This window comes from Callorhinus ursinus, unplaced genomic scaffold (assembly GCF_003265705.2).
Source record: "Callorhinus ursinus isolate GAN/ISIS: 27379988/994484 unplaced genomic scaffold, GSC_fseal_2.0 scaffold44, whole genome shotgun sequence".
NCBI lineage: Eukaryota > Metazoa > Chordata > Mammalia > Carnivora > Otariidae > Callorhinus > Callorhinus ursinus.
This window is the reverse complement of record NW_027397106.1, coordinates 2,623,090-2,692,590: the sequence shown is the minus strand read 5'-3', so window position 1 is coordinate 2,692,590 and position 69,501 is coordinate 2,623,090. Positions and strand designations below refer to the sequence as shown.

General features: G+C 52.2%; 3 protein-coding genes across 3 annotated transcripts; all 3 read right to left on the bottom strand.

Annotated features, from left to right (window-relative positions):
* Positions 1–15,316: 15,316 nt before the first annotated feature.
* On the bottom strand, positions 15,317–23,787 carry KRT71 (keratin 71). Its single transcript, XM_025883023.2, has 9 exons — positions 23,341–23,787; positions 20,985–21,199; positions 20,207–20,267; positions 19,597–19,692; positions 19,068–19,232; positions 18,742–18,867; positions 17,078–17,298; positions 16,335–16,369; positions 15,317–15,531 (listed from the first exon to the last, which is right to left on the bottom strand). Exons 1-9 carry the CDS (start codon positions 23,785–23,787, stop codon positions 15,317–15,319), a joined length of 1,581 nt encoding a protein of 526 aa, XP_025738808.1.
* Positions 23,788–34,073: 10,286 nt separating this feature from the next.
* On the bottom strand, positions 34,074–42,488 carry KRT74 (keratin 74). Its single transcript, XM_025883247.1, has 9 exons — positions 42,018–42,488; positions 41,187–41,401; positions 40,434–40,494; positions 39,868–39,963; positions 39,230–39,394; positions 37,920–38,045; positions 36,429–36,649; positions 35,974–36,008; positions 34,074–35,468 (listed from the first exon to the last, which is right to left on the bottom strand). Exons 1-9 carry the CDS (start codon positions 42,486–42,488, stop codon positions 35,257–35,259), a joined length of 1,602 nt encoding a protein of 533 aa, XP_025739032.1. The 3' UTR covers positions 34,074–35,256.
* Positions 42,489–52,959: 10,471 nt separating this feature from the next.
* Positions 52,960–64,800, bottom strand: LOC112832510 (keratin, type II cytoskeletal 72). The gene is made up of 9 exons (XM_025883249.2): positions 64,243–64,800; positions 62,452–62,666; positions 59,668–59,728; positions 59,202–59,297; positions 58,407–58,571; positions 57,672–57,797; positions 54,989–55,209; positions 54,310–54,344; positions 52,960–53,550 (listed from the first exon to the last, which is right to left on the bottom strand). Exons 1-9 carry the CDS (start codon positions 64,717–64,719, stop codon positions 53,360–53,362), a joined length of 1,587 nt encoding a protein of 528 aa, XP_025739034.1. The 5' UTR covers positions 64,720–64,800; the 3' UTR covers positions 52,960–53,359.
* Positions 64,801–69,501: the final 4,701 nt, after the last annotated feature.

Sequence of the window (69,501 nt, the reverse complement as noted above, 5' to 3'; positions counted from 1 at the left end):
AGCAGAGAACAATAACGTGTTATGGTCTGCAAGACCTCAGACATAACATGGCTCCATTGTTCTGAGTCTGGAAAATGATCTCACATTAACCCTGAGAATTGAAGTTATCCCCAATCACCTGGTAAAGTGCGGCCTTCCTTTGCTCAAGAACACACAGTAGCTTCCTATTGCCTTATACTCACCTCCTCATTCCTCTGGATCCCCCTTCCTCACCATCCTTACTACCATCTGGGGTGGGCACAGGTCCATGCCCTAATCCCCACAACCTGGACAATGTTATGTTACCTGGCAAAGGGAAATTGAGGTTGCAGAAAAAGTTAAGGTTGTTAATCAGCTACCCCCAAAATTGGGAAATTACCCTAGATTATCCAGGTGGGTCCAACATAATCCCAAGGGTTCTTAGATGTGGAGGAGGGAGGCAGAGAGGAGGTCAGAGAGACGTCAAGCCAGAAGACCACCATGGCCATCTTTGAAGAAGGGGGGATGGGACCTGCAAACCTTGGCTTGCAGGTGGGTGGCCTCTAGAAGCTGCAAAAGACAAGGAAATGGATTCTCCTCTACAGCCTCCAGAAGAAACACAGCCCTGCCCACACCTTGACTTTAGCCCAGTGATACCTCTTTCCGACTCTGACCTCCAGAGCTGTGAGATAACTTTGTGTTATTTCCACCACTGAGTTTCTGATCATTTGTTATAGCAACAACAAGAAACAAATACACTGTCTCTATCCAGATTCCACTTTGGCCAAGGAACCTACTCTTTATCGTCCATACCACACCCAGGTAACCCTCTCCCAACCTCAAGACCTCACCCCTGCCTCCTCCACCTAGTCCTGCCCACCCTTCCCTCCCAGTTCCTCTCCTCACAGCCCCCCTGTAAAAGCTGCCCATGGCAGAGGACCACCCTAGGTCTCATTTACTTGCCCATCCCCCATGTTGTGCCACCAGGCACTGGACTAGGCCCATGGAACAGCAGTGAACAGGCTGTGTTCACCATCCGTTGTGGTTCCTCTGTTGGATGCATGTTTTTCCACCCCGGGGACTATACGCATTCTGGGTTTTTGTTCACTGCTCTCAGTTGGAGAGTTCACTCCAGATGGGTCCTTGAGTCCATCTTCCTCAGGACTGACCTTTCCCTCCTGACCCCTCCACATTGCCTTGCCCCAAAGTTCAGCAGGAGCAGTGCCTGGCACAAACTGACAGTAGCAGGTACTTACTCATTGGCAGAGGGTAGAAAGAACTTGGGCTGGAATTAGACCCATCCTTTGGTTACTATTTGATGAGGGTGAACCATCAAGTTCATGTCTGCTCTTGGGCGGGGCCCAGCCTGCTTGGTAAAGACCATCCAAATTGCCAGGCTTCATCCTGGTTGTCTTGAGGGGATTGGTCTTGGCAGCTCAGTGGCCTCATTTCCTGGTCACCTGAACTTGCTCATTCCTGGTTTTATCCATCTTGGGCTCTCCCCCTGTCACCTGCCACCAACTATAGGTCTTCACGCTGGTGTGGCCAAGAAAGGCAAGATGACAATTTGTAGGAAAGAGTCTCTGACGGTTGGTGAAGAATGTGTTCTGGAATATGACACCACAGCTGGTGTCTTGCTGAGGACATTGGCCTCATGGACAAATGCTGACATTTCGCAGTGGTCCAGTTCCTTGTGAGGGAGGCAGTGGAAATGGCCCCACCCTTGCCCAGACAGTCCCCAGAGGGCTTACCCCAAACAGAATGGGCTTTGTTCATCTTCCCAAAGCCCCATAGCCTTCTCGGTTTGCCGAAAACAGCGAGTACCCTTTCTTTGTATTGGGATCTTGACCGAGCTTCTACTCTTTGAAAAGAATGGGGCATACCTAATATGAAAATAGCTCTGGGCTGCTCAGGAATTCTGCCCTCCCTGTCACCTTGCACCCTCATGAGGATTCCCACAGCCTGTGTCCTCTCCACATTGGTCCAGGGAAATGAGCATGGCTGGCTCACGGCTCTTCCACTGGTGAAGGACAGCCCCGGATGGGAGTGGAAGGATCCGAGTAAAGTGATGTTTGGCTTTACTCCCTGAGGAAACCTGTGCAGCATGGCTATCCTAACACCCAAACACTACAGGGTTCAGATTGCCAAACTGGGCCCCACCTCGTGAGTCAGTTGGGCCTCCAGCACCACCAATTACCTGCCTCAGTGTGGTACGGGGATTCAAGCTGGGCCTCAGGCTGGGCAACAGGTTGGCCATGTTCTTCACGCTGACATGCTCAGCTCCAGGCTGTGGTTGTTTCCTGTGGACCAGAGGCTCGAGATGTCTGAGGCAGGGTCTCCATCCGAACATCTCCTGAGGGAAGGAGCGCCGTCTGTCAGGTTCCACAGAGTCCCACTCTCCCTGCTTTCATTCATTCCATTCCCAGCAACCAGAGTTGGCCTCAACGGGCCTGCTGAGCATCTGCCCTCAGGCTGGGCCCTGGGAGCACTGGCACGAACCTCACCTCAGCTGCCTCTGAGAACATGGTGGTCATGTCCCTCCCACCTTGCCTCATTGGAGAGTCACACTGTACTTGCTAGGACGAACCCGAAGGGGTACCCTTCCCTGGCCCTACCGGAGGCCAGTGAGGAGACCACTCTCCCTTGCCCCAGGGCCCATTTTCAGACAGTTCCCATTAGAAGAAAACCCTTCCTCACTGCGAGTTGAAGTCACCTCCCCACAACATATGCTTCTTGGTCGTAGTTCTGCTCAATGGAGAGAAACAGAAGAGGCTCAAATTTCTCTTTCCTTTTGGCAAATGTTTCCACATTCGGGGACATTTCTGAGTTGCTACCCCCTCTCTGACTTGGAGGACACTGACTTCCAAGGAGAAAAATGTGGTTCTATCCCAAGCTGTCTACACTGTGGCAGCTTGCCCAACCCCCCTGCGCTTCTCACAGCCCTCGGGAGCTGGCCCTGCCCTGGCAGCCAACCCAGAGCTGCGCCGGGATAGCTGGCCTCCCCAGCCGGTGCCTGCTTGCCCCTCTCTAACGTGTACACACCTCCTCCAATATTTCCCCATCTACAGCCATTCAGGTGCCACGCCAGGATTTTGCCCATATCTACAAACCACCTGGACTGTTATTTTCTTTAATATTTTTGCTTTAGGTAGGCCTGCAAGTTTACCCAATATATTTATTTTATAAAGCAACTTTTTAACTATTGAACGACATCTTTTCTAATACACATCAAAATAACGTCGGGACTACAAAACAGGTGATGACAGAGCCTGGGATGGTGTTGTGTGCCAGCGGGCCTGGCCTCCATGCTTTGGGGAGCAGCCTCTCACGTGTCTGCAGGGAGGGAGCCAGGTTCCAGGGTCCCTCCTGCTCATCTCAGTCCCATCTTCAAGCCTCTGCACCAGACTTCTTGCTAACGTGTCTCCAGGCTCCTCCTTCTGGGGTTCTCTAAAGTAGGACTAGACCATCCCCTCGGTTTCCTGGCTCCCTGCATCCATTCTCCACCACAAGGCCAAGCCTTGCTCTCTGCTCTCAGGCCTCTTCTCCCACCAGGCAAGGAGGAGACCCCTCTGTGGCACTTAGGACAGGGCAGGGACAGGGGGCAACACCTGGGCTGCATTACATCCTCAGAATGTCCAGCTGCAAACCCTGGGCCAACAGGTACACCTGACTCAGAGTCAGGGAGGTGGCAAGTCCATTTCTGTAATTATACCATTGAGTGTCTGGAAACCACAAATGAGCACTTAGAAAGCCAAATCACAGTCCTTACAGGGCGAGAGGGTGAGTGTAGCAAGCAGCAGCTTCTGACAGGGCAGTCAAAACAACTGGGGCTGTGGCCGCTTCAGCCCAGGTGTGTTTGGGGGAAGAGAGGGGTGGCTTTGGCACCTGACTCTGCCCCCTGTGATAGGTAGTGCCTACCTAGAGGTGCCAAAAGCCACTGTCACTGACCTCAGGCAGGACCCAGGAGAAATTCCTCAAGAGCTTCTCCTTTGGGGGCATTTGCCCCCTCCCCAGCACACCAGGCTCATGACCATGGCCACACTGGCCACCCCCTTAAGACAACCTTGACCATGTGGCATTCAGGCTCCTGCATGGCCTTGAGCATATCTGGCAGTCCTGCCCAGTTCACAGTACTGGCTCCAAGCTCACCATTTGCTCTCCCACACCTGTACCATTGGCCCCACACAGAGTCCCCAGCTTCATGGAACCCCTCTCCCAATACTAGTGTCTCAGACCCGGCTCCTGAAGACAGAGCCAAGCCCTGGGGCAGAAACAAGAGGGAAACTGAAATTTCCTCTGCCCCATCTCCAGCACACATACACCGTCCAGGTAGGAGAGTGTGGGGGCCATTTCTGGTTCATGCCCTAAGTGCATTTCATAGTCTCTCTGGCCCTAAGTTTTCTTATTTCTATAAAGTGGGCGTACTAATAGAGTTGTTGATGAGGATTTAATAAGGAAATATCCTTAAAGAAGCTAGCCCATGCCCTGGCACCCACGAACTCTCAATAGACGGTAGCTTTTTTCATTATTCCTACCTCTAATATTTCCCGTCTCTCTGATGGGCTTAGCACCATCACTTTGCCTGCTGCATCGTCCCGTCCTTTGACACCCACAGCTTGGCCTACATGCCTAGGTCTGCCCCAGTTGGTGTCCTAAGTGTGGGTCCTTATACTAGGTCACCAGGGCCCCTGCACTGGACCCTTCTTTAGCGGGCCCTGCTTTGGTTCCTTCCAGCTGTCCTTTCCCCACGGAACTAGGAGTCTTTAGGGTCACTGGGACAAGCTCACCTGCAGCCACTCTCCTCTTCTAGGCAATCCAAACCCCAGAACTGCCCACCCACTACCCAGCCCGCACCAGGCCTGTGCGGGTCTCTTCCCCAGGTCCATCTCTGGAGCACAGACTGCCTTGCTGGTGGCACTCCTCCAGTCTGTCTGCAGCTGTGGCTGGAGCTTGGAAGTGTAGGCCATGGTTCACATGAGGTCTTTGTGGTGAGGACAGAGCCAAGGGTAGGAAGAGAAGGGCAGGCTGTGAGCAGGGATCTGGGGCCCCTCTCTGTCCTGCCACATTCAGACCTGGAACTCTGAGGAGCCCAAGAAGATTCTATTTGAGCCTGGCCTGATGGTCTGTCTGTTGGGGACCCAAAGCCTGGATGTCTCGGCAGGAACAAGATCACCTCCCATACGCTTCTGTACTACCAGCCTTTGGCTCAGTGTGTGGAGGGGATGGGGCTACCTGGGGTGCTTGGGGCTCTCAAGAGGTCAGACGGTGAGCCTCCTGAGTGTATTCTCCTTGGTACTTCAAGTCTATGAGCCGAGGATGGGGGTGCAGAGAAGAAGCTACTGGGGTCTCCCCCTGTGACAGCAGATGCAAGGCAGAGGGTTCAAATATCCAGACCCTTTCTCAGAGACTAATAAAAGCTACTTATTTAATCAGTTGTTCTCGTTGTTTTCTCTTAGGTATTTCATAGTATTCTGCCCATTTTCCCTGCCATTTTCTGAAGATGCCTTTCTGAGAGTATTGGACCCCCCTCCCCCCCCGCCGCCGCCACCATGCATCTGGAAATAAGTTGCTAACTGGGATGTGTGAGTTCGGGCATGAATGCATAAATTAAAAACATGCTTCTCTATATCAAGTCAAGTGGACCTGATTTTTCCACCTGCTAGCTGTGTGACCATGGGCAAGTTCCTTGACCTCTCTAATCCTCACGTTCCTCATCTACTAGATCTCTAAATAAACTCTAAGAACATTGCCAACTCTAAGACTCTGGTGTGTACCCTCTTTGCTCTTCCTTCCCCTTTATTCTGCAGTCACACCAGGGCAATCATCTCCTGCTCAAAGTGTCCTTCACATTCCTGCCCCTAAAGCCTGACTTCACCCAGGAAGCCACCACTGCTCTCGTCACGTGAGAAGAGATCTCAGCAGCTATAAGAGAACCTTCTCATTCAACACACAAGGAAGCTGAGGGCAAAGTGAGGCAATGACCTGGAGACAGAGCCAGATGTCCTTTCACCTCTTCACTTCTGGGGTCCACAACCCCCTGGGCCACCATTAGAGCTTGCACAAGTTATTATTTCTGTGAGCATCTGTGCCTCCCTTAGATCATAAGACCTCTGAGGGCCAGAACCATATTCCCACCCTCCACGCCCTGCACCAGCCCTCCTACAAAATCCCTGTGCCAGAGGGGGCCTCAATGTTTTAGCCAGGGTTCTCTAAAGAAACAGAAGTAACAGGAGATAGGTAGATAGATGGATGGATGGATGGATGGATGGATAGATACAGATATTCATTATACGGAATCGGCTCACATGATTGGGAGGCTGAGAAGTTCCAAGATCTGTAGTTAGTAAGCTAGAAACCTAGGCGAGCTAGCGGTGTTGTTCCAGTGGGTGTTTGAAGGGGTCTGAGAACCAGGAGAGCTGATGTGCAAATTCTACTCTGAGGGACAAGACCAATGTCCCAGCTCAAATAGTCAAGCCAGCAAAGTTTCTTCTAACTCAGCATTTTTGTTCTATTTGGGTACTTAATGGATTGGATGAGGCCCACGCACATTGGGGAGGACCATCTGCTTTACGCAGTCTGCAGATTCAAATGTCCATCTCATCTAGAAACACGCTCACAGACACACCTGGAATAATGTTTGACCAAACATCTGGCACCCCATAGCCCAGTCAAGCTAACAGATAAAATTAACCATCACACTCAATAAATACCTGTTTAGTTCAACGAAGAGAAATTCCATTTTCATCTCTGCCAAAACCCATTGTTCCATTTGAAGCCTCCCTTCATTCTTATCTCTGACTAGTGTTGTGCTGGGGCAATTTCAGCTGGCTGACAACAGCCAACTGTTAGATTTTTAAGAATTTTGTGAGCTGCTTATTATACACAGCCATAATTTGACTTAAATCATCTAAGCTTACAATTAGATAAATTAAATTAAAAACAAAAGTAAGAAATGCTTAAAACTCGTAACTTCCTAGTTAGGTTACTATTACTAAGCTCCTGAGATGACTTACATCTCTTGAATCGGTATGGTGGAAATGCTATGCACTGATGTACACTCCGTAATCAGCAGCATCATATTGGTGACTTGAAATCACCATTATGGGAATATCTACACCAAAGGAATCGCTGAACACTACAAATTAGAGCTTCATTCATTGTTTGTTGTTTTTTTTGTAATTTTAAAAATTGAGATATAATTGACATATAACATTATATTCGTTTCTAGTGTACAACATAACGACTCAACATGTGAACATATTTTGAAGTGATGTATTGTTCTGTTTATTGTCTAAAGCTATAATGTCTATTACAATTGCCACTAGCCCCATGTGGCCACCGAGCACTTGAAATGTGGTTAGTCCAATTTAGATACATCGTAAACATAAAACGCACACTGGATTGGAAAAGACTTGGCGTGGGAAAAGAATGCAAAATATATCATTCACGATTCTGACATTGATTCCATGTCAAAATGATAATATTTTGTGTATGTTGGGTTAAGTATAATGTATCATGAGAATAAATTTTAGCTGTGTTTTTAGTGGGGCTACTAGAAAATTTTAAATTATATATATATGGCTTGCATTGCACTTGGGTTGGACAGCCCAGGCCTAGATTTAATTAAGTATTGGAGAAGATGTTGCACATTAAACTTAAAAGCATGTCATTTCAATAGCCATTATATTGTGAACAACAAAAATACCCTGACAGAATAACCTTCCAGTATTCAAGAACTATGATCTGATTCGCTGAAATCATCACTCACATCTCTGAGATTGAGTGAAGTTCCAACATCCATCTTCATTATTTTACTTTCATCTTAATCGTTAGGATGAGAATAGACCAGTGTCCCTGTGGGAGCTCTACTTTTTATTAGTTGCAACCACAGGCTACCATGGATACAGAGCTTCACAAATCAACTGAAAACATTTGGTGAGCTCAGCTGGCTTTCTTGAGTTTACCATAAAGAGTATTTTATTATTACTTGTAAACTGTGTATTATTTATTTTATATATCAGTAAAACTTGTGATAAACCTAGGTACAGGGGCACCTGGCTGGTTCAGTCAGTAGAACAGATGACTCTTGATCTTGGGATTGTGAGTTCGGGCCCCACGTTGAGTGTAGAGATTACTTAAAAAAAATAAAATCTAAGGGCACCTGCGTGGCTCAGTAGGTTAAGCGGCTGCCTTCGGCTCAGGTCATGATCCCAGGGTCCTGGGATGGAGCCCCACATCCAGCTCCCTGCTCAGCGGAGAGCCTGCTTCTCCCTCTCCCTCTGCCTGCCACTCTGCCTACTTGTGCTTTCTCTCTACCTCTCTGTCAGACAAATAAAATCTTTTAAAAAAATAAATTAAAAAAAATAAAATCTAAACCCCCCCAAAGCCTATGTATATACATATGTACATATATGCATGACATGTATGTTTGTATGTATATCTATGTATACACATGTTCTTCAGAAAGTTGGCAAAGCTTTTATTAGCACACGGCTGTCTCCAACCTTCCGGCCGCCCCCTGCCCACCCCCCCACACCCCAGGCCCTGCCCTCTGCGGCTCGGCCTGACTGTCCCTCCCTGTGCTTCATTTCCAAATCTGCAGACCTCAGAGGTGTGGACTAGAGGGGCTGCCCCACTTTGTTCCACGCAGGATGCCTTTTTTTTCAGTCTGTTCTCCTCTCACCCGTCCTGACTGGCCTCCCAGTTCCGGGACAGCAGCCCTGAATAGCCAGTCACAGTGCCACGGAGATGCGGTTGCCGGGCTGGACACTTAGGGGAGCCCTGCCTGCCCGCTCTTGCCCTGGGACTCTCGAGGCGGGAAGTCATCTTGAGCGGTGACTACTGGCGCTCCTGCTCCACGGGGATGTCAGGTGGCCATTCCCAGCCCCTTCAGAGATGGGTCGGAAGTGAGGCAGAGGGGTGGCTGAGCCGCAGGGAGGGGCGTGGTGCAGGGGGTTGGTGTTCAGAGCGCTGGGACACGGCTCTGTAGGTTTCTGGTACCACCATCATCAAAAACAGTGAGTTCTGTCCTAGACGCTCGCTGCACAAGAAAACGTCGCTCCTCCCTGGCTCTGCCCGCCCAGGAGCCCAGGGAGGAAACAGACACATCAGCCAAGACTACTAAAAGGCAGTGGGCACTTGGGGGTAAGACTAGCAATCCTGTTTAGAGTAAATCACCAATAGCAACACATACATGTCAGGGGTAAGGCATGGCTTCAGGAGGAGATTCCGGGGGTTTGGTTCAAGGAAACGTACAGGAGCCAAAGCTCCATTATGGTGAGGAGACACTGAGCAGGAAGGCAGGGGCTCTGAATATCTGGGTTAGTTCCCTGAAGGAGGCAGAGTTCAGACACATGGGCTCAAATACCAGAGTCTGGGGTACGAGGAGAAGACAGGAGGAGACAGGCACTCTTGCTGCCGGGAAGTCAAATTAGGATCAGAGTGCCCAGGGAAGCCCTAAACATTACCCTTGGTTTCCTAGGTCGTTACCATTGTCTCAAAAGTAGTAGTGAGAATAATAATAATAATAGCGGCTAGCATTTATTGTGGGGCTGGCATTTTATGTCTCAACTGCAACGGTGCCAGGAGGTAATTCTTCTTCCCCTTTTTGCAGAAGAGGAAACAGATGGAGAGAGGATAATGAACTTGCTGTAGGGCGCGGCGCTGCCTGACGGCACCTGGGACCAGAGCCCCAGCCCTGCAACCGCACACAGCCTCGCCTCTGCAGCGTCGGGCCGGCATCATTGCGAACGCTCGCGCTGGGTTCCTATAGGCTTCCCCTCCATTGTTCCTTCTGATGATTTTCTAAATGTTGTGTAGTTGACAGAGTGATCTCATCCTCCTTGTTGAGACGAAGACACAGAGATCACAAAGAGGTGGCAGCTTGAAACAGTTCTCCCTAGTCCCGCATGAACAGAGGAGAGGAAAAGCTGTGCAGTGCAGTTTTCATGGGGGGCTAACTTTACTTAAATCTAAAGGATTGAACTTCATTCTGAGAGGCGTCCTTCCCACTGTTAAATTGTCCCTTTCCTTTATGAAATGATGACGGTAGGGAGTGGTAATTGTTGCTTATTTTTCTTTTCTTTTCTTTTTTTTAATGTCCCATTTTGGCAAAATGAAAGACTGGCAGCCATAGCATCTGATTTGAAATCCTAATGGATTGTGGGCTCTCTGGGTCCCACCCTCCAGGCCTGGAACATGCAGGCATGCTCGGGGCTCTCTCACAGCACCCCTCTTCCAGGCCGGGCCATTTACCCAGGGCCACCGTTGCTGCTGACAGAGTGTGAAGGATACCCAAAGGGTAGTGCCCAACCGGCCTCCCACCGAGCTGGCAAGACACCCTCCGTTATCCCAGACTGTGGAGGAAGGGCTCTAGAGAGAGCGATGCGCCAGGGCTGACCCGCCCACTGAGGACCTGCAGAGGGAGCTCTCTGGGCTTTCTGGCCTCAGAGAACATGGCATCCCACCAACCCTCTTTTTCAAATCTGCCCCTTTCCCTGCTGCTCCACTTGTTTGCTTGGGGGAGAACATCGAGCAGGGATCTTCTCCTCACCCACCCGTGTCCCATCCATTCCTTGTCCTATCCATCCTAAAAGCCATGATTCATCCACCTTGTCTTTCTTTTGAGGATTTTCTATGGCAGCCTGGAGGCCCCTCTCTCCTGACTTGGCTAGATTCCAAGACAGAGAGCCATTCAAACAAACAAACAAAAATCAGGACCACGTGAGGGGAGCTAGTTCCTAGAGGATAAATGTTTTCTGTTTCTTATAAATGGAAATAATGCTGGGGTCACCTGTGCTTCTGAATTACCTGTTTCATGGATCGTCCTTCATTTTTGGGATGGCTCTTTCCCCTCCTCCACTAGCACCGGCAAGAGAGACGGTGATGGTATTCCAGTCTAGTGTGTGTGGGGGGGGAGGGGGGACAAGAAATAGCCAAGGCAGGGGAAGGGAGAAACTTCAATTTCAAAGATAATTTTCTTTCCTCGACCCATGCTGGGATAAGCCCCCAGCTGAAGGAGCACTGGAGAACTGGGCCAGCGAGGATGGACTGCAGGACGTGGGAATCTCCAGCCCTGAGAAGGGCAGCTGGGGAGGGAGCCAGACAAGAAACAGTGTTTATTGCTGGGCAGGACAGGGAGCCGAGGTCCAGCATAGCTGCAGGAGGGTGGTCAGACGCGAAGCAGAACTTTTCTAAGGCCAAGTTGTGAGACATGAGGACTCCGGGGCCTCATCAGAGTACTCAAGAAAAGTGGAGATGCCTCTGCCAGGGGTGGTTGCAAAGTTGATGGCTGTCTTCAGCGGGCTGGACTGGCCACCGTACCACCGTCTGGAGAAAGGACAGTGCCCAGAAGAGCCCACTCGCATGACCGCGGCCACCTCCTTCATGCCTCTCCAGATTCTTCTTGCTGGTCTGGGATTTCATTTTGATACTTCTGCTTCCAGAGCCCAGCCAGCTTCTCAGGATAAACTGTCCACCCGTCTGCTTCAGCCCCTTTCCTTCAAAAGCGCCCCTCCCCACACGCTGGGTCCATCCCAGGCCATCGCCACCACCTTCTTGAGGCTCCCTCCTCGCCCCCTCTTGCTCCTACTCCAGAGCCAACAACCACCCAGCTTCCCTGGCCACTTCTGGCACAGGATACCAGGGCTTCAAGGAGGGGGCTTGATCTATGTGCTGTTTTGAACACCCCCCCCCCACGCCCACCATTGAGGGGACCCGCTTCTGTGACTGGCAGGTGACATTGGGGCCACAGCCTCTGTGGGCAGCCTACAGTGGGGAAATCTGAGACAGGTTACAGGGCAATTGTAGGCGTAAAGGGAACCCAGCTCAGCGCCCAGGACACAGAGCCATCAGGCTTCAGATGATGGAATACGATGGAAGTTCCAACAGATCATGGGCAGGGAGCCCGCAGGCCGTCAGGGAAGGGCAGGAACACACAGCAGCTGGAGGGACAGAGGCAGATGCTTCCCACAATGGGAGGCAGGGCGGGGATATGGAAAGAGTGTGGGCTTTGGAGAGACAGACCTCATGGAATCCTGGCTCCAGGTACTGGCTCTGTGGCCCCAGCTGTAGCAGGTGTCTGTCTCAGGAATAATAACGCCCACCTCAAAGAGGTGACGCAGGTGGCATGCCCGGCTCAGGGACATTCTGGCCCACAGCAGATGCTCCATTAGCATCAGTCTCCCAGCCCTCTCCTCGGACCCCTGTCAGGTATAGGAAAGTGTCGAGGGGGTGAGGCGTCACGGATGGAAAGAGTGAGTAGTGATCAAGGCAAGGAGGCCTCAGCCCCCTTGGCAGGCACCCCAGGTACCATGTGGGACCCTTTTTGCTCTCCTTGCCCTCCAGAGACGTCCTGAAGGTGCCAGCTTGACCCACGGCAGTCCCCGGCAGTCCCCCAGCTGGGCCAACGCTGTCTGGCTTGGCCTGCTGCAGGGTCCCCACCAGGGGGGGTCCCCAGGGCTTGCTCCCCTCAGGGGCCACAGCGGCAGCCTGGAGTCAGAGTCCCATGGGGGATGCGGAGGGGTAGTTAGTCCACCAGCTTGTGCTCCTCCACCTGTATCCTTCCTGAGTGGTCCGTAGGACCAGAAGTTTCCTGAGTGCAGGGATTGTACCTTCGCTTTCTCTCTCTCCTGCATCCACTCCGCAGCTCATCACTCGGCTGTGAGGAGAGGAAGGCAGCATGGTGGCACAGAGCCAGAGGCAGGATGTGGGGCCCGTCGCAATGCTCTTGCCCACCTGCCCCTCACCCTGTCGGTGCCCACATACCCCCTGCCACCCTGTCCCTCAGCACGTGGCCCTTTCACCTGACTCAGGTTTAGGCTATTAGGCGTAAGTGCGCTCAGGGCCGCCATCCCCCCGCCCCATGTCCCTTTCAGAGCTCGTCCTGCCGTCTTAGTGCCCTGGCCCCATCTCTACTCCTTCATTCCAAGACCTTGTTACATTGACTGGAGTTTGGGTCTCTTTCTCCACTGATTACACTCTCAGCTCTGAACGCTCGCTAGAATCCCTTCCCTGACTTGATCTGCTAGATCCCCATGAGTGCCTGGGCCCCACCCCGGTAGACCGCCTTAACTGGTTTGGAGTACTGGCTCAGACCTCAGTATTTTTTTAAAGTTCCCAGGTTATTTTTGAGCCTGTGTGAAGAACCACTGCTCTTGGAAACCATGATCAAATGACCACCTAGACTCATGTGACTTCATGGCCACTGTACCTGTGAGTCATTGTCATCATTCTCTCTCCTCAGAGACCTCTCTTATCCCCCAAGTCATCCATCAACTCCTGCCCGGTCTCTAGTCCATAGCCAGCTGAGCCCCCTCACTCTGGCACCTGCCAAGCTCGTAACTCGGGTCTCTACTGTGGGCCTCAATGTGGGGCTCTATCTCCCGCAGGAAGCACCACTCAGCTTCCAGTACCTCGATGTGCTGCTCTAGAAAACAGACTCCAAACCCAGGATAACCCTGCCCACCCGGGAAACCCCTGTGAGCCCTAGGACACAAAGGGATGTGGGAGAGTTCTTCACTTTCTCCCCAAATCTGGGTGAGATACCAGCAGCACCTAGAGGAACAGCCTCCATCCTTCCATTTGAGAACCTAGCATTCTTCTAAGCCTCTCAACTGGAATATTCCTTCTGCGATCCCACCTCAGCTCTTACTGCTGCAAAGGTAGCAAAGGCAGCAGGTTTATGTGGATCCTTTGCTGAGGAAATGACAGGGTCTCTACCCAGTTCTGAAAACACACACACACACACACACACACACACGCACGCACACACACACATGCACGCACACACGCGCGCGCGCGCGCACACGCACGCACGCACGCACACATACACGCACGCACGCACACACAACAGTCTTGGCATTGTTGACCAAGGAAGCAAACTTGCTGCTGAGTCTTCAACTGCTCACCCTCCTCCACCCACATGGTGGTGTTGGCTTCCAGGTTGAGAGCAGTGGGAGGCTCTAGCTGATGGCCACCTCCTGGGTGGCAGAGTTTCGAGCCTGGCCCTGTGACCTTGGCCTAAGCCCCAGCCACTACTCTGAAGTTCTGTCTGCCAAACCAGCCCATTCATCCCTTTCTCCAATCCCTCTACCTCCAATTTTGTAAGCTCCTCAGGCCACCAAGGACTTCTTGGCTGAGGTTTGCTGCCTCATGCTGGTCACTGGGTGATCTGTCTTCCTTACACCCCTCTTCACTCCAGGGCAGACAGCTATCTGGGCCAGTGACTGAAACTCACAGCTTGCCTTGACCCCCAACTCACTTCACCCTAGTCCAGCCTCAGGCTCCAGGGACTTGTTCCCTACCTTAGCATCCCAGCAGGCCCGGAGTGTGGGGTCCCCAACAACTCCACCCTTCCTGGGTGACTCCCCAAAAGCCCAGGCCTCTGAGCAGTGAGGAAAGGGTTGAATAAACACAGACACCTGCCTGCCACACCCCCAGCTTCCCTCCAGAAAGATCCAGGTCTTAGGTGGAGGCCAGGGTCCCTGTCACCATTTCTGCCAATAGACACAGGTAATTCTTTTGTTGAAAGCCACAAACCACACTACACACACACCCTTCCCGTGGTCCTCCTTTCTTCTCTCCCTCTTCTTCTCCCTCCCTCCTCCCAGACTTGGCCCCATGCTTCATGTGTGCTCTGGAAGCTGCTTTTTAGGCTCTACGGAGAAAATTCACCTAGAAACGTGGGCCACACAGGCAATCCGCAGTGTGTCTGGTGTGTGTGTGTGTCTGTGTGTGCCTGGGTGGTGCTTCCGTGAGTACTGAACACAGTATGTGCACACACCTTCTTAACTCCTCAGAGACCAAGCCGTCAGATTGTGCTGTTTATTGAGGATGCAATGGGAGGGCCTCTAAGAGGAAAGGAGGTGTAGAGGGGCCTCTCTCCTCTGCTTCTGGGTACAGGAGAGTGAAGAGAGACCTGAGCCATGAGATGGGGCCAGGGCGGGGTGGGGACTGGCCGCTCTGGGTCGTTGTCCCTCGGCCCTCCCAGCATAGGCAGTTGCTGGGACAGAGGCCCCAGTGTGGGGTTGGGGGGGGGGGCCTCGGTCTGAGACCCAGGGAGCTGGACAGAGTAGTCAGTGACTGGGCTGGAGGCTGTGTCGAGGGCAGAAGGCCGGGAGCCTGGAGCTGAGCCCATGGCGGGGCTGGGGGACCTCAGCCAAGGAGGTGAATGCCAGGCACGTGCCAGGAGGAATTTCACCAAGTTTAGCCATCCACACCTGTCCAGGCTCGGGAAGACGCAGGCTGGGAGAAGTGGGGTGGCCGGGGCGGAGAGGGGGCTGACGTTGGGCCGGGGGAGAGAGCGTGCAGGTGACAGCTAGGGACGCAGGCGTGGCGGGAGGGCGGGGGGCAGCCCTCTCTACCTGCTGGCTTTCTTGGCGGGGGCGCTCTGGCTGGAGCCCTTCACCAGGGTATCCTTGCAGTCGCTGCTGCTGCCCCTGCCCCGGCCATCCCCCCCACGGACGCTGCACACGCCAGACACGCAGCTGCTGCTGCTAGCCACGTAGCCGCCGCTCACGGAGCTGGGCCGGAAGCCGTAGCCGCCGCTGCCACCGCTGCTGCTGCTGATGATGGCTGCGGGGGACAGCGGGGGGGGGGGGGGGGGGGCACCCCCACGGGGGGGGGGGGAGGGGGGGCCCCCCCCCCCCCCCACCCCCGGGACACAGGGTCTCTTGGAACGATGGGTTAGGTGCCGGCACGGCGGCCCTGCCCTTCCCCCTGGGGAAAATAGCCCAAAGACTGCGTCCCCCATGTCCTAACCCCTGCCCTGCCCAGCTTAGCCCCAGTCTGGCTGATTCTTCATTCTCAGAAGCCCAGCACTTTGGTCCAGGTACCAAACACCCTCCTGTCATAATGGATACGCAACCCCCGCCCCTCCCCTTCTCTTAGCCTTTTTGCTAAACTTCCTTTTCAACCTCTCCCTCTCGCTAGCTGTCCTGCAAATGGCATCTTTTGGGGTTCTGGTTTAATAGTCCCACTGAGAAATCCAGAGATCCAACACTGTCAGCTTGACCTCCGAGGTCCCCATTCACTGATTCCCTCTGCCGCCTCTAATTCCCCAGGCCAGGGCTGGTCACGACTTGCAGCCCTGGAGCCCCAGGCCTCATGCACACTCATCCTCTGTTTCCCCTTCTAGCTTTCCCAGTGGCCACCTCCGGGGAGCAGGGAGACAGAGTGATACAGAGGAAGCGGCTCTGCGTTGGGAGTCAGGAGACCTGATTACTGGCCATGCCTCTGCTATCTGGCTGTGTGATCTCAAAATCTTTTGCTCTCTCTGGTCCTTAGTTTGCTCAGCTACACACACAGGGTGCGAGCGACTAAGGCCCTTTCCCGTCTGCAAATTCTACAGTTTTAGGTCCCAGCATACAAGTACTTACAGATGCTGACCGGGGAGGGAAATTCTCCTGACATCCTGTAAGGGAGAGAAACAAAATAAGAACAAGCACTCATCCAACCCACAATCTATTAACCTCAAAGCTAGTGTCCCCACCGGCCTGATGTGGGTTTCTGAACCCAATGGGCACCTGTGGAAATTTCCTGGGCTTTTTGGCACAAGCAGAGTTTGAGAAGCCATGGTTGCTGCCCTTGAATCTTTGGGGGTAAGCAGGCAACAACCTAAATCAAACAGTACTTGGCACGAGGTACACATGCAGGGTGGCGTGCACACATCCCAAGGTCAGCTCTGGTCACTGAATCTTTCCTATCTGCTGAGAACACTGGGGAAGCTGGAATGGTTGCCCTGGGACATCTCTGACAAGCTCATCTTGTACCTGGATAGGTAAGGAAGATGGAACGAGAAGGCCTAACATAGTAATGGGGTGGTGGTGGTGTTTTTGGTTTTTGTTTTTTGGTTTTTTTTTTTTTTTGGTTGGGGTCGGGGTGGGATAGTATGCAGAGGTATACCCAGGAAAATTGTAAGGATGGAATGAGCTAATCCCCGAGGCACAGTACCTGGCATGAGTGAGGGTTCACGCCGGGTAGGTATTATTAATTACTGTTATTATTCCCATCATCACCACCCCTTCACTTCCAAGGACTCATCTTTTCTAAATGTGTGTGCTAAGCTTTCTCTTTTGTCCTTCTCAAACCCCTGGGGCTCTTGTGCCAGAGCACCCCCAACCTGCACTCCTCGCTCTCCAGCAGCTTGCGGTAGGTGGCGATCTCCATGTCCAGGGCCAGCTTCAGACTCATGAGCTCCTGGTACTCGCGCAGCATCCGGGCCAGCTCCTCCTTGGCCTGGTGCAGGGCGGCCTCCAGCTCGTCCAGCTTGGCCCGGGCGTCCTTCAGGGCATTGTCACCCCGCTGCTCAGCATCGGCGATGGCCGTCTCCAGGTTGGAAGCCTAAACAGGGAATCAGAGAAGCTAGAAAACTGGAAGGGGTGAATAGAGTCATCCACATCCAAATCCCACTAGTGCTTGGAACTCCTGGGTGGAGATGCCCACTTCTACCTTTCCCACCTCCTGCTCCTCTTCGAGGCCGGAGCCCCTTCTGGGGGCAGCAAGTCCTTCCTAGCTCTTTCTCCACTTGCTTGTATTTAGGCTTTGTGGTGATGAAAGATAGTGCACCCTGCCCTCCTGTCCGCAGGGCTTCTTGTGATCGTGGCCAGTTCAGTACCACGTCACTTCATTACAAAGACATCTACTTGGCCACCCATGCACCAAGGATGCAGAACGAGGAGGAGTAAGATTGGCTTTCTGCTCTTGAGTTGTTTAAAGCCTGGGAGGAGAGATCCTTGGAACGTGGTGTTGTGGGTACAATGAGAGCGGCTGCCCAGGTGCAGAGGACCACAGACGAGGGACGCAGGGAAGGAGATTCCCTAGAACCAACTATTCTTTTCCAAGTGCTTACCTTATGCCTAGTGCTACCCTCAGCCCTGATATGCCTTTTGCATACCTTAGCTCATGCAGTCCTTACACCCCACTATGCAGAGAAGGCAACTAACTTGCCCCATGTCACAGAGTCCCTAAGTGTTAAAGCCCTGGGAAGGTGCAAAGGGCACTGGACTAGGTGTCAGAGTGGGTTCAGATCACAGCTCTGCCATTCGTCAGCCTGCAACCCATTCCACCTCTTGGAGCCTCCGTGTCCTCATCTGTAACGATGCGTAGCGCTTGCCTCACAATCTTTGAGATGATTCAGTGTGATAAAATGATAGGAGCTGTTGCTGTTGTTATTCTATAACCTCATCCTGTCTCCCCACATACTCAGCCTGAGACTGCAGCCTAGAGTCCCGGAAGGGGTCCAAGCAAGGCCTTAATGAATAGTTAAATAGTTACAGGAGGCACTTTAATGGGTGCTCTTTGGGCCCACTTATCAGTCATTTCATCAACAAATGTTTATTAAGCTGCTACTATGTGCCAGGCACTGTACTAGATGCTGGGAAAGCAATGGGGAACAGAGCAGCCAGCTCCCTGCCTTCCTCCAGTTCCGTAGAAGAAGGGACAGGCTGGTGTGGGGTAATCGTCAAAGTGTGACAAGGACAAGAGAAGCACAGATGCCAGGAGGGCGTGTGATTAGGGCAGAGGGCACAGGGGGGTGTGGTCCTAGCCCAGCCCGGGGAATGAGAGAGACGTCTTCCTGCAGGAAGAACTTCATAGCAGAGGTTCTTGGGGTGAGTGGGAGAGGAGATGCCCCAGGGATGTCTGCTCTAAGTATTTGAGGCAGTGACCTCATTGGCCCCTTTCCTCTCATGGGCAGAGATTTGAGAGGCTGATATCCTTGGCCAACTCATTCCCCCTCCAATTAATGCCCTCCTGCCCCAGGCCATGGGCAACCTGTCCCCTCACCTGCTTCTTCACATTCTCAATCTCTGAGCGGATTCTCTGGATGAGCCGGGTGAGCTCCGAGATCTCGTTCTTGGTGTTTTTGAGGTCATCCCCGTGCCGGCCCGCTGCCAGCTGCAGCTCCTGAAACTGGGGACCCCAAAGCACAGAGCCATGGTGAGCATGATGAGTGTGTCATAGGACTACATGACGTCTCGGGATTGCTGATGTCATGGGGGAAGGGCATGGTGGACACTTAACTGGACATGGCCTCTGTTCTGGGAATGATCAGGCCCAGCCCTCATGCCTGCTGGGATTGCCCTCCCCGGTCCTGCTTCAGCCCAGCTCACCTTGGTCTGGTACAGCGCCTCGGCCTCTGCCTTGCTCTTCAGGGCGATCTCCTCATATTGGGCACGGACCTCATCAATGATGCTGTCCAAGTTCAGGTCCCGGTTGTTGTCCATGGACAGGATGACAGACATATCGCTGATGTGGGACTGAATCTGAGCGATCTCCTACATGGGAAACAGGGCTGGTCTCAGGACTTGACTATCAGAGGCTAACACCATCCCCCCAACCCCCAAGCAAGATTAGCAAATCCAGGTGATGCTAACTTAGAGGCTCTGGACCAAAGCTGTTGCTCCCTGGGCAAAGTGAGTCCCCTCCAGGCCCCAGATAGATTCCTGACACCATGAAGCCAGGACCTGGACCGTTTCCTTTCCACCCAGAGGGTGGAGATTGGGAGCCTCTCGGGGCTGAAATGGGAGATGAATGGCTAACCAGGGGGTCTCCCTGAGAGCAAAGAGCCTCTCCCAGCCCCCAGAACAGAGTTTTACCCACTGGCTGCCAACAGAGCGGTGGGTGGAGACACAGACTTACAGCTTCATAGAGACACTTGAAGAACTTGATCTCCTGGTCCATGGAGTCCACTTTGGCCTGCAGCTCCACCTTATTGGCATAAGCCGCATCCACATCCTGAAAGATGCCCCCCCCCCCCGACAACATCCTTCAGTCACTGCCAGTGCAGCCAAGAAGGAAACACCCACCCCAGCCTGGGTGCCCTGCACACCGAAATAGCTGCCCTTTTCTCTCTGAGAGGCTCATGGGAAAGGAGAGGATGGAGCAAAAGTCCCAGCCCTGCCCCATCCTGAGACCCCGCTCCCTCAGCAGGGATGGGGTACCCCCTCTAAGGAAGGGAGCCCCAGCCAGGCTGCTGTCAGTCGTCCCTCGGATGTCAGAGTCAGGCCCTGTGGACGCAGGGGAGCCCCTGTGTGTCGTCCTCTGCTGTTCTTCACGGTGGACATGAAACACTCAGGAAGGCCATCATCTCTCTACCTTTTCATTCCCTTTCTGGATAGTCCATTGTGGTTTTCCTCAGCCTTTACGTCATTAGTTTGGAATCAGCTCTCTGACAGCAGAGCACACTGGTAGGCTCAGCTCTCCCTGGGCCCAGGCCAGCCCTGGACTCAAGGCCTGACTTCCCCCTCACCTTCTTGAGCAGCACAAACTCGTTCTCTGCAGCTGTACGTCTGTTGATTTCTTCCTCGTACCTGCAAGAATGCCAGGGCTCGGTCGGTGACTACATCTCACTTAGAACCCTCTCACTGAGAACACGCTTTCACTCAAGGAAGACTCTAACCAAGAGGCAGAGTGCCCATTTGAGGGACAGATGCTAGTGGGCCACAGGGTACTGGGCTGGTGGGGCCACCAGGCAAGGAAGGCTTCCTAGAGGAGGGGACATGGTAACGAAGTTTTAAAAAAAAAAAAAGGTGATTATTGAAGATCAGGCTACAAAAATGTGGTAGAACCATGTGGAATGAATGTTCTATGGGAAATCTTAGAGGAAGCAAGAAGCAAGCTCCTCCTTGAGAATTTGAATAAAGCTTTACAAATGAATGGGAGTGTTTCCTTAGGTACTCCTCCTAGCCATTCTGGGAGGTGGATGGATTTAAGCCCCCTTTTACCAATGAGGACCCAGAAGCTCCAGGAGATTAGGAGTAGCTTACACAAGGTTTCCCTCATCCAGCCAGAGACAGTCTTTTGACCACTGGCCAGCTAACTGGACATTTGTCCTAAGTGCCAGACCAGAGGCTGGAAGAGCAGGAAGCAAGTTCCAGAGTTGTGTTGGAATAATTCTGCTTGGTACAACAAGGAACACTGCCCCTCATCTCCAAAAACTTTAAGCCGGGGTAGCTGCCGCTCCTGCAGAAGGAGCTCAGAGGGAAAGGGGCACTGGTCCAGCTGCAGGGGATCCCTTCCCCGCTCACCTCTTCTTGTAGTCCTCCACCACGTCCCGCACGCTCCTCAGCTCCGAGTCCAGCCGCACCCTGTCCCCGGACAGCGTCTCCAGCTGCTTCCGCAGGTTGCTGATGTAGCCCTCAAGGATGGGCTCCAGGTTGTTCTTGCAGTTGTTCAGGTCCAGCTGCTGCAGCAGCTCCCACTTGGTCTCCAGCACCTGGTTCTGCTGCTCCAGGAAACGCACCTGGGATCCGAAGCACAGAAACTGTTGAGCCCCCACGGAAATAGTCACACCTGTCATTCACAAGGCTCTGTGCCAAGCGCTCTGCCTGCATTTTTCCCTTTATCCCCTCACAACAGCTGCATGAGGCAGGCAAGTCATTAACCCCGTTTAATGGGAAGGAAACGGAGCCTCTTTCCAAGGTCCAACAGTTTGATAAGTGAGGGAGCCCAGGAATGCACCCAGACATGTGTCCCCATAACTCATGCATCCGGTCACTCAGAACCCATTATGACCAAACCAGCTCAGGGCAGGGGCATGCCTAAAAAAATAGCAGGACAGAGTCAGGCTGGGTCCATCTCTGGAAATGTTGAGCATTCTGAAGAAAGGAATCTGCTCTTCATTTTATAGTCTATCAAGCTCAGTGAGGCTCAATGGGCCAAGAGCTTCTGGGTATTCTAAATTTCTGCCTCAGGCCCCAACTCCACCATTGCCCGTGCCCTCCTCCTTCTGCCCTAGGTCTTCTCCTTAGACGCATCTTCCACAGCGCAAGCATGGCACGTGGGACAAGATGGATAGACAGTGTGCCCCATGCCACTGTCGCCTCACTGGGCCAGGAAACTGACCAGAGAGAGTAGATCTACATACTCCTCTCTTGTGTGGTTTGTGGGGGGCACGATTTTTAAAATATGACTTAATCCACGTGAGCACAGCCACTGTCTAAATAAGGTTGTGTTCCCTGTTGTCATAAGCACAGGACCTCAGAAAACTGTCTGGGATTCAGCGTTGAGATGGGATCAGCCACCAAACTGCTTGCCCCAGCAGATCATCCAGTGTTGGTTTGGTTTAACCAATCCTGACTCTTTCATGTATATCCCTAAGACTGAGCCTTAGCCACGGAGCAAACCCTACACCCAGGACACCACAGTTGGCATCTGGACTACACACTGGGCAGTTGGGATCACTGATAGGATGTACCCACATTCTGGAGGAGTAAAGAGCCACAGAGACAGTGCTGGCCTCTGAGGCAAGCAGGGGATCCTCAGAGCAGGAGACTAGAGCTGGGGTGTGGGGCAGGGGGACCGGTAGGCTCCGATGGCCACTGACCATGTCAACCATAGGCTTTGTCCTGGGCTGACCCACCCTTGATGCCTACCTGTCATGTAGCCAACGTAGCCCCCCAAGTCCCCAGGACCGGTTCTCACCTTCCTTCCCTCCCATCCCCACCCCAGATGCCATACCCTGCAAGGCATGTCCCTGCATGCTTTTGCTCACTCATAGAATGGGAGTAATAATTTCTCATCTACCATAAGTCAGGGTCCTCTTTGGCCTAGAAGATGCCTTGAGGCCTCCTCCAGACCTCTGGATCCTCCCCTTCTCAACACTCCTCCCCCACTGCTCTGAAGATGAAAACGATAGTAACGATAACCAGCACTTGGGAGCACTTTGTATGTGTGAGGCACTGTGCCAAGATCTTCACATGCATTTTCTTTCATCAACCCGACAAAAATCCCTGAGATGTAGGCTATTATCTGCATTAAGGAGATAAGGAAACAGAGGTGCGGACAGGATAAATAACCCTCCACACAGCTGCTCCATGACTGGCTTAGCCAAGACACGGCTGGTAAGTGACGGGGCCAGGGCGGAAGCCAGGTCTGACTTCAGAGCACTGTGGAGACGTCCTCCCCACTGCACCCTTCTGCCTTTCTCGAGAGTCCTTAGCTGATTGAAAAAAATGCCCATGGCCAAGCCATCCAGGAATGACCACACACGGATGCTCCTGACCCATCCAGTCAAATGACTAGTGGATGAGACCTGCTCACGACGGACGGGAGGAAGACTCTGGGGCAGATTCCCTCTCACTGGCTTTTTCCACACACACAGCCTGCATGGACCCCAGGCTTAACAATGGCACCAAGCTGACCCTCAAGGAAGAAGCAGGGGTCTTTCCTTCGGAGCTCCTGCCAGTAACCCCCATGAGCCTCTGCCAGTAGAGGCAGAACTCCCTCCGTCTTCTCTTGGGAAAGACTGCAGGGAATCGCACATAAGTCACCCCAATAAAAGAAAACACCTGCTTCGTCCACATTCAGTGCCTCCTCATATCTAACCTGAATCCCTTCTGCTGTAACAGAAGCTCATGCTCTGAGAAGAGAAGGTAGACCCACCTTGTCGATGAAGGAGGCGAACTTGTTGTTCAGCGCCTTGATCTGCTCCCGCTCCTGGGCTCTCACTTTCTGGATCTCCGGGTCCAGCTCCACGTTGAGGGGGGCCAGGAGGCTCTCATTGACAGTGACCTGATGGATGCCTCCAGGTGGGCACACAGACGGACACACGGGCCCCAGGGCCACACTGCCAAACATGCTTCCAGCAAAGCCACTGGCCCGGCCTCGACCAAACCCATAGCCTCCATTCTTCCCGCTGCTGCTGGCCATGTTGAGGGAGATATTCCGGGTCCCCCCCAGGCTGTAGAGACTCCGGCTTCCAAAGCCACCACTGAACCCTTTGCCCCCTGCCCGGTAGGAGGACGAGCTGCCCCCTGAGAACACTGCTGAGCAGCCGCTGAAGCCCCCCTTGGTGGCAGCTCCCGACTTGCAGGTGAATTGGCGGCTCATGCTGGTGGTGGAGATAGAATCAGATGCAGGAGGGATGAAGACCAAATCCTACCCGGGCTCTGCAGCTTGCAGTGAGGACTGGCAGGCACCCTTCCTTATATGTGCTTGGCATTGGGGCTCGTGGATGGGTAGTCGAGAGCTTAATTCATGGGTTTGGCTTGCCTGGGAGCAAGAAGTCATTTTCTCCATGCTGAGCTAGAGATCAAGCCCTCCCCACCTCTGAAACAACATGAAACCTTCAAATTGCTGGGCTTGCAAGCCTTGCTCATGTAATTTGGGTTTTATCTAATTAACCTGCTGTTATAGGGTAATTTGCCCCAGGCCCCAGCCTCTCCAGGGGGATGTCACTGGCACCTCACCAACCCTATCCTGATTAATCTTCTCTGGGTTCCTCCTGGGGGCTCAAGGAGCTTGAAGGAGATGGACTTCCCTGGACAGGGCAGGCCATTGGGTAGAGCATCTGGGGGCTCCAACCAGAGGTGTGTCCTCCTCTTTCCCGGAAAAAAAGCCCCTTCATTCAGGCCTCCCAGAGACACACCGCACTACTGGTGGCCTCTTCCCCTAACCCGCTGAGGACAGTGGCTGTGTCTGCTGGGGCATGAGGGGTGGAGTGACCCTCTCCCTGGCATGGGACATGAGCCCATGGAGGGTCATATGCTTCCGTCAGTTCTCCAAGGACTGGGATCTATCTCCACACTTCACCTCTCTCAAACTCCCACAGGGCAGGCTGGAGGCTGCGCAAGGCACGATCGCTGTCTGGCCCAAGCGCTGGACAGAATGAAGAAAAGGAGGATGGAATTGGGGCAGGTGGCTGAAAATTCAGGGGGTCAACTCAGAGGAGGCGGGGAGACGGCAGAGAGAGGCTTGCCAGGGCCTGGAGGCTCAAGGGAAGACTGCTGGGGGTCTGTCTGCTCATTTTTGTCTTTCTTCCGATGTGTATCTGTTAGTAAGAGCAGGAGGAGCAAGCTGAGCACAGGAACTGTTTGTTTGTTTGTTTGTTTGTTTGTAAACATCTGTTTAGAGTTCAAATGGAGGAGCTGCTGTCCGGATGAGACTGAACTCCTATGCCTCTCTCCAACGCATGCGAGCCAGTGGTGCAGGCTGGCTGGGAGCACCCCCGGAGAGCAGGTGTTTCCACAGTGACTCTGTGGGCAGCTCCCATGAGGTGCCTCTGAAGGCTGTGACATGTGTCATCTCAGTGTTCCTTTGTAAGGAAAGTCAATGGTCCTCCAGCTCAGAGACCCCCTAGTTACACCTCCCGCCCTCCCTCCATCCTTCCTTTTCTCCCTCCGGTAACCTCTACGGAGAGCTTCTGTTGCCAGGCATGTGCCCAGTGGAGGGGACATGGGGGCTTGTGGTCTAATGCTAAAGGCTTTTCCCAGCTCTTGGAACACAACCTAGCCTGATGTCCCCCTCGATGGCTTCGCTGGCTGTATGTTTCTGGGACGTGCGTGGCAGCTCACCAGTCTAGACTTCGACGTCCCCACAGCTGCTGCCCCGCCCCATCCCACAGCTGCGGTCCTTGCTGTTTCCTGCCTCAGCCAGGGACAGCTCACCCACAGGCCTCATCTCCAAATACCTCCACTAGTTTTGCCGCACTATCCCTACCCAGTCTGAAACACCTCTCCTCCCCAACCCTTCTGATCCAAATCCTCTGCTCTTTCAAAACCCCGCTTCAAACCCTGGTTTAACCCCACCTCCTCCTCTGTGTGCCCGACTCCTCTGTCCATTGAGACCTGTGCTGCCGTGTTCCCTAGGACCTGGCGCCTGGGTGAGGGCCCCAAGTCCCCCAGTCGGCTCCTCCCTCTGTACCTTTCCTCAGGGCCCCAAACCAGCCTCTGGACATCCCTCCCCAGGTGACAGAGGACTGACAGTGTTGGGGGAGGGTGCATCTTCAGGGGGCCCCTGGGCCTGCGTCCACCTAGAATGCCACCAGGTAGGAGCCCAGACCAGGAGCTGGCTGCAGAGGTCTGAAACCCACTCCACCACCCAGCAGCACTTAGCCTCTCTAAGCCTCTGTTTCCCCGATGTAAATGGGATAGTAAACTCCTCATGGGGCAGCTGCAACAATTACATGTGCTAACCCATGAGAGGTGCTCGGCATGTGCCCGCTGCTTAGTCAATGTTTAACCATATTATCAATGACCAAAAGTAGGGAGTAAAGTAGGAGTTAGGCATCAACCTGTCCTCTCCTCTTCTGCTCTGTCTCCTTCTTCCTGTCCTCTGGGAGAGGACATCTGGATCAGCACAGGTCCAAACAGTGTCATCTGCTGTTGGAGGACAAGGAGGGACTGATGTTCCCAGAGATCCCAGGCTTAAGGAGTCTCTCCACTCAGACCATTTCTGATCATGGAAAATTCACCATTAGAAAGAATAATAATAGCCGCTGTCTAACAAGTGCCTGCCAAGTGCAAAACTCAGTCGGAAGCACTTTTCAAACATTAGACCTGTTGCGACTGATCCATTTATCAGATATTTACTGAGCATCTACCAGGTGCTGAGGGGGGCAATACAAAGTATCCTGTCCTCAAAGAATTTAGCTTCTGGATCCATCCAAATGCAGGTATCCCTGGGAAAAGCATCTCATCAAGCTATTAACAAGTCATTAACACCTTAGTGTGGATTAGTTAATCAGGTACTGGCCATCGGGAATGAAACACCCAATGTTGATGAGGATGATGATAGGAGAGGAAGGAGGAGAATTTTGGGCCACCCACAGGAAGGGTGGGCCCAAGTAGGGCTCCCGGGGTGCCTGTGTTTTTGCTGGAGGGAAAAAGGGAGGGACGGAAGGAAACCAGGACAGAGCCACAGTTCAGCAAGGTTACCAAGGTCCCTGCCCTAGCCTTAGGTCTCTGGGGAGACTCGGGGGTATGAGGAGGCAGAACTCCCTGCTTTGGGAGGCCCCTGGCGCTGGTGGGGGAGACAAGAGACAATTTCCCACTTCCCATGTCCCAGCTTCATCGTCCCCTCACACCCTTCAAGGTACCAGGATCACTCGGTTTTCCAGCTGAGAATTAAATTCTGAGCCAGGCACGGACATCTCTGAGCCTCAGTTTTACTCATCTGTGAAATGATGGGGAAGTGTGTCAGATCAGAGAATCTTTGATTCTCTTTGATTCCCCCAAGTTTCCAGGACCCTGTAGCTTTCCTTAGATGCTCAAGGAAAATTTAAATTGCTTGTTCAATAAATTACATTTGTACGGCTCTTGGTTTTATAGCCAAAATGTTTTAATTAATTTACGCAAATAATCTGTAGCTTTTTTGGTGTTTTTGTTTCTACGTTTGTGATGATCAGTTGGCCACGCTTGTTGTGATCCCATGGCCCCAGTCGAGACCCATTGGCTCCTTACTCTCAGCCTTCTGGGGTCTGATAAACCTCCAGAGAAGGCCTCAGAGGGAGAGGGGCAAGAAATCTAGTACAATCCAAGAGGGTAATTGCTGGATGAGAGAAAAAGAGAAGACACAGAGGAGAGGGGACTCTGAATCCACAAGGACTGCCTGGAGGAAGGGGTTTGGGTTCTGGTCTGTTAAGGGAAAAGGCCTTGGGTGGACCAGCAATGGGGAACAGAAAAAGCAGCCCAGGAAGGGCATTTGTGAGGAAGGACCCTCCAGCTGGAGCAAGCGCTAGTGAAGGGCAACCACGGGTGATGACTCCTAGAGCTCAAGCTGTGTATATGATAGGGTGAGTGATAGGGAGCCATTGAGGACTCTTGAGCCAGGCAGAACCTGACCAATACAGCTTGAGGAAGCAGAATGTAGCTGCTGGTGGGTAGGAGTATCGGTGGTGGGAGAGGCTGAAGGCACTGGGAGCGGGGCAGGTGGTTCTCTGAGCAAATAATTGTCTCCAAAATTAGAGAGAATGAGCTGGGTTATGTGGATGACATCAGCTCAGATCCTGCCAGCCCTCCTCGGGAGACCGACTCAGGAAGGGAGCATGCTGCCTGTGAACGCTCCGCAGGTCCCCCTCCTCGTACCCCTGTACCCCCTGCAGTTGCAGGCAGGTGGGGCACTGAGCCCCAAGCCAGCTGGATGGAGCGCAGTCCCTGGGGGACTTGGCTGCAATCAGAGCCATGCATCTGGGGGCAGGACAGCTGTTTAGCAGGTTTGTACCCGGCAAGACCGAAGGTGAGCTCATCCCAGAGGAGCTGGGATATAAAGGATGGAGAAGGGCTGTCCTGCCAGGCACTCAGCTCCACTCCCCCCTGCAGTGTGGCTGCCAGAGAGGCTTCCTCCTCACTCAGCTCTGGGGCCAGGAGCATCTCCTTTGAGCTTTGCTGGCCATCTCCTTCCTCCGGTCCCACCCTAAGCTTCTGGTGAAGGGCGTGGATTCAGGAGTCTGAGGACCCTGGTCCAGGTCCTGCCAGGTGACCATGGGCAGGTCTCCCAACTTCCGAAGCCCCTGTTTCCACATGTCTAAAAGGGGGGATGCTCATACCTGCTGCACCTACTCCCAGAGGTGGAATGGGAGACACCGTGTAAACAAGGATGGTGAGGATGATGTTAATTCTGCTAATGACAGCTACCGCACGCTGGGAGCTCTGCCGGGCACTGCTCTGAGCACGTCCCATGTATTAACTCATTTAGTCCTCACAACAGCCGTGTGACGCAGATACCATTATTACCCCATTTTACAGATGAAGATACTGAGGCACCAGGAAGTTAAGTAACTCACTGGAGGTCACCCGGCTCACAAGCAGAGGAGCCAGGGCTCAATCCCAGCAGCCTGGTGGTAATGTGCACTCTTAGCCTCTACGCTGTCCTGGCTTGCTTGCTCGTGTACAGATGTCCAGTGCAGGTGCCCGTCCTTTTCCGGGCGCACAGGACCAGCTCTAGCCTCCCCCAAGCTCGGGTTCTGAGTCCCCGCTGTCCCTTCACCATCTGAACCTCAGCGTGATGAGCGGCACTCGCCAGGACTGACTTCCTCCCACACCTCCTCCTGCCCCGGACCCTCCAGCCAGCAGGATCTGACCGCGTGCTCTCCTTCTTAGCCTTCTTTGCTCTTCTGAAGAAAATTAATGTAGTGTCTGGACTTCGGTGAGGGTGGGTGGCGGGTGCCTGTGAGGTGGTTATGGGTTTTTCATATACGTCAGGTTTTTCCCTGATGTCGTGCTCTGGGCTGTTCTCCCAGGCTCCTGCCCACCAGGGCAGCTTGTCCTATCGTTTAAGGCAAACCAAGACACACCTCCTCTAAGAAGCTCCTTCCCAATTTCCATGCCCTCCCTGCCAGGGTGGGCTGCACCTCTCTGCACACGCCTGATTGCCCAGGTGCTGTGTGCATCCCTCCAGAATGATCGAAGAGGTCCCTCCAAGGTCAGGCAATGACTTTTGCTCCTGTGGCCCCAGGCTCCAGGGCTTGTGCCAGTTGACAGATGTGCTCCAGCGCCTGTCAGAGGGTGCATGTGGGTGCGCATCTGTGTGGGGGTTGTCGTGAACACAGACATGAGCCCCGTGGGTGTCCCACCGTGGGGAGTGGTATGGCTGTCCCAGTGATCTGCAGCTGACATCTACTGTGGTAGGCCAGAGCCCGACTGTACCAGTTGTTACGTATTTTGAGTATCTTCTGCAGACATGGGCCTGTGAGCCAGAGAGCATGTGTCTGCGGACGTCTACCCTGGTTTCTGACGACAATCCACCTAACAATGGGTCCCTATGGGATTGGCTCTCTGTTCCTCTCCATTAGTGGCACACAGGTGACTATCCCATTTTCATCATATTCTTTTTATGTAAAAAAAAAAAAAGAATTTACTTATTTATTTGAGAGAGAGAGAGGGACCACACGAGTGGGGGGAGGGGCAGAGGGAGAAGCAGGCTCCCTGCTGAGCAGAGAGCCCAACACCTGGCTTGATCCCAGGATGAGTCGATCCCAGGACCCCGGGATCATGACCTGAGCCGAAGGCAGATGCTTAGCCAACTGAGCCACCCAGGCATCCCTCTTCTTTTTCAATAATAGCCAAGGGGGGAAGCATGGTGACTCCCAGCTGGTGACCAATTGAGGGAATCAAATTCATTCATTCATTCATTCAACATCCCCGAAACTATGAAAATAAGAGAGGTTCTGGCTAGTTGGGCCTGAAAGAACATCCCTTTCCTGAGGGCAGCAGGATGGACAAGGTGACTTCTCAAGGTCACAGAGCATCCATTTCACTGAGAACTTCTCTACCAGAGAACACAGATGAATCAGTAAAAGCCTCGAACAATACCAAGTTTGGAAGCTAGGGAGAACATTTGTGAAGGTGAGGAAATGGGAAGGTTTGAGGCCAAGGGAAAGGCACAGGGAGGAGAGGCCGGGAAGACCGGCGGCTCCAGGAGGCAGGGCACACACATTGTGACTTCCTTCTTCTTTCACATTCCGTGATTCATTCTTCAATTACGAAGCAAGCGCTCTGGGCCAGAGGAAGACAGAAGCTGACAAATCCCCAGGGCTTGCCCTTGGCCAATCAAACGGAAGGCTAGTTATCCCTGTCTCCCTACTGGGCCCGACTGCTCCCCCATCTTGATTCCAGGTTGCTATTTGCCATATAGTGGGAAAGTCCAGGGGCAAAGTCCAGGGACACGGTTTCTTTGGCCTTTTCCTTGCTACCCACTCCTGCCCAAAATTTTATTTTTTATTTGGGTGAGATTCACATAACATAAAATTAACCATTTTAAAGTGAACAATTCCGTAGCATTTAGTGTATTCACAATGTGGTGTAATTACCACCTCTGCGTCCGCACATTTCATCACCCCAAAAGGAAACGCAGTACCTACCCCCTAGCAGGCACTCCCCATCCCCCCTACCCCAGTCTCTGCCACTGCCAAGTTTCTATGGATTTACCTATTCTGGACATTTCATATGAGTGGAGTCATACAATATGTGACCTTCTGTGTCTACCTTCCTTCACTTAGCATCATGTTTTCAAGATTCACCCATATTATAGCATGTGTCTGTACTTCATTGCTTTTTATGCCTGAATAATATCCCGTTGCAAAGTATATGCTACAATTTTTTTTGTCTATTCATTCATTATGGACATTTAGGCTATGTCTTAGTCCTGCCAGGGTGCTATAACAAATACCACAGACTGGTACCTTATAAACAACAGAAATTTACTTCTCACAATTCTGGAAGCTGGGAAGTCCAAGGTCAAGGCACCAGCGTGGTCGCATTGCAGAGGGGACCCTCTTCCTGGTGCACAGCCAGCAACTTCTCCCTATGTCCTCATATGGTAGAAGAGGCTAGGGAGCTCTGTGAGGTCTCTTTTTTTAGAGCACCAGCCCCATTCATGACCTAATAACCTAAGTACTTCCTAAAGACCTCACCTCCAAAAACCACCATCTTTGGGGGTTAGGGTTCCAACATGTGAATTTAGGGGAGACACAAACACTCAGACCATAGCAATCTGTTTCCACCTTTGGTTGTTGTGAACAGTGCCACTATGAACATGCATGTACAAGAATTTGTTTAAGTACCTAGTTTCAATTCTTTTGGATATATAGACAAAGGAGTGGAACTGCTCATATGCCAGTCCTATGTTTAACTTTATGAGGGACTGCCCGATTGTTTTTCACAATGGCTGAACCATTTTACATTCCCACCAGTCACGTACAAAAGTTCCAGTGTCTCCACATCCTTGCTAACACTTTTTACTTTCCATTATTTTTTTTTATTACTGCCATCCTAGTGGGTGTGAAGTGGCACTTCATTATGGTTGGGATTTGCATTTTCCTGATGATGAGCCATGTTGAGCATCCTTGCATGTGCTTTTTGACCATTTGTATGTCTTCTTAGAGGAGAAGTCCATTAAAGTCCTTTGCTCACATTTTAATTGGATTGTTTGTCCTTTTGTTGTTGAGTGCTAGAGTTCTTTGTATGTTCTGGATACTAGACCCGCAGCAGATATATGATGTGCAAATGTTTTCTCTCATTCTGCAGGTTTTCTTTTTACTTTCTTGGTAGTGTCCTTTGATGTACAGAAGTTTTTAAATTTTTATGAAGTCCAACTTTCTCTATTTTTTCTTTTGGTGCTTGTGCTTTGGTGTCATATCTAAGAATCCTTTGCCACATCCAGGGTCATGAAGATTTATCCTTTTATTTCTTCTAAGAGCTTCATGGTTTTAGCTCTTATATTTAGGTTGTTGATTGATTTGCGTAACTTTTGTATATGATGAGAAGTGCGAGTCCAACTTCACTCTTTTGCATGTGGATAGCCAATTGTCCCAGCACGTCCAGGAATGGTGTTGGCATCCTTGTCAAAATGGCCATAAATGTATGGTTTTACTTCTCCAAATCTTTTAAACGTATTTGTGCTAGTTAGGAAGATCCTACGAGCACTCTCTCCTGGGTGTCTCTGTTGGGTGAAGCTCCCTTAAGTGGAAAACCCAGCAAAGAATAAAGCCAGTCCTTGCCCTCGAGGCCCCCAAGTCTGGCACTGAAGGAATCAGTCACACAGAGAGATTATTTCAATCGCATGTGGAAATGTCATGTTGGACGTGAGTAGTGGACACTGCAAGGTTCTAGAAAACAGGCGCTCAGCCCAGCCTAAAGATTCATGAAGGTTTCCAAGAGGAGTGGGTACCCGGACAGAATGTCAAAGGAGCAATAAGACTTGTCCAAGTAGTGAAAGGTGTGAGTGAAAGTCTCCATGCCCAAAGACTGTGAGCATAAGCATCACCCGGACAGATGACTCAGCCCGTAAGTGGACCTTCATTGGAGATCTACACAGAGCAAATGAACTGGATACTTACCCTCCCAGACAGTGTGGACACTCCCTCACTCCCCTGGGCAGCTCTCCAATCAAAACTTCCACACACACCTCTTCCTTCCAGTTTTTTTTGCCCTGTGTGCTGATTCCAGACCCACAGAATTGAAGTTGGTGACCACAGTCCTATCTCTACGATTTGCTCTCTTGGGCTTCAAAGGAATCTTCAAATTCAAGAGCACAGTCATCCTTGTGCACTTCTCAGGATCTTAATTAAGCCCCAGATGACAAAGAATCTCTCCATTTCTCAGGCAGTTAAACCACAACCAGAGAGGCTGCCCCTCTGCCCTCCTCAATACCCAGCACAGGACATGTTGCCTCAGTCCCCCAAAATCACATCTACCTAGCCTCTGAGTCCTTCACTGTGCGCCCAGGACTGGGCACAGCACCCAAGCCTCATAACCCAGTGGTCAGAGGCATACCAGCACTGTGGTCCTGGAGGAGGTAACCCCACGGATGGCTCATGGTTCCTCTAAAGGCTGTTTCAGGTTGTGGATCCCACCCACACCTCCCCTCCCCGCAGCCCCTCTTGCTGGATCGCTGGGAATCTGGTCTTCGGGGAAAGGCAGAGCATCAGTGATGGGAAGGGCCTTAGGGTGGTCCTGGGGTTCATGACCCAGGGAGTCAGTCCATGGATGGGCTTGGGGGGGTTTGCAAACCTCTGAACAGGTAGACATAATTCTGTACCTTTTTCAGGGGAAAAGGCCCATAGCTCACATCAGCTGGTCTGAGTGTAACAGGTGACAGGTTAGTGGCTGAGCCAGAACAGAATCCCCTTAACTCCCAGGGCACTATTCCCCGTACCCACAGTGACCACAGCAATGACATCAGAGGGAGGCTTTTGGGCAGAAAGCCCACAAGACTCTTGGACTCTTGTGTTTCCCAGGGTTTATTGCATCTTGGCACACACAGAAGAGGACCTCCATAATACATGAAAGGCACAATGAGGCCAATGGAGGAGGCAGCTTGGGGTGAGAGGCCCCGCCCTCAGAAGGCCTGCCCCTGTTACCCTGAGGGCTGGAGGGGCAAACTGCTCAGGCCACCCATGCTACTAGATGGATCAGAAAGCCCATCAGAGGGCTGAATTCTGCAGGCCAAAGCTATCAGAACCCCACCCAGCTCCACTACCCACTTCAGAAAATCTAAGACCTCCCAACCCTCACCAAAATAAGCACACAAAACTTGTCCCCAAACCTACTGTGATGGTGTGATTTAAGTTCTCTCTCCAGGAATTTATGTGCTCATCTTTCTAGTTATTTGCTTTAACTTCCTCCTCCTCCAGGAGGCCTTCCTTGTTTAGCTTCTACATTCTGGTCCCTTCTCAGTAATGCTACATGGGTCTTCCTTTCCCTGATTTGTACCAGGACATGGCTTTGCATGTATGTCCATCTCTCCCATCAGCCTTGAGATCACCTCCAGAGCAGCCTGCTCTGATCCGCCTCCAGACTCCCTAAAGGCTTGCACACGTGTGTGGGGCAGGGCCCATTATCGTTAGGGGGTGGGTTATTTGGTGAAATTGACACACTGACAAGACACGCACACTGATATCACCCAAGGGCAATTTATTGAATATACAGCAGAAATCCAGAGTCTTTAACTAGAGCAAAGGAGGAATATTCTTAGGAATATTTACATTAAGAGCCATGACTTCTGGGCTGGGCAGTACCACCAGAGATAGATCAAGCTCCCCTCATTGAACACAGCTCATAGCAACAGGAATCGAGAATCACAAGCACTGCAGGGTACAATCCTAGTGAGAAGACTAAAGATAAATCACGTACCCACAGTCCTTGACCAAAAGGCAACATGATCACACTGCCCTCATCAAAAGAACCGAGTGTTTGAAAAAATTCCCTTTGTTACAGAGGCAGTGATATGCCATGGAAAGAATATAGACCGTGGAGTCAGCCAGACCTGGGCTCCACTCCCGGCCCAGGGAAGTGGATAGTTAGTGGGTAATGGGGGGGCGGGTTCTACAGCCTCTCAGAGGCTGGGGCTTCTCCTCTGTCCCAAGGATGCCGATTGCACCCACCTTGCAGACTGGGCCAGCACGAGAGGCAACGCATGCCGGGAGCCTGGCACGTAGCAGCCACTACCCACATAGGGTAGTAGCTCTTACCAGTAACAGAGGAGTGGGTGGGTGACACAAGGTGGCAGGAAACCCCGAGTTCTCTGTCACTTGGCTTTGCAAAGATGGGTACAGCTGGTGCTGAGCATGTACACCTTTTCTCCTGAATAAGGGGGTCATTCCGCAAAGAGCTTTTGGAGGGGACAGGCAAAGCCTGGCTGACCGTTCGCCTCCTGGGCACACATCTCCATCCTCACCCCAAAGCTGGGGTTGGGGGCGGGACCCCCCAGACAGCTGCTGATTCAGCCTAAGCGCAGAACATGACTATTCCTCCCTCCCCCCCAATCCGGCCCCCGGGGAGGACCAGAACTTCCCGGGGCCAAGAAGGTAATTATAGGCTGTGTCCCAAAGCCTCCCGTCAGCTGAAGGCAGTAGGGAAAGCAAAAAGTCACAGAGTCCACACGGGACCTGAGGAGACAGAGAGGCGATGGTGCCAGTCAGAGCTGGACAGTGAGGGGAACCACAGCACGGGTGGCTGAGTGCACTACAGACGGTCCCAGGACTTGGCGGGGAGGATGGGGGACAGTAGACATCTCTGGGCTGGGTGGAGGCAGCAGGGGCATCCCTTCTCCCCGGTGCTGCGGGGAGGGGGCTCTCAGGGCTTATCGGGCGGCTTTCCTGGCTGGGGCACTGGCAGAGGAGCTCTTGCCCTCGAGGTCTTGGCAGTCCTTGAGGTCTCCCCCGCGTGCCCCCTTGGCCCTGGTCTGCCCGGCCCGAGCGCTGCCGGAGCTGCCCACCACACTGCTGGCCCCGTCATCGGCACTGGACGAAGAGTTGGGGTGGTAGTAGCTGCTTCCCCTGCTGCTGATGATGGCTGAGGAGGAGGGGCCAAGAGCAGAGAGGAAAGGCAGCAAGGGTCAGTCAGAAAAGGAGCCATCCCTCCTTGTCCCCGGCAACCCTCAGCAGCCGGGGAATATCACCAAGATGAATGAGCGCCCTGTGACGTGCCGGGCTCTGAGTAAGGTGGGGACCACGCGACACAGACGTGATCTCTGTCCTCCTGGAGTTTCCTGGACCGTTTGGCCCCCAAATGCACATTTTCAACTCTCTCGCTCTCTCTCGCTCTCTCTCTCTCTCTCTCAATGACAGTGCCCCGGGGAGAGACAGGGAGGAAATGGGGTGGGCATGACTTCAGCACTGTGGCCATGGGACAAAAGGAAGTAGGTTTTCTTTGAAGACAGAGAAGTTTCAAAAGACAGTAACAGAAACTCCCAGATTGGGGGAGACCATGAGTGGAGGGGACATCGTCCTACCCTGGGGTCCCCAACTTTCCCATCCAGCCAGAATCCCCACCTGACCCATCTCTCAGGGATACTTACAGATGCTCACGGAGGATGGGTTTTCACCAGACATCCTGTAAGACAGAAAGTTATAGAAGGATGAAACCTCAGCGAGGGTCTACCCTCAGCTAAACCTTGGTGGGCACCTGCTTTACCATGTATACTATTTTAATTCATCCTTAAAACACTGTGTGAGATGGAGATTATAATCCCATTTTACAGGTGATGAAATAGAGATGCAGAGACACTAAATGATCTGCCAGGACCACAGCTTATATGTGCCAAAGCCAGTGAGGAAATCTGGTCTGTCTGATACTACTTGTTCTTCTGCCTGCTTCCTGTCTGAGCTCCCCTCGCAGGGAGCAGCAACTGAGCTCCCCAGTCAAACCACCACCCTGTGTGCATGTCTTTCATCTTCCACTTCCCAAATGTCCCCAGCCCAGCAGGGAGCCACCCACAGCCCCTTCTCCCCAGCACTCCCCTCTACCCCACACCTGCACTCCTCGCCCTCCAGCAGCTTGCGGTAGGTGGCGATCTCCACGTCCAGGGCCAGCTTCAGGCTCATGAGCTCCTGGTACTCGCGCAGCATCCGGGCCAGCTCCTCCTTGGCCTGGTGCAGGGCAGCCTCCAACTCGTCCAGCTTGGCCCGGGCATCCTTCAGGGCACAGTCGCCCCGCTGCTCAGCATCGGCGATGGCTGTCTCCAGGTTGGCACACTGAAAGCCAAAGAACAGGGAGATCATCAGAATGCAAAATAGTTTTTAGATCTTCCGGGTTAGGTAGCACAACCCCCTCACTTCCCAGATGAGGCCCGAGGTGACAGCGAGTAAGGCTGCAGAGGCAGAGCTAGAGCCAGGCCTCCTCTATTTTCTGTTGCAGATGGATATTCTGTGAGAAGCTGCTGAAGCAGTTGCATTTCATGAATATAGGAAGAAACTCGCAATGTTTGCAAAGTTGTCTAGTCCCTGCGGTTGGAGGCCATCAATGGCTCCAGGTTGAAAAGACACCAGGGCCAGGAGAATCATGCTGAGACCCCAGCCAGGATGCCTCCAGGGATCGGACAGCATGCCAAGGCACCACTCTTGTCAGATTCCTGTCTGCAGGACAGCTCCCAGTGGGGACCCTTGCTACCTGTAAGCACCAGGAGTGAGTGTTTCTGTAACACTCCAGCACTCTGCAGGGAGGGTCTGGCTAAATGCACCCTTTCTCAGCTTGAAGAGGGCGTGGAGGTTGTAGGGACTCAGGGAAGAGAGTGGGCACTGCTCTTTCATGTTGGTGTTCTATCACTAGTAGAGTTGACTTGGTTCTTTGGGGAGGACACAGGAAGGATTCCCCACCCGCTTAATATCATCTCCCCGCCGACATGGTGTTTAAGCTCTGCTGCTTTCAGGGAAGACAGGATCCCCTAGCTGAAGTGGACATGGTACTGTGGTACAGGGCAGGGACACCCAGGAGGGCTTCATCCGCTGCTGTCCTCCCTTGGTCACCAGGATGATGCCCCCACCCTGAGGGCAAGAACTTAATGTGGCCACGTGTTTTGCGGGTCCAGTGGGAGGAGGAGGTATGGGGCCTGCTGTCAGAGGGCACATCTGAAGGGGATGTAGAGCAGGTTTGTTGCACACAGAAAAGGTCTGAGAAAGAGGGGGAAAGAAGGAGGAAAACTGATTTCCATCCTGACTCTGTTGATAACCAGCTGGAGACCTTGGGCAAGTCACTTCCCTCTCCTTATCTGCCCATCTTCTTTATCTGCAAACTGGGAGTTGGATGAAGTAAGCTCAAGGCACTTCCCAGCTCTTAGTAGAGTGTCAGCTCCGACCACGGGTACAGAGGCAGGTGGGAAAGAGGGACAGTGGATGGCTGAGGGGCTCCCAAACCCAAACTGGGAGATATGCTTTTTACTAAAGGGTGGGCTCCAGTTTCTCCACTGCAGCGGATGAGACTGAACTTCACAAAGAACTTGACATTCTCTGTGAGGTTGCTGCCCACCTGCTTCTTTACATTTGCAATCTCACACCGGATCCTCTGGATAAGCCGGTTCAGCTCTGACATCTCGTTCTTGGTGTGTTTGAGGTCATCACCATGCCGGCCTGCTGTCAGCTGCAGCTCTTGGATCTGGTTTCCCAGAGACAGAAAGTTGGTTATGAGACAGGACTGCGACCCCCGCCCCCGATTCGAAGTAGAGGAAGGGTCCTGAGCAAGCAATTCCATGGTTGGGGCCAGCCAGGGGAGATGGCTCCAGAACAGGATGTGATGGAGCCGGGGCCTGGACATCCTTCCAGCTGTGTGGTGGTGGTTCCGACCAAGAAGTCCACCCACTTCTCTAAGCGGAAACTGTGTGCTGGACCCATCCTTTCTCATTGCCCTGCCTGTAATCTTTCCTAAGCTGGATGAAATTTCGAAAGGTGCAGGTCACATTTATTAAGCACTTCTGAAATGTAAGAAGAGCTCTCCACTCATTAAGCACCTCTTTACAGAGGCCTCTGTTAAAGGCCAGATTCTACTCCAGGTGCTAAGGATGCAGCAGTGAACAGGATCGGTGAGGTCCCTTCCTTCACGGGACATACATTCTCCCGCAGCCCTTTCTCAGTGACAAGTGGAGGGCCGGGGGGGGGCACACTGAAGACAATGTGTACCATTGGGGTGGTTGGGATTGTTGGGTCGGGGCTTGTAGCTCATATCTTTCCCTCTTCCCTTGCCCAGTCCTCCAGAGAAGAAGGGATGATGTATCCAAGGACAGGGGATGCGGAACCTGTGATCTTTGCTGTTGATGGGATTTAACAATGTGAGGAGTGCCAGAGCAGGGCAGGTGTGAAGCCCTGGAGAGCACACAGGTAAAGGGTCTTCTCTAAGCATAACTCCCGTTACCCAGAATCCACCTAGACTTCCACTTCCTATTCTTGGAAGTCCAGAAAAGAGCTCATGGCTTCCTCTTCACTCCCTGCCCCACGCTGGGTCTCCCATAACTACTCTCCACCATATTTGTTATTCTCTCTCCTTCTGCCCCATGATGACATGACCTAATCCCTGGAAACACATTTGTTCTACAGCAGAAACACCTCTCTTCTTTCTTCTGTCAGAAGATTACCTGTCCCTCTCTATTGAATATGCCCATCCATTTATCTTTGATAACAGTCTCTACTGAGAATTCTTTTTGAATAGAATATCGTTAAAGCATTGGTTATAACCATTCTTTCATTCAGCACATCTACAAAGGTAGCTCTTTCATTCACTGGTGGAGGTGTCCCTTCCCAGGAAAGGAGAGACTGGTGGAAGACAGAGATCCCCTTGGTGCCCACCTTGCTCTGGTATAGGGCCTCGGCTTCAGCCTTGCTCTTCAGGGCGATCTCCTCATACTGAGCTCGGACCTTGGCAATGATGCTGTCCAGGTCCAGGTCCCGGTTGTTGTCCATGGACAGGATGACAGAGGTTTCACTGGCATGAGTCTGAATCTGGGCCATCTCCTGAGTTGAGAGGTGAGGACAGAGTCAGGGTCCCCTAGCCTCCCTTTGTTGCCTATTCGTCTTCTGGGCTGAAGTGGTGGGAAGAAGTGCCTGCTCTAGGTCTGAATGTTGGAGCCAAGGGAGAAGGCTCACAGCAGCAGGATGCACCCCTCATGGGCAGTGGGCAGTGAGAGACATTTCCTATAGTTCACAGAGTCAAGAACCTGTGCTTGAGTAGGACCTCATGGGGTCATTTTTTTTCTGCCTGAGTGCAAGATCACTATCATAGCCCAGGTGGGATTATCTCTTGTGTATATGGCTTCTGGGGACCAAGATCCTACACTTCCATGGCCTCCCAGTGCAGAGTTTTGCACCTTTCTATCAAAACGTCTTTAATTCTGTTTATCCTAAATCCCTCTTATTGACATCTTTCCAGAAGAGCCAAGTGAGGCCCTCACTTGGCTGGGGTGGGAGAAAGACAGGAACATCCTCACCATTTCATACAAACACTTGAGGAACTTGATGTCTTTGTCCAGAGAATCTACTTTGGCCTGGAGCTCCACCTTCACTGTGTAGGCTGCATCTGCATCCTGCCAAAAGCACCCAGAACATTCAGTCAATACAACCTTCATCTCATGAGCTTTCCCTGTCCCTGCTCCCAGAGCCATCTGATTTCCTATTGTTTGCCTGCAAACGGAAGCATATGGATGAATAAAATTTTTTCTCATACTCAACGACTCTTTGAAAATAGAGAAAGAGGAATATTGCTCTGTTACACTGGAGAAAACAAAGCCCAGAGAGGCAGAATGAGTTTCCCCAAGTCACATAGGAGGGCCAAGCTGGACCAGAGTTTCCCTTTTCCCAGAGCAGAATTCTCTCCTGTCTGTCTCTGTCCTTTGCCTGGCTGTGTATCCTGCCTCTTCAGCTTGCTAGAGGCCAGAACAATGACTCCATCCCCACTCAGGCATCAGCCCCTCCCCAGGAGGCCTGGGCTGGAGTCCTGAGCAGAGCTGGTTAGGATGGGGATGCAAAAGAGAGCAAAGGCTCTTCACTCCCTTACCTTCTTGAGCACCACAAAATCGTTCTCAGCTGCTGTGCGCCGACTAATCTCCACCTCATACCTGTGGGCAAAAAGAGAAGATAGCAGGGGCCTCAGTCCCCTGGGCCAAGTAACCTCCTGTTCTCACTGGTGGGCAAGTGCTCAGAATGCAGAGTCCCTGCAGGATCTCCTAGAGGTGAGCACTGCACAGGCTGGGAGTGGCAGGACTATGTCCCTGAGGTATCTCATTAATATTCCACTCGCTGGATGCTAGGAAAATATCCAAGTGCCTATTAGATTCCCCAAACTGGCATTGAACAAGACACTGGATCAATGAGCATGGAACTCCTTCCTATCAACCAGGTAGGAAGTTCTCATCAAACAGGGCAGGCTGTTCCCCCACAACCAAGGGAGGGCTGTGAGCCCCTGGCCCTGGTGCTTGCTCTCTCCCTTCCTAAAAAGTGGCACAGAGATTGGGTTTGCCCAGGAGCCTCTGGAAACATGACCCATGACCTTGGTGGGACCTGCCCACCTCTTCTTATAGTCCTCCACAACGTCCCACACCCTCCTCAGTTCTGAGTCCAGCCGTACACTGTCCCTGGACTACCTGGCCACCCAGAGAGGGCCCTCATCTTGCCCGGCTTGGGGAACTCGGGATGGGCCACTCTCACCCGAGCTCAGTGCCCCTGAGGCCAGAGGCAAGTGTCCCATGGCCTGCCGGGAAAGCCCAGCGCTGGCAGGCCAGTCAGCCTATAGGTGTGGGGCCCCGCTCACCTCCTCTTGTAGTCCTCCACCACATCCCGCACGCTCCTCAGCTCCGAGTCCAGCCGCACCCTGTCCCCGGACAGCGTCTCCAGCTGCTTCCGCAGGTTGCTGATGTAGCCCTCGAGGATGGGCTCCAGGTTCTTCCTGCAGTTGTTCAGGTCCAGCTGCTGCAGCAGCTCCCACTTGGTCTCCAGCACCTGGTTCTGCTGCTCCAGGAACCGCACCTGGGACCACAATGGAAGTGATCATGTCCACGGACATAGACTATTGACTCTCAGGTTATATAGATTTTTCTAAAGTCATTAGGCTCAGATGTTGACTCTCCACTCAGGGAATTCCATGCAAACTAGACCCTTTGCAAGTGCTCATCCCATAGCTTTCTAGACAAAACCAATCCCTGAACACTCATGGAAGAAGGAAATGCCGTAACTTTCTTTCATTGCCTGACTCAGCACCCAGGAGATGCTCTTCCTGATGACTCAGCCAAGTGTTTCTTCTGTACTGTGAGCCCTCCCCTCCCAATGGTGTTGATTCTACTGGCTCTTCATCTTCTTTAAAGGGCTGGAGATTCGTCCAGCTGTCCTCCAGAAACCCAGCACTTCTTTCTCAAGGCGGGGGTACCCTTTACTCAATTTTCCACCCATCTCTGCAAAATCCCCCAAGGAAGCAACACATTCATTTATTCCTTTGTGCTACCCAGCTTACAGGACGTTATGATGAGGGAGCCCTTCCTGAGGCCCAGTTGCCACCTTTCTATCCACAGTGCCCTGTCCGCTCCCAGGCAGCAAGGAATTGCTCACATCTCACTGAACTGTCTCATCCTCCTCCCATGAAACCCACCTTATCAATGAAGGAGGCAAACTTGTCATTCAGAGCCTTGATCTGCTCCCGCTCCTGGATACGCACTCTCTGGATCTCCGGGTCTAGCTCCATGTTGAGGGGGGCCAGGAGACTCTTGTTGATGGTGACCCGGTAGATGCCCCCAGGTGGGCACATGGATGGGCACACAGGCCCTGAGGCCACACTGCCAAACATGCTGCCAGCAAAGCCAGTGGCCCTCCCCCCTCCATACCCAGAGCCAGCTCCAAAATTATAACCTCCAGTCCGAACACCACCAGCAGCCATGTTGAGGGAAATACACCGATTCCCTCCAAGACTGTAGAGGCTCCGACTGCCAAAGCCAGCCCCAGGTCCTTTGCCAACTGCACGGTAAGAAGCAGCACTGCCCAGAGCCTGCCTCAGCACCACTGCTGAGTGCCCACTGAAGCCACCCTTGTCACCACCAGGCTTGATGTTCAGTTGCCGATTCATGCTGGGAAAGATGGAGTTAACAGAGTTAGAGAAAGCAGTCAGCAACGGATAGAGAACACTCTGATGAGGCGCCCAGAGTGCTGCCTCCTTTTATCCTGTTGAGCCCAGGACACCGGAAAAGGGCGTCTCTCCACTATCTCCTTTCTTTGTGCTGAAGGGCCAGGAGCCATGGGTAATTTGTAGAACAGAGATCTCCAAGCCCTTTGCAGCAACAAAGTGTTTCTGATAGCCAGCAGAATATGCTGCCCTTGCAGACTGGATTGGTCTAATCGGGCATTTATCTGTGCTCTTAATTAGGGACCTGGGGATTTATCCCCTTCTGAGATCTCCTAGCTTTCTTTTTTTCCGGGCTGCCTCCTTCTTGCTTATCTATCAGCAAGGAGCAGGGGAAATGTCTGGCTTTATCCGGAAAGGGCTCATCCAAAAACCCAAGGTTTCCTCCCAAGAGAATCCATCTCCTAGTATCTGGTCTTGTTGAGGAGCCGAAGTGTGCACGCCAGAGAAGAGGAGACTCAGAAAGAACATGAGGGGTGTCTTCAAAGATCTAGATCCAAGCAGAATTTCCAGGCATCACTCTTTGGGTCGCTAAGAACTCCAGCTGTCCAGTGGTGGAACACACCTCAGGAAGATAGTGGAAATGACCCCACAGAGTCTGTATGGTCCTCAGCAGGGGTATTGTCTGGGGCTTTCCGTGGGCAAGAATCGGGTAGTGGTGACCTTGAGGTTGCCTTTTCAACAGTGAGAACCTTTTCAGGCAGTGGGCAGTTCCTGCAGCCACGTTTTTGCTCCCAAAGTTGTCCTCCCCAACCTAGGAGCTCAGACATTAGTTCTTCTCTTCTTGGGGAGAATGTCTCCCCAACCCTTGGGCTCTCTGTGGAAACATTCCATGCCCAGGGACCAAGCAACAGGAGTTCCTGAGTTCCACTCATTGGTTCAGGGTGGGCTGTTCTGCCAGTTTCCAGATCACTTCAGGAAGTCACTCAAGTTGGGGACAGAAGAGAGCAGCCTTTTATTAGCTCAGGTAGTCCTGGCAGGGTGAAATGTTACAAAATAACTTCAAAAACAGGCATCTGGTAGCTACCCTAATGCAGGACACTGACCACTTCTTGTAACTGAGCAGCTTCAACCCATTTGGATCAGCTAGAGAGTGGTAGACCAGTGCTCCTGCTGCAGGGGAGGAGTGTGGAGATGGTGAGCTGGCCAGCGGGATGGAGCCGGGAATGCCCCTCAGAGGGTTTTCCCTTCACATGGCGTTCTTCTTGCATCCCAGAAGGCAGCAGTGGGAGCTCCTTCTCTAGGAACCCTGTCTCCCCACCTTCCTGGCAGAACCTAGCCTCAGGCATGGGAGGGCATAATTTAAATGGTTTCTTGTGGTTTTCTAAACCAGACTGCAAGGGCTGGTGTGTGCAGGTCAACAAACGGTGTAAGTCCTTCGACCAACATATGGCCCCAGAGCCCAAGGAGGCTGAGGACCAATGAGAGGAATCTACATAAAGAACTGAATCTGGGTCCCACGCTCCAGACTGACAGAAGAGCATTGTGAAAGAAGAATTTGGAGGTATGATGGGGAAAGCCGGCTAATTTTGATTGGGGGTTTTTAGGAACGTCCGGAAAGCCGGGCTTGTACCCCCTCCCCACCCCAGCACTCATGGCAGGGGCTGCTTCGGAGCAGCTGCTCCCAGGCAGTGGGGACTGACGTACTACTTGTAGTAGCAGCAATGGTGGCAGCGACAGTACCCACCGTAGTGACCGTGACAGTAATAACAAAAAGGGTTCACATCCGTTGTTTATGCTGCATGTGCCAGGCATCGTGCTGAGGACTACAATGATTTCTATTTCAACCCTGATGCTACTAACTTCACTTGACAGGTGAAGAACTGGAGACTTAGAGATGTTAAAGAACTTGCCCAAGGTCACTCAGCCAGTTCATCAGAGCTGGGACTGGAATTTGAGGGTGTCTGGTCTCAAGGTCATGTTCCTAAACAGCATGTTGTGTGATAGGATGACAGCTAGAGTGAAAACACGGGGCTTTCCGTGCCGGGGGTTGGGGATTAAGGGGGGCAGTGGTGGTGAAGGTGGTGATGGTAGTGTCATGGTGGTAACTGTGACACAGAAGGAAGGGGATCAGGCAGAGGGGGATTTCCTGACAAGTGTCATCATGGCGGCCACGCACGGGTGCCCCTCCTAGCTGATGCTAGAGGACGTAACTGCAGGGCATTGTCTCTGCCCACCCCGTGGCATCTCCAGCAGTCCCAACCTTCGCTGTGTTGGCTACCTTCTAATCAGTCACCACACTCCACACCCCAGTCTTTGGGTTTGTTGGACTAATGGGTGTCCCAAGGCCTGAAGACATCAGTCATTCAATAGCTGTAAAATCGAGCGCCTACTGTGTGTACTGCTCTATGCGGGACAGTGAGAGGGAAACATCTAAGACACTCTCCTCCCCTAAGAAATTGAAATTGAAGTGGAGACAAAATATAAGCATGTGAAAGTTGTTTTGTTGTTGTTCTTATTGCAGGTTTCACTCCACATGCTTGTACTGGATCCTGAGTGACCCAGACAAGCAGTTACTGGAATTCTGATTTTAAAAAATCAGAATAAAATACATGGGACTTTCTGGGGTGGGGTCAGGAACTGGGAGGCAGGCCGGGCTGCACAGGGGCATGAGAGAAAGATGGTGGAGGAGGTTGAGACACCTCCTCCCTGCAGACAGTGCAGAATCATGTGAGGGTAAAGAGGAGAAGAAACTTCACACTTTAGGTTAATGAACAGGTTCTGTGTTGCATGAGATCAGGTCAAGGAGACAGGTATCCCAGGGAGCCCCAAGGGAGCTGAGCCTGTGAGCACCACAATCTCCTGCCATCTTGGCTAAGGATGCTCCTGGAGGGTAAGGGCATCACTCGGCAGGGCACGCCACACTGGCGGTAAATTTAGAACAGGGTCTTGAATAATCCCAAATGGACATAACCAAAGTCATGTGTGCTTGGTTTGAGAATGGATACCCAAGGCCATTTTTCTCTAGTCTATTGGCCTTTTGACTACCCTCAACACAGTCCAGGGAGGCAGCATTCTGTAGATAAAGATCCTTAATAGAAGAAGATACCTGAAGGATCCTTGAGCTAACTTTGGGGTGACAAGACTTGGGGACAAACCACAGCACCTTAGAAATGGGAAGGACTTGAAACTGAATTCTCTGATTTCCCTTTGAAAGTGAGCTCAGTGCAGAAACCTGATACTCTCGGCCTCTCTGAACCAGTTGGAAAGGAGGCTGTTCTTCCATCCTCATCTACATTCAGCTAGCTCAAACAACAGAGTTCATCTGCTTTTCTCCCATGCTCACCACATCCCCTCCCGACATCCTTCCCCTCCCTGACATGAAATGCTCTGCATCCTGGAGTATCAAGTCCGACAGCAGATGGGACATGCACCTGTGAGGTGGGGCACAGCCCGCCGTGGCAATCTGGGGCTCTAGACGCAGGACTGGAGGCAGAGGGGCAGGTGCTGTGGAAGGAGTGAGGCAGAAAGTTCTGTGTTAGTGAGGAGGGGCCCAGAACATGAGGGAGAGCACCACAGACAGGATGATTGGGAGTAGCTCAAGACCATTTTGTAGGGGGATCAACTATCCTGTTTGCCTGGGACTGAGAGGTTTCCCTTAAGGGCTATTTCCTGGACAGCTCTGGAACACCTGGACAGTGGACCATGCTAACATCCTCCTTATCACAAGTTCTCCGGTGGTTTGTAGGGGTTACTGACGTGACATCTCCCCCAGTCTGTAAAACTTCAATACCCAAGCAATGCTCTGGTCTCTGTCTCTGCTAGGCCCCCTCCCCAGCCCACCCCCTCACACATGTTAGTATGAATTCCCCCAGATTAGTAAGGGAACAGGGACCTGGATGGCATCAGTTTAAATTCTATTCCACACTCACTTATTAAATGCTTGCTCTGTTACAAGGTGCTGCGTGGAGTGAAATCCCAGACAGACCATCACCATGGTCAAACTCTTATTTCTTGGTGCCACATTAGTATAGAAGACATTGGGTAGTAAGCTTCTATTCACTGAAACTTAACAGATGATGTTTAATGACCTGAAACCTGGTGGTGGTTCGCTTACCACTGCTAGTCTCATAGAACTTTCTACAGGCACTCCTCGGTATCTCTCCACAAACACCCCTCTCTGAGTCAAGGGTCTTCCCTGCGTCCACTCCTCTAGCATCTAGCATCTCCTTCCTTCTCTCCGAGGTAGTCCAGCTCAGCAAGGGCATGACTCAGCCTTCCTTCCTCAAGAGGAAAGCATCAGAGTGGTTTAACCTTCCAGGAACCACTTCCTCTGGGCAGATGCAGCCCGTCACCTGGGTGCACAGCTGGATTCCAACCCCATTTGCCCCCTCACCAGACCTTAGTGCTGGGCACAACCCTCACGGCCCTCAGGACAGCAAGGGGTGGCTTGCCTGAATCTCAAAGATGGGCTGATGTTTTATAGGTGAGTTGGAGCCTGTGGCCAGAAATCCCCCTCCTTCCAAGGGGAGGGTCTTCGGCGTGTCCTGGCTCCCCTGTGAGCTCTCCCTTGCTCCTCCAGGGCTGGCTAAACTTTGTCTATCTTCCAGTGCCCTGAGTCTCTTCCTCTCTGAGCCCTTGGGGGAGGGGGGTGGTGTCCCAGCTCCCACCTCTGTCCACTCTGGGCTCTGTTCCCTGGGAACTCTGTCCTGCCCTGCTTCCCTCTGACTGAGGGACCTGAAGACTGGTGTTCAATGTTCGCAGCCTGAGGATCCTTTTGCCTTCAGCACATCCCGGGGCTGTGCCTCACTGAACTCCACCATTCTCGTCGCTTTCTTTCTCCCTGTGCTCTGGCCCCTAAGGCTTCGGTAGCTGGACAGACCCCCAGCCCTTTAGTGTAGATCAAGTACTCCGTAGCTCTTGTTTCCCCTCTTTTTAAAAAGGAAAGCTCTCTGAACTCTCAACAGCTCCACCCAACCACCTACCTAGTCATCCCAAGGAACTTTCCTCTCGGTGCCAATGCACAGAGGTATGTGCAGACAAGTGCAGTCTTGCTCTGGGAAGGACACATTTTCTTCCATCTGCTTGTTTCAAAATACCACCAGGCGCCCATTCCTGTACTACTTCCATCTCCTAAACTCAGAACCCTCCACCCCAGCCCCTTCTGGAAGAAGTTTAGAAAGTATTTCCTGCCCGCCCCCCTTATTGCCTGATTCTTTTTTTTTTTTTTTTTGAAAGACCATGGAGAGGCTGGGGGAAAATGAAATGCCTTAATCTTTTGATCATGACTGTGAAGTTGGGTGCTTGATCCGCCTCTTCCTTTGCCCATTTCCAAAGCAAACAAGCTGGGCTGTGCAGTGGGCTGTAATTAAGCCAGTCATCACTAATGACAGGCTCTCTATCTCCCATCGGAGCACGGCTCAGCCCTGTCCAAACGGGGAGGAGGGGTGCCCATCCCCACCCCCATCAGGAGGGGTGGGCTGGGCCTGGGGGCGGCACCTGCCTCGGATATGGGGGGGATGGCCATCCCCCTTCCCTGTGTCCGCATCATAGCTGAGCCTGCAGGGTCCTGGGGAAGGGAGTTGGGAAAGGGGCAGGAGAAGGGGAGAAGAATCCGGACAGGACCGAAGCACTAAGGGGCCTGGGTGACCACAGGCAAGGTAGGAGGTGGGAGGAAAAGTGTAAAAGTGGGATGTTCAGAAAGAAATACAAGAAATAAGAAGTGGGTGTTTTAGGAAAAGGAAGCTGGAAAAGATTGGGTCAGTGGAGAGGAATAGGTGGGTCCTGAGGGCAGGGAGCCAAGGCATAGACAGTGTGCAGGAGGAGGCTGCAGCCAGGGGCTTGAACTGAGCCCTCCACCATTCCAGGGAAGGCATTTCCAGCCAGCCCCAGCCTGGGTGCAAGGGGAGAGTTACCTACTGGCTACCGTGCCGAGGGGCCCTAAGCCCCGCCCTCCAGGATGCCAGCCTGCCAGGGACATAGAGGCTCAGGCAGGTGGGGCTTAGGTGATGCCCAGCGCTGGCACCTGAGGTTGGGGTCAGGGCTCTAGTCACAGCTGAGACCCAAGTGGAGCCCCTTTGTAAGATGCTGTCAACCTTCCCTTCTAGAGCAGGAGGTCCGGAGGCCAAGTCCCCAACTCTCCAGTGTCACGGGCCCCCATGAGGCATGTGAGACTTTATGGCCAGGCTACTAGGTATGACACGCAGCTGTGGGTTCACAAGGCTGGTTGTGAAATAAGCCTGCAGATCAGAGAGTGGGGGACAGTGGCACACACTGTCTGGACGTGGACCCAAGCAGTCTGGACGTAGAAGCCAGCAAACACAGGAGACTGGGGCACACTGGCCCCCACTTCAGGAAGAGGAACAGTTGGGCAGTATGGATCAAGTGGGGGCTGCACGTCATAACTGAGGCCAAGGAGAGGGTTGAGCGGGACCAGCAGCCATGGGAGAGAGAACCTTCTAGAAATGGATGTGGGCTGGGAGGGCCGAGGGGAATGAGATGGGGAAGGACTGCTGGCCTGGGATTGGAATCCAGCGGGAAGCTAGCCTGGCAGCCGCGCCGCAGGTGTAAACATGAAGTGCTCACTTGGGGGCTTGCTTGGTACATTTTGACTCACTTCATCCTCACGCCAATCCTGCGAGGTAAATACTCTTATTTTTCCCACTCTATGAATGAGAAAACAAAGGAGCAGGAAAACTGAGTTGCGCAGGTCACAGTGATAAGTGGCAAAAGAAACAAATTCTCAACTGGACAACTGCAAATTGCATCCTTACACACAGGGTGACTTCCTGCAGGAAAGTCCCCTCTAGCCCAGATCCACTGTGCTATGGTTTTAGGTCATGAGTTGGGAGCAGCTTTAATCTGGAACTTGATGCTGTGTCTTGCGTTTCAGCAAGAAGGATTCAGACCCCCTGAAAACCCTCCTGGAGATGGATGGATGGGCTGGAAGCAAGAAGGAAGGATTCCAGCAATAAGCCTCTAAGAGGGACGACAGCTACGCAGGGGTGTGGTGTGGATGTACACCAGGGGGCAGGGAGGGGCAAGGCCATGGAAAGTGGTTTACAGGAGAGGAGAGACTCTCATTGTCTCTGGTGGTTCTGACAGCATTTGCCAAATATGAATGTAAGAACTGAAGGAGGGCACATAAGCAAAGTGATTGTCCTACGAGCAGTTGTCATCCCGAAGGTGGCAGAAGTGGGGGAGGCACTGGAACAAAGATGGGAGACAGCCAGCAAAGGGCAGCTGAAATTTCAGAGCCACTGCCAAATGTGATGTAAAAGGTCTTTAAGATGCTCCCTGTCTCTAACAATTCATGCCTTTTTCACCTCCTCCTGGAAGCCTTCCCAGATTGTGTTTAGCTCAGATCCCTTCTTTCCTCTGTTACCCCTTGGCTGTGCCTTGCCAGTGCCTCCATGCCTGTATCATCTACCGAGACAGAGAGAGAGAGAGAGAGAGAGAGAGAGATCTCAGAGGGGGCCCTCTTGTAGTAGGCAGAGATTTGCACACAGCGCAGGTGGGGTTCGGGAGGGTATTGCTGAGGGATGAGGGTCTCAGTCCCAGGACCTCTGAATCAGCACCAAGATTCTCCAGTGCCCATTAAGGAAGAGCTGTCTGAAAGCCCCAAACTCTCTGAGTAGAGGTGAGGAGGTTCAGGCAGTGGCAGCACCCTTATCCCCCACCCCCTGTGAGAGGAGAGGTCAGAAAGGAGAGGGAGGGGACAGAAGCCAGGGCCTGGGCAACACGGAAGCTGAAGCCAGCCTGGGCATGCTAGGGAGAGAAACGGCATCTCCTCCAGCTGACAGCCCTGCGGTGGGCACCGAGCCTGTCCAAGATCATCCCAAACCCTCTGCACTGCAGGGAAGTCTTTCCTCCAGGGCCACGGGGAGGGGAGGTGCAGTACCTCGGGCTGATGGCAGAGGGCAGTGTGTGCACAAGTTACACGAACGCGGCGTTCTTGCTCCTGGTTAGAAGTTAGCGATTGGTGACTACTACATGGGAATGGGTTTCTGTGAGAAGACCCAGTGCCCTCCTTCCTGCACTCAGCCCCTCCCAGCCAGGTCCCTGGGCACAGTCCTGTTGTGGATCAATGGGTCCTGAACCAGTGCACAGCCGGCAAAGAAGGCCCCTGAACACAAGTTAATAATAATTATTATAATAACAACTAATACCGGGCGCCTGGGTGGCTCAGCCGTTAAGCGTCTGCCTTCAGCTCAGGTCATGATCCCAGGGTCCTGGAATCGAGCCCCACATCGGACTCCCTGCTCAGCAGGAAGCCTGCTTCTCCCTCTCCCCCTCGCCCTGCTTGTGTTCCTGCTCTCGCTGTCTCTCTCTGTCAAATAAATAAATAAAATCTTAAAAAAATAAAAATAAAATAGTAACAACTAATATCTATTGGCTATAAACTGTATTCCAGACACTGTAGTACTCCCATTCTCCCTTTCCATATTCTCAACACTCCTCTACGATGAGAACCTTGTCGGTAACGAGGTGTCCTGTCTGGAAGTATGGGCTCTGCAATTGGACTGGGATTCAGCTCCCAACCCTGTCATTTACTAGGTGACCTCGGGTGGTTTATTTTACCCCTCTGAGCCTCAATATTCTCATTAGTGAGATGTGCATTATTATAATTGCACCTTATAACAATAATACCCATCAGATTGCTGGAAGAATTGAGTTGCCAGGCATAAAGTGCTCAGAAGAGTCGGTGGCCTAGAACAGTGCGTGAGCCAGCTTGCATCAACCCTATTTTGCAAGGGCAGGATCTTGTGCTAGGCCACAACTAGCCATCAGAAGAGCCAGGATTGGAGGCCAAGCATATGACACTCAGCCAGTATGCGAGCAGGCGGGCCATTTGCCTGAGACAGTCCTGGCTTATGCCTGTCATCTGAGGATCCAGTTTAGCATGTGTCCAGAACCAGTGTTCCAGTTTATATACACTGCATATACATGGATGTGTATAAAACTCAAATTTATTAACACAAAGGTGTTTCATCACTCACAAGCCAAGTCATCAGGACACATGTATATACCCCAAGCTCCTTCTTCCCAGCCAAGGTGGGCTAGACTAAACCATGCATTCTTGCAGCAAATGCATATTGAATGCAAATGCATATTGAGTGCTGTGAGCCAGACTGGGGAGCTGGGACAAGGGGTTGGGAGGGAGTGAGATGAGGGGACAGATGTGTGTGCCACTACGTCGATACCAGGTAAATAAAGCACCAATGGTAATGCAGATTTGGGACCCGTGCCAGGGGTGTGTGGGGCTGTGAACTTGAGCAGGGCTCTGAACTATCCAGGCCTCTGCTTGCTGGCCTATAAAGTGAGGGACGGGGGAGAACTGTCAGGCCAGCAGCTCTGATGTTTCCTTTCATTTAATGCTCGATAACTTTGCTGAAGTCCACCTGGAGGGACCAGAGAAAGCATGAGCAGGGGAGGTGGCCTTTGAGCCGGGCCACAAAGGATGAGCCGGCTTGCAGTAAATGGGGCCTGGGCACCTGCAAGTGAAAAATCCTATTTGCAAAGGTCCTTGGGCGTGGAAAGCCCTGGCCTGCTGGAAAAAAGAATGGAGGGTGAGGCTAGGGATGCCATGGGAGGAGAAAGTGTCACGGGCACCCGGAATGCCCCCCTCCAATGAGGCTCATCCTCGGAAGGTGGTCTCGCCCTTGAGGATTCTCCTCTTCAGCACCTTGCTCAAGCCAACTATGGGAACGGATTCTGAGAACACAAACACCCTTGCGAAAACCCATGCGCGCCTCAGAGAGAACCCTTCTTCCCGTAATTTCTCTTCAGAGCTGGAATCGCCGCTTGACCACGTGTTATGGATTATCTTCGTTAGTTGCTTATTTTCCCTCTCCCCATGGACTGTAAGTTCTATGAGAGCAACATCTGTGCCTGTTTGTTTACTCTGCTATTCCTAGTGCCTGGATTGGTTCGGTGCGCCACTACTATACACGCACAGCAGACCCGGACGCATCCAGAAGCATATATGCATGCAAGCCTCAGACTTTGGGGTGGAAAAGAATTGGCTGGAAGAAGAAAGCAGGGCCTCTGTGGGGGAGCAGGTTTAAGTGGGTTGGCAGGAGAGCGAGGAGGGTAAGGAAAAAGAGAGACTGACCGCTCTGGAAATAAGAGGCACTTAGTGTGGGGCCATGGGCACTTTGGGGAAGCAAAGGGGGAAGATACCCCGAAGCTCCCATGCCTGCCCATCCCGGCATGCCCGGGCTCCTTGCTCACTGCAATGTGATAATGCCTGCCTCGCACTGTGTGGACTGGCGGCCCAGTGCCCGGGAAGCCCCGAGCCTGCCCAGAGGCATGTCAGTAACAAATCTCAACTGTCCCTACTGGGCCAGAACCGGACGGCAGAGACTCGTGTCCAGCCAGAGACCCAGAGGGAAGCAAGAATTAGATGGAGAAAAGTTAGAGGGGCACTGTGGATGCCAACATCCCGGGCAACACATTCGACACTGAGAATCCCATGGCACCGCTCGTTTATTGCAGGAGAAGCAGAGAATTGGACATGACCCAAAGCAGAAGACAAAGAGAGTCCCTGGGCTGCAAAGGCCCCAGAACGGCATGGGGACAGAGGGGTTCACCCCTGGCCGCAGGGAGACATCCACGTAGGTGTGTGATCTCTGCACTGGGGGCAGTGAGCCAGTGAAAACCGGCCAAGGAGGAGGTCACCGGGAGCACCCCTGAGTGGACTTCCCACCTCACAGCGGGCACCGCCGAGGACCACAAGGCGAGGGGATGGTACGGGGATCATGGCCCACAGAGGAAGGGCCTCCTGGTCTGGACGGGGCGGGGCGGGGGGTGCAGGGGGAGCAGCTGGGCCCTGCCGCTTTCCGCTCACAGAGCCAACCGCCCGCCCCGCCAGCCCTTCACCTCGAGGCCTTCCTGGCTGCACAGCTGCCCCCTGAGCTCCTGGGCAGGGGATCCTTGAACTCGCTGCCACAGCTGCCTTTGGTTTTGCCGTCCACGCCCACAGGCTTGAAGCTGTAACTGCTCGGGGCACCAAAGCCCACGCTGAAGCCAGCCCCTGCTGCCGCCGCGCCAGTGTTGCTGATGATAGCTGCAGGGGGCGAGAGAAGATGCGGGGCTGCGGGCCTTCCTGGGGCATCCTGGACACTCCCTCGATGCCCTCCCCCGTCGGGACAGAGTCCCTCGCTGGGTACTCCCAGTGTCCTCGGAGGTGTTCTGCAGCACGGATCGTTTCTCAAGGATCTGGCCCCGTGTATTTGACCTTTTCCCGTTAGTCTGTGTCCCTCCACCAGCATCAGACTTGGAGCCTTAGCAGGCTCTGCCCGTGAACTTCCCCCACAGGATGGGCCACATGACCAAAGGCCCTTTACGGAGGCCCCTGGTGCTGACCCCACGGAAGGGGCTGCAGGCCTAGCCCCCCCTCTCCTGGAGCAGCACCTCACCTGCACCTGCACCATCTCCACCTTTTCAACCTGCAGAAGGTCGTTAAAGCCCTTCCAGCGCCCCGCCCTCAGTCCCTCCGACCCCCCACCCCCCAGTCCCCCTTACTGCAAGCTGAAGCCTTGGTTTTGGTCTGGCCTCAAGAGAAATACAACATGGCCAGTAAGCCTCATTCTTATAAGAGGCTTTTGGATTATACACTGTTGGGTATCCTTTGATCTTTCTATAGGCTGTACGTTGGTATTTCATGGTATTATTTTTCTCCCATCACTGCTTCTCATCGGTGACTAAAGCCAGCCCTCTCTTGCTGCCCCTAAGTCTCTCCTGAACCCTCTCTAGTGTCATGGAATTGGAGGCTCAGACTTCTGATAGGTGACCACGCACAGAACCCAGGCCTGCAGGTACTCACAGATGCTCACGGAACTGGGATGTTCACCAGACATCCTGGAGAGAGAGAGAGGAAAAGCAGGGAAACCTGTAAAGCAGCCCTGCGTCTCTGCATCTCTGCATCTCTGCATCTCTCCGGGGGCTCACAGAGGTGCCCCTCAGGACGCACACCGTCCACCCCATCCCGGCCTCCCTTCCTCCCACACACCCCAGCGGGACCTCTGCTGGGATGGCTCACTTCTCCATCCCTCAGAGGGGCTCCAGCTGATCCGATGGGTGGGGTCATCGTGGCCCTGCTCACCTCAGTTATGCCAGTGGTCTCACACAATTAAGACGAACAAGTTCACCTGCCCGCTGGGTCCCAGGCTTTGCCAGAGTGACCTGGCACTTAGCTGGCTCCTGGAAGCCATCTTGCCCCTCCCCGCCTCACACCCTTAAGCACGCCGCACAAAGGGCCAGGGAGGCTCTGTTTCTCAAAAGCTGCTGATGTCAATATTTCCTCTCCCGCCTCCTCTTTGAGATTTTTACAACTCAGTCCTTCCTGCGGTCTAACTTTGGTCTTTCCTACTGCACTATGCCAAACCCATTCCCTGTAAGGTTTTACCCAGTAGGACCTGAACAGAACCAAACTGTTTGCCTTCAGTCTTCCTACTAAAGCAGAGAGATAACTGCTTCAGATAAAAGATAATCTGGCCCCGCACCTGCACTCCTCGCCCTCCAGCAGCTTGCGGTAGGTGGCGATCTCCATGTCCAGGGCCAGCTTCGTGCTCATGAGCTCCTGGTACTCGCGCAGCATCCGGGCCAGCTCCTCCTTGGCCTGGTGCAGGGCGGCCTCCAGCTCGTCCAGCTTGGCCCGGGCGTCCTTCAGGGCACAGTCGCCCCGCTGCTCAGCGTCGGCGATGGCCGTCTCCAGGTTGGAGCACTAAGGGGCAAATGCATTCAGTGCTTTGAGTCAGAACAGAGTTCTGAGGTCCTGCTCAGACTACCTCCTCTCATTTGGTCCTGACTGATTGTAAATGCTTTGAGGTCCTCCTAGTTTCTCCACCTCTGGACATCACTAGCGATGAATCTGTCCTTCTTCTAACTCCAGGCACGGTTCACCTCCGCTCGTGCATGGGCACATGAAGATGGCATTTCCCTCCCTTGGGAGAGAGGAGGAAGGGCACCAAGAAGGGAGCCTCCTGGGCATGTGGCCCCTGTCCTCTCCCTCCTGGTCTGTAACACTTGCTGCAAGATTCTAATGCCACCCCCGAAAAGTCTTGGGGTGACTGGCTTAATTATGCCCCACAGTGTAGAGGTTGTCTTGAGAGATCCTGTAAATCGTACACAAAACAAAAACCAAAAAAGAGAGAGAGAGAGAAAGGAGGAGAGTACCAATAAAGTTCCTATTAAGAAAATTTCTGTCCAACAAACCTGCCACACGGAGTCTGGCCTCCAAAATGCCATGGAGAATCATGCTACAGGGCAACACCCTCAAAAGATACTTTTGTGAACAGCAGGTCCCACTAGCTTACAGATACCTGCTGTGAGTTGGGAAGGCAACTTGCAGTACAAAGCTGTGGATGGGGCTCTGTGCCGCATCCAGGAGAAGCTGCCAGGGGCTTCTTGAGTCTTTTAGTCTTCGGGATGTGTTCCCACCACTTGGCCAAGGTCTTGGTGGGTCTTAATATCTGGCCTCTCTTTTCTGGTGTGTCCCCTTCCTCTGGAGTGAAATTTGCTTCACCCCAAGGAGAGCAGCTGATCCCGAGGCCAGATAGAATTCTACACTATTGTCCAGCCGGTGCCACTCCCTCTGCCAGGCAGACCCCTAGCCATGCAAACACCCACAGTGTTTGGGGTGAGTGGCTCACAGCCTCCGTGGAGACACCTAGTACCCAGCTGTCTGGCCACGGAAGACCATGTCCCATCCTAGGGACTGTGGAGGTCTAATCATTCAGGGGGTGGCCAGACACTCGGTGACCTGAATTCTATCAAACTGTGCTCTGCTCCTTTTCACTGATCGAGGTCCTGCAGGGTGAGCCGGGGAGACTCCTGGGTCTTGTGAATGTGGCGTGAGGTGAAAGGGCATGAAATTTGAGCGTCCTTGGAAACCATTATCACGTGGATCCTGGGATCACTGAGAGCCAAGAGAGTCTGCAGGTGAAACCATGAGCTTCTTTGGTGGAAAGGCCAGAGGGCAGGAAAGCACCTTGGCTTGGGGCCCTCAAGAGGAGATGCAATGGGGACCAAGCATTGAGAGTGACCCTCAGTGGCTCCTGGAGGACATCTTCCTTGAAGTCCCTGGTGGCATTCTGATCACAAAGTCACTTTCTGGTAATAAGCTCACCCAACCATGAACACATAGCATTTTATCAGATAAATATTATAATCAGATACTGAGGGCAGCCTCAAACACCTTGTGTTTTTCTTTCATTTATGCAAAACTTGATTAAATGAAAACACCATGAGTTCTTATTTAAGTGGTCTTTTTTTTTCTTTCCACTACCATGAGCCGGGTGCACAGAGGAGAGGATGTGTGTGCATGTGTATGCGTGTACGTGGTGTGTGTGTGTGTGTGTGTGTGTGTGTGTGTGTGCAGGGCAGGGAGGGGCCACTGAAGAAGAGGACGAAGCAACAGGGCCACTTGACTTGTCCGGGAAGCTCAGAGCCTTTGTGCCAGCCTCCACAAACTCTGGGAAACTCATGGGCTTGTTTGCTTCAAGAACACCAGTGTGGCCCACAGTGCACCCAGAGTCATGGGGTCACTCAGTGCCGGGCCACCACGCACCGCACAGCCATGGGGATGGACAGACACAGAGCAGAGCCCTGGGCCAAGCCGAGGGTGGGAAGCTCTCTCTCCTCCCCTCTTCTAAGTTCCACAGCTGGGCTCTCCTTCCTCCAGCACGGATCCATCACGTGAAACCTCCAAACGGCTCCTTTTAACCTACTGCATCGGGTCTAAACTCCACTGCCCCACTTCGAAGGTGCCCCTAACCTGCCCATCCTACACGGTGGTGTCCTGCTGCCTGCCACCCCAGTCATCATGGAACTTCTGCTTAGGGTAGGTGCATCTCCTCCCTGTACACACGCCATGCAGTGCCCACCTTGGACCCCCTGCTCCTGCTGGCTCCCTCACCGGGACCTGTCCCCCTCTCTTTCCCGCCCCACCTCCTACAGGAAGCCTTCACTGGGGTCTTCATTCTGCTCTGGCCACTCGGGACTCCTTAGGGAGCAGGCTGCACAGTGGGTGCAATGTTTAGTCTTTCTATGTGGGTTCAGGCTATTCTCTCCTCATGGATTATACATGCCCTAAAGAGGGGCTATGTCTTGTTCTTGTTCCATATTTAGTCTCATACCTCTGGTGCTCAATAAACCCTGCTAGCTGACTCATTTCATGGAACCCACCTGCTTCTTCACATTCCCTATCTCTGAGCGGATTCTCTGGATCAGGCGGTTGAGCTCTGAGATCTCAGCCTTGGTGAGTTTGAGGTCATCCCCATGCCGGCCCGCGGTGACCTGCAGCTCTTGGATCTGAGGTTGGGGATGAGAGAAGAGCACAGGACAGTTAGGAATTCACCTCATAAGGGTGTTGAATGGAAGGGAGCCAGGGGGTTGACACGCTGTTTTCATTGCCTGAGCAACAAAGGCAGAGGGAGGGGAAAGGGGGGGGAAAGACCACCCTTTCTTTCTGGACTGGAAGGTCCTGACCCAGCTCAACAGGATCCTCAGGCCCACAATGTGAAAGCCTCAGTGGAGTCGGAATTTCCTGTCCTCATTTTGACAAAGCGGGAAACATGAAGAAAAGCCAAGATGGATGGATGGATTACCCACAGAAACGGTGTCAGAGTCTTCCCAGGGTTGTGGCTAGTGTGGCCTCTGCTGTCAGCAAGGGCCACCGCAGGGCAAGGGCTAAGCCCATATATGCCCCCAACACACGCCAAGACTGTGGATGACCTCCCAGCACCACAGGGAGGCATTTCCACAAGGCCCAACTCCAAGACAAAGGAGGTCTCAACCCAGCCTGATACCCCCATATCCACACACATGCGTGCACACACAGCACACACACACGCACGCATGCACGGGGAGAGAGAGGCGGTTGAGGTCACTGGGCCTCCGCACACCTGGCATGCAGCCCACCTTGGTCTGGTAGAGCGCCTCGGCCTCGGCCTTGCTCTTCAGGGCGGTCTCCTCGTACTGGGTGCGGACCTCGTCGATGATGCTGTCCAGGTCCAGGTCCCGGTTGTTGTCCATGGACAGGATGACGGAGGTGTCGCTGATGTGGGACTGCATCTGAGCGATCTCCTGGAGAACAGTTAGGGAGGTGGAGCCCTGGAAAATCCCTCGCTGCCCTTCCGCAGTGTTTGAACTCCACCTTCCGCAGAGCCCACCAGTGCCCGCCGGCAGTGAGGTGAATGCATCGGGCTTTCCGCCCCAGCGTGGGACTGCCCTCTCCGTCCTGCACTCAGGACTGCTTCCATCCCTGCCCCATGCTCGACAGCAACGGCCACCCTTCATCCGTAGAATTAATTCTGAACGCCTCAGGTGGCCTACAGAGCCCTTCCGGAGTCGCTGACCCCCTTCCCTTCTCCAGGCCCCTCATACGTGACCCAGCTCAGACTGCTCGTCCCGCGCCTTCATGCTGCACCTGGGCCATTCTCAGCACCCCCCCAAGATCTTCCTCATCCTCCCCCAGGAACCTTCCCCGGCAGCTCAGGCAGAATTCACTACACCTCCCTCTGTTCTCATCCACAGGTTGTTTTCCCTACCAGACTGTGACGCCCTGGAGGACAGAAGTCAACCCTTCTCCGCCACGGCCTCCTCAAAGCCGACATGGAGCTACCAACCCTTGGTCTACACGCCCATGCAGTCTGAGGGCCAGAAGCCACTCACTGGAGGAGCAGATCACATAGGAGAGCTCAGTGAAATCCTTACCCCTTCATAGAGGCACTTGAAGAATTTGATCTCCTCTGTCAGGGAGTCCACCTTGGCCTGGAGCTCCACCTTGTTCATGTAGGCGGTGTCCACGTCCTGGGGAATCCGGAGAGGAGCTGGCTGCCTCCCCCTGCCCCCCCCCTGCCATAAGGAGCCTTGGGTACCCTGCTCCCACCACTCTCCTCACCCCGTGCTTCCCAGGGAAGTCCACTTGCTGAGAGTAAACCAACCAACGGGCAGGGCAGAGGCCGTGCCAGAAGTGTGCCCAATGTCTGGACTCCAAGCTGGCTGATTCTGGGAGCAGCGTGCCTCCCAGGCAAGGGGACTTAGACAGAGGAGCTGGGAAATTAGAACCCCAGTAACCCCTGCCCAAGGGACTGAGCGACCCACAGCCTACCAACATCACGGTGTCAGGCCCTCGGGGAGCCCTCAAGGCTTCTTCCAGCCCTTCCTGCTCCCCTCTCACCTTCTTGAGCATCACAAACTCATTCTCAGCAGCTGTGCGTCTGTTGATCTCCACCTCGTACCTGTGTGTGGCAAAAGAGAGGAGGTGGCATTGCCATTGGGATAATTCAGTTCTGCAAAGGCTCACTGAGCAGTCAGTGAGCACCTCCGTGCCAAGAGCTGCATGGCAGTGGCCTACGCCCTGGGATTCCGGTACCCCTGGGGTATGCACAGCCTTCCAAAAGGGACTTGACAAGAATAGGTTTAAAGGAATCAATGTGCAGCTCCTTAGTTCCCATGTAACCTACCCTACAATGCATCTGCCCGGGAATGCACCTGTGATGGGCTTCCACATCCCTCCTCCCTTTCACAACTACCCCTCCCTTGTGACAGCAACATTAGTACAGTGCATTAGCCCAGGGTGCAAAACCTCCCAGGCACCAAACAAATACTATCCCCATCTTCAAGTTGTATGTTCTACTTGTTTTTTATATATATTTCTGTTCCAGGTGAAGCAAGGTCTTAGAAACAGGATGTCTGGATAGGGCTGGGATGTTCTTCACGAAGATACATTGTAGACTAAGGAGATGGAGTATTGATCACTTACAGACCTCACTGTTCCATCTCTTATTATTGTCAAGGAATGTATTACAGGACATTTGTGTTGGGAAATGGAAGAGAGCCCTGGAAAGAAATAATTAGTGCTAGCAAATGGCTTTCTTCCGCATCCTTTAATGTGAGCTATCCTTTTCAGCTTCTTACTGCTTCCTAAGGCATGCCACTGGCTGCCAAGGGGAGAAAAGCCTTGTCAGATGACAGTATAGGTTAGTGAAATGGGTTATTTTAAAAACGCAACTGGAACAGTTTCTGAGACTGTCGGATTGTGTTAGTTATACTGGATAGAACACACAGAAAACAGTTGGTATGATTTATCTCAGATTCCAGGTGTGTTATTTAAAAGATAATTGAATACTTCCTTGTATCAAATTATATTATGATAGAGTTGTTTCTATTACAATTATCATTATCTCTAATTATCTCAGAAAAGATTCCATATTCTTCCTCCTCTTAACAAATCAGAGCATATGCTAGTTGCAGACTAGTTTTTAGCCTACCTTTTCTATTTCATAAAACACAGAGAAAAAGTTTGGTCATGATGGCTATCAAATTAATGACATTCATGTGTCATAATTTTTCATTATTTACTTCTAGAGACCGAACACCAGAGCACACATACACACACATTTATAAAGAAAAACAATGCATTTTTAGTACTATTGGCTTTATCAATAACTCATGACTTCCAAAATACATTAGGATGCACAATTAAAAGTTAGACCATAACAAAGTGCATGTTAATTTTTATCTTAGAACATAGATGTATTAAATATATAAAATCTATATCACTTTAATCTTGAATGCTTCCAATAACCTATTGTACAAGATGTCACCTCTAGTTTGTTGCTAGGTGGATTTTATAACAGTTCCTAATTCATTTCCTTATTTCATTTCATCCCACAGCAACCCTATTGAGTAGATGCTATCATTAGCATCTCTCAATTTTATGAGCAAGGCAAAGACTTTTCCAAGGTCACAAAGCTAGTAAAGCTGGGATCCCAAAGACATCAGGGAAACAATGCCTTAGATTTGCCTAGCACTTTGGTTCTTTGAAGAGCTGTTAATACATTACTATCAGCATTACCCTCTCAACAGCTCTTTTAGGTGGCAAGGCAGGTGTCAGTATCTGAATTTTATAAATATTAAAACTGAAGTCCACAGAGGATCAGGAGGCTCACCAACTCAACTGAGTGGTAATTCCAGAATACCTGGCCTTCCAGAGGCAGCACGGCCTCTGGAGGCCTCTGACCTGGACATCTGGGCTGTGCCTGGAAACCCCTCTTTTCTTCCTAGAATTCTGCTCAATTCTCCACTGGGCTGCAATTTCCATCTTAATGCCACTCAATCTCAAGTCACACTGTATTCATTTCACTTCCTGGGGGCTCTCTGAAAGTCATCTTCAAGCCTGTCCCCACAATCTGGGTGCTTTCAGAGGTCAGAGACCATGCCACCTCCTCCCTCAGGACTCCATGCAGGACTCAGGGCAGAGTTCCACTTGGGGGTAGTTCAGAATAGGGGTGGCCAGGCAGATTGAACGTGGAGCAAGAGAAATCGCTCAGCTCTGACCATCTCTCTACCCCCTTGAATTGCGGAAGAAATTATCTTTCCCTAGAAATCCTGGCACGTGGAAACAAACTTCCAAAATATCAGATCACACGGAGCCAGGATGTGTCATACTCTCCTTGCTGGCTCAAACTTGGGAGAAATTATTTCTGGTTCCAAGTACATTTTCAATCATTCTCTTTAATGGTGGGATTCAGTGGCACAGATACACCTCAACATGAAAAACATTTTTAAAACTCTTCTTTGCTTAGCTTTAGGATTTGTTCTGGGGTTGGTGTCATGGCTCACGTTCTAGGTACTCCCATGGAAGACCTCACGCAGGAAGAGCTACAAAGCCATTTGGGTTGTCCATCTGGTTTTGAGACAACTCTCCTGTCCCCATTTCTCCATTTCCAATGTTAAAAGTTGGGCACACCTTTTCCCAGACAATTCAGGGCACCACTCTGGATAAAGCTTTTCTCTTCCTAAGTCTCATCCTGTCTGGATCTCCCTCCCTCCCCTATGGAAAAAGAAATAACTAATGTTATCAGCAAAGGATGGAAAAAGGCAAAAATGCTGACTCTAAATCAAAACCTCATCTGTAATCAAGACCCTCCAGGGGCAGATTCTCTGCCTCTCCACTCACCTCTTCTTATAGTCCTCCACTAAATCCTGCATGTTCCTCAGCTCTGAGTCCAGCCTCACCCTGTCGCCTGTCTGTGTCTCCAGCTGCTTCCGCAGGTTGCTGATGTAGCCCTCGTAAATGGGCTCCAGGTTCTTCCTGCAGTTGTTCAGGTCCAGCTGCTGTAGCAGGTTCCACTTGGTCTCCAGCACCTGGTTCTGCTGCTCCAGGAACCGCACCTGGGATCCGAAGGTGGTCATAGCCCAGAATCCCCATGCTGTTGCCTCTCAACAGTGGGGAGTGGGCCCCAAAAATCAGACACAGTCATCCTGCGGTGGGAGGCAGGAAACAGCAAGCCTCATCAGAGAATGGATTCAGCCAGGGGGACATGCCTATCTGGGTCTCCAAGACAAGAAATAAGATTCAGTCTAAAAGAAATTAAGGAAGTAGGTTTAAGCAATGCTATAAATGCCACCCTGAGTTATCACGTGATGGAGGTAGTTTCTTTTGCCGGAAATGCTGGTGTTTTCAGAGTGAAGGAAGATGGGAAGCAAGGGAGAAACAGTAATGGGGGAATGGCATGGAAAGTCACTCTGGTGGTTAACCTGTCCTCTCTTATGTGCAACCTCCATTGCTCTTGGTTGGTTGGTTTGGTTTTCATTTCAAAGTGGGTTGGTTATCACATCCTTACAAGGTTCCTGCCTCCTTGACCAAAGGTCTCACACGTTTGGACTCAAAAACTTCAAGCCTCTGCTACACACTAGCCTTCCTCTTCTTCCTTTTCTCTGGCTTGAGGGAGAGAAGGGAACATGAGGGGGAAGAACAGATTCTGAAGAGGAAAATGAGCCCTGTCTCCTGGGATAGCAACTCTGTTTCTTCCACGCCTGCCCCCTCGCCTCCAGCTACCTCCCTTCCTCTTCCGGAGCACAGTGTTGAGGCACACAGTTTGCTGTTGCTGTTCTATCAACTTGGGGGCATGTTTCTTAGCCTCCCTCTGTCCTGGTTTCCTCATCTGCAAGGCAGAATGATAACAGAATCGTGGGTCATGTGTTGATGTATGAGAACCCCTTAGGACAGCACCAGGCACTGAGTAATGTCAGCTATTGTCCGGGTTATGTCCCCTATGACTCACGGGTCCAGATCTTCTGCCCCGGCTTGGGTACAGAAGCCTATTCCTTCTCTCCTCTCCATCCTCTGGGTCACTGCCTCTGAGTTACCAGGGACATCTTCCCTTTTAACCCCTGCCTGTCCCCCTCCCCACAGACACAACAAAACGCACACACGGAACTCCCCCACGGGCCCTCCTTCTCCATCTTCTCCCCTCAGCCCCGCCCTTCAATTTTCTGGTCCTTTTCTCTCATCTCCTCTAGAAACCTTCCTGACTTAGACCCCCAGCCCACTTCCTACCTTTTAAGTCCTTCCCCTTCACCAAGCATCATGTCTTGTGATACTCCCTGGTCAGTGTCCCTCTGGTGCTCCTGTCCTGGATATGTGTCCCCATCTCCTTGTCTGATATTGAGAACTCTCAGAGGGCCATTCCACATGTCTCCTCCTTCTGGAGCACCCCTTTCCATCCCAGGGTCTTGTCCCCAAAGGAACACTGAAGCACTGTTCCAGCCCTTTATAAACATCCAATTCATCCTCACATCCTCATGTGGGGTAAAAGCCACTGTTGTGCCCGTCTTACAGATGAGCAAAGGGAAGCTCAGAAAAGATAACCAGCTCGGCCAAGTTCTCGCGCAGCTGTCAGTAGCAGAGCGAGTACCCCTGGGCACCCTGGCCCATTCAGGGCCAAACGGATGCCTGAGGACCCACCTTGTCGATGAAGGAGGCGAATTTGTTGTTCAGCGCCTTGATCTGCTCCCGTTCCTGGGCGCGCACCTTCTGGATCTCAGGGTCCAGCTCCACATTGAGGGGGGCCAGGAGGCTCTTGTTGACCGTGACCTGAGGGATGCCGCCGGGCGGGCACACGGACGGACACGCGGGCCCCAGCCCGGCGCTGCCGAAGACGGTGCCCACGAAGCCGCCCAGCCGGCCGCCGCCGCCGGAGCCCGAGCAGTGGCCCAGCGCGTAGGCGCCGCCCCGCCCGGCAGCGGCGCACAGGGCCAGGCGCCGGCCGCCCCCCAGGCTGAAGAGGCTCCTGCTGCCGAAGGCGGCCGTGCCCTTGACGGCGGCCGTGCCCTTGGAACGGAACGAGGCGGCGCTGGCGCTGACCCGGCCCGAGATGACGGCGGAACAGCCGCTGAAGCCCGGGCGCTCGCCGGCGGGGCGGTGGTGCAGCTGGCGGCTCATGCTGCGGGGACGGGCTGCGGGGCGCGACCGGAGGCGGGATGGGGGTGCAGAGGGCGGCTCTGCTGGCCTGCCTTGCTCGCCCCTAACCCCTTAAATAGCCGGCTGCGCGCAGCCTAATTTGTAGGTCGCGCACGTCTATTAGCCACACGGGGCCTCTCGGGGTCTCCGTTTAGGAAATTATCACCCATCCCTGAGATTTTTGTCTCTCCCACCCCGAACGCCCCATGAATCCCCTATAAAATGGCCCTGAACCCTGCATTTATTTGCTTTGCTTACCTCCTGCATTATAATAATTTGGCTACCTTATCTCCACTTGCTGCCCTCCAATTACTGGGGTTATCAGGGCCAAGAGCTGTGGTAGAAACTTCCAGTGGGTCTGGCTGAGGGTAGGGGGAGACACCCCGATGAGGTGGAGGGGCGTGGTACAGGGGAGCCGATGTCCAGGCCAGTTCTGTTTCCGAAAGACAGGAACGGGATCAAAAATATTCCAGAGAATCATCTTTAGCCTGTGGCTGCTGCTTCCCCAGACTTCTGGATGAGGGCGGCTCTGTCCTGAGTACCGGAAGGAAGTCCCAGAGGGTAGAGACTTCTGGCCTATCTGCAAGGAATTCTCTCAATCTGTTGAAGAAGACCAGACACAGTGACAGAGTTAAGGCCAATGAGAGCCCGGGCGGGGGCGGCGGTGCTGGGGGTGGGGGGTGGGCCGGTGTTCTTTGGGCCAGAGCTAAAAGAGTTCTCCAGAAAAACATTTCTGGAATAAAAGTTAGAGAGATACTAACTGAGAAGAAGGGAAGGGGGCCTGAGGAGATGGTGTAGGAAGATGGTCTTTCATGAGGTTTGAGTTTTTTTCTTTTTCTTTAATTGCAGAAGAGGATCATTCATCCCATCCAAGGAACACCTGATCAGGACATTTGCTGCCCTGGCATTTCTGATTCCGGATCAAGATGTGACTGAGTATTAAGAACAAGTTGAGGGCGCCTGGGTGGCTCAGTTGGTTAAGCGACTGCCTTCGGCTCAGGTCATGATCCTGGAGTCCCGGGATCGAGAACCGCATGGGGCTTTCCTGCTCAGCAGGGAGTCTGCTTCTCCCTCTGACCCTCTTCCCTCTCATGCTTTCTATCTCTCATTCTCTCTCTCTCTCAAATAAATAAATAAAATCTTCAAAAAAAAAAAAAAAAAAGAACAAGTTGAGAAGGGCCAAGGAAGACGCCTCCAACCTGAAAAATCAAGAACTAGATTCTCGAACTTCCTTCCAAATAAGCTCAAGAGTATCTTTTCCGATCTAACCCAATTTCCTTTTCCAACTTAAGTTGGTTTAATTCTCCTCTTCTTTCAGAAGAGCTCCATCCCATACTGCTCTTCTGGTACCCAGGCAGCATTCTATTTCATCACTCTTATTTCTCAGTCTGTCTGAGTCCTGGGTGTGTGTCCCATTTCCACCATCAGATTAATAGGTGCCTGGATTAACCCTTCCCTCCCCTGCTCAGCCCCAGCCTCGGCACTAGGGACATTCAGGATGAGTGTGAAACAGACTAGTGCTTAGAACGAGGCTCATCGCTGTCCCTCAGTTATACCCTAGGGCCTGGGCTCCCCTTGGAGCCCTCCTGGGGTGGCCAGATGGCACCTGGGGGTAATTGAGTGACACAGTCTCCACTGGAACCAATCACAGAGCATAATAACAGCCAAGGTGTTTACCCTACAGGGAACAAGGCTGTGGGGGCACTGGTGAGTGATAGAGATGGCGCCAGCCACAGATGAACAGATAGAAGAGTCTGAAATGTCCTGGGTGGGAAAGAGGGTGGGCTCTCTACGCTGCTTCAGGGGAGACACTGAGGTCCATTCCCTCTGGAGAGGGGAGAGGCAATGTAAGTGAAGCTGGGTGACCAGCGGGCTCCTCAAGAAGCTCAAGGTTATGCTTCCCATTATTTCATGAGATTGCTTCCTACACCCCATAAATTTAGCCAGTTTTTTTTCCCACAAGCACGAGAGAGAGTTTATTAACTCTGGTCATTGAGAAGAGAAAAGTGGGCAAGTATTTAAATTGAAGCAGGAGAAGCTTAGATAGGATTGCCTTTCAAAGAGAGGCTTTGAAGTCTCCTTTTTTCTGGAAAGTTCTTAAGAATTTGCCTCTGGAACCAAGCCACTTCTGCCCAGGGTCAGGGAACAGGGAGGATGACATTTTCTTATCTTCCTGTGAGGGGTTGACTGGCTGGATGAATCAGGAATTCCTGAACCGCCAGGTTCACCTTTCTTACAGATTATGGAGAGACCAAAGTGGCACGTCCAGGTTTCAGAGGCATCGGATGTGTGGGGATGTGGGCAGATCAAAAGGTGGCTGAGGCCTGGGAGGAGGGCTTCTCCTGGCAACTGCTTCTGACAGCAGCTTACTGTGTCATTTTGGGCTCCGTGACTACCTCTGCCATTAGTTCTGGGTGAAAGCAACCCCTGGATTAGGAGACAAAGCTACAAACATCACCCTTTGAAACCAGAACTCAACAACAAAGGATGGACGGATGGCTCCTCTAAGCAAGGATTTGCAAACATGTTGTGCTGAAACTGGCTTTCATTTGCCCTGAACACTGCTTCTTAGGAGATTAATAGGTATCATGCAGGAAAAAATTGTGGCGATGGATTCCCTGTTAGGTTAAAAAAAAAAAAATGAAGCAGGCATCATACTGCAGGACTTTTTAAATCCATCACTTTTGGATCACTTAGGAAAGCTGCACCAAAGGATGCTACAAAACTCAGTGCTTTCCAAAAGACAGTGACTGGGGAGTGAGATTATTAAAAAATAAGGTTTTTTTCTACTTTTTAATATTTCTGAATTTTCTCATATGAGCATATAGTGTTTCTATAGGTGAGTTATTTAAAAAACAACTAGAGAAGCAAGGGGAGGTAGGCTGATTCTAGAATCAGAAATAAAGTGTTGTTCTTGTCAAAAAAAAAAAAAAATCCAGGGTTTCCCAAACCTTTGTTTGACCATAGAGCCCTCTTTTTAGCCAAATATCTTATAAGAACCAGGGTTTCAAGGAATGTGCTTTAAGAGACACAGAACAAGTTCTTTCTATTTCACCATTAGATAGACTAACATTTCCAAAATCCAAACAGATTTACAATATCTCCTTAAAAACATGAAGGTGAACAAAATATAATTACTGTGGTGTACGGCCAGATCTGGCTTATGGCAATGTGCCCAGCGTTACATTGTCAAAGCCAAAGGCAGGTTGTTTGCTCGGACTGGCGCACCTGTGCCAGCACCATCCATCCCAGCACTGCTCAAGGGGAAAGAATTCTTGGGCTGGTGACCGATGCTGGGGATCTACACTGAGGAAGGTTGTGCCAGAGACTTCCAGTGCCTATCAAGCATCCCCACTCTCCTCCTTATTTCCCAACCTCCTCTGAGGATTGGTTGGGACTTGGGGCCATGTCGGCCAGTTAAATGTGAGTGGCATTGATGTGTGTGAGGCAGTGTGGAATGTGATGTGTGGGATGAGGCAGTTAGCAGCCCATGTGTCTCCTTCATCTCTCTTTTCCCATGTCCCAGTAACCTTGAAGGCCATGTGTCCCATGTGGCAGGGCTACGAGCCAGAAGCACGTAGGTCTGTGAGACACCCGCTGGGAGAGCCACATGGGAGAGCTGCCCAGATCCACCGTGGACTGTGAGTGAGAAGTGAACCTCTGTTGTGTCAAGTTAAGCCACTCAGACTTCAGGGTTTGTCCTTTGAGGCCGTCAGTGTTAATATTCTGGATCCAAGCACAGAAGTCGGATGGTAGAAGTATCTCTTAATAGCCAATGCTTTTTCTCTTGAGTTCCTGTTCGTCAAATAATCTGATGGCTATTAAACCTCTATTTCACGTCTCACTTAGGCTTTTTGAAAGAATAGTCTATCCTAGTAATACTAAGAGAGTTAATAGTAACAATGATATAATAGCAACTATCTTGAGCACATACTACACAGCAGGTACTGAATTAAATAATTCGCGTGCATTCTTTTGTTAAATTTAATTCTCATGACAACTTTATGAAGGAACTTCTATTATTAACTTTTTACAGATGAAGAATCTGAGGCTCATGAAGCAGAAGTATTTTGCTGAAGTCGAGAAGTTAGTGAGTGGCAGAGGAAGACTCCAGCCTGGGTCCATCTGACACCCAAGGTGTTGGCTTCTCCCGTGAACACCACAGCATAAAATCCCAGCTCCATAGCAGATTATTTTTTTAAATAGGCTCCACACCCAGCATGGAGCCCAACTCGGGGCTTGAACTTACGACGCTGAGATCAAGACCCTGAGATCAAGACGAGCTGAGGGCACCTGGGTGGCTCAGTCATTAAGCGTCTGCCTTCGGCTCAGGTCATGATCCCAGGGTCCTGGGATCGAGCCCCACATCGGGCTCCCTGCTCAGCGGGGAGCCTGCTTCTCCCTCTGTCTGTCGCTCCCCCTGCTTGTGTTCCCTCTCTCACTGTATCTCTCTCTGTCAAATAAATAAAAAAAATCTTAAAAAAAAAAAAGACGAGCTGAGATCAAGAGTCAGATGCATAACCAACTGGGCATGAATCAGGTTTGCATATCCCTGTATGCCAAACACTAATGCATGCAGACACATGCTAGATATTCAGTAAGTATTCAGCGACCTGACCACAATTTCTTTACTGGCCCTGAGAATATATTCCCTAAGACTAGTTATTCTGCCAGCCAATTCTCCTTTGGGCAATAAATAAACTGGCAAATAGTTTATGAGATGGTGTCCTTAAATTTTGGAGCTTGTGAATTGCTTTACCAGCA

Bases quoted from the DNA above. Each gene is read 5' to 3' on its own strand.
- KRT71 (XM_025883023.2), bottom strand. From the start codon at position 23,787: ATGAGCCGCCAATTCACCTGCAAGTCGGGAGCTGCCACCAAGGGGGGC. The intron at 20,268-20,984 runs GTGAGCGGGGAA...GCATTCTTGCAG, and splicing joins GTGGAGGACTACAAGAAGAG to GTACGAGGAAGAAATCAACA. The intron at 18,868-19,067 runs GTGAGCTGGGCT...TGGGGTCCCCAG, and splicing joins AGGCGCTGTACCAGACCAAG to TTTCAGGAGCTGCAGCTGGC.
- KRT74 (XM_025883247.1), bottom strand. From the start codon at position 42,488: ATGAATCGGCAACTGAACATCAAGCCTGGTGGTGACAAGGGTGGCTTC. The intron at 41,402-42,017 runs GTGGGTTTCATG...TTGTGGTCCCAG, and splicing joins TTGCCTCCTTCATTGATAAG to GTGCGGTTCCTGGAGCAGCA. The intron at 35,469-35,973 runs GTAAGTATCCCT...CCTCCTCCTCAG, and splicing joins CCCATCCTCCGTGAGCATCT to CCATCATCAGCAGCAGGGGA.
- LOC112832510 (XM_025883249.2), bottom strand. From the start codon at position 64,719: ATGAGCCGCCAGCTGCACCACCGCCCCGCCGGCGAGCGCCCGGGCTTC. The intron at 57,798-58,406 runs GTGGGCTGCATG...CCCCAACCTCAG, and splicing joins AGGCGCTCTACCAGACCAAG to ATCCAAGAGCTGCAGGTCAC. The intron at 53,551-54,309 runs GTGAGTACCTGC...CGCCCCCTGCAG, and splicing joins TCCCAGTTCCGTGAGCATCT to CTATCATCAGCAACACTGGC.